At 41.6% G+C, this 67,877-nt stretch overlaps 1 protein-coding gene across 4 annotated transcripts; it reads right to left on the bottom strand.

Moving 5' to 3' along the window:
- Window positions 1-20,435: 20,435 nt before the first annotated feature.
- A2ML1 (alpha-2-macroglobulin like 1) lies at window positions 20,436-55,545 on the bottom strand. 4 transcript variants are annotated; one of them, XM_014451653.2, is made up of 36 exons: window positions 55,382-55,542; window positions 54,734-54,917; window positions 54,203-54,365; window positions 53,598-53,650; window positions 48,415-48,435; window positions 47,482-47,641; window positions 47,091-47,175; window positions 46,502-46,628; window positions 45,925-46,039; window positions 45,489-45,598; window positions 44,212-44,379; window positions 42,679-42,906; window positions 41,761-41,821; window positions 41,111-41,256; window positions 40,513-40,662; window positions 39,671-39,865; window positions 38,559-38,652; window positions 38,133-38,259; window positions 37,307-37,535; window positions 36,749-36,875; window positions 35,188-35,309; window positions 34,556-34,607; window positions 34,109-34,192; window positions 32,468-32,644; window positions 32,222-32,303; window positions 31,420-31,576; window positions 29,175-29,249; window positions 28,832-28,994; window positions 27,935-28,149; window positions 25,333-25,548; window positions 25,023-25,150; window positions 24,767-24,857; window positions 23,919-23,987; window positions 22,579-22,681; window positions 21,271-21,312; window positions 20,436-20,858 (listed from the first exon to the last, which is right to left on the bottom strand). In XM_014451653.2, the coding sequence occupies exons 1-35, from the start codon at window positions 55,525-55,527 to the stop codon at window positions 21,272-21,274; spliced, it is 4,464 nt and encodes a 1,487-aa protein (XP_014307139.2). In that variant the 5' UTR covers window positions 55,528-55,542; the 3' UTR covers window positions 20,436-20,858; window position 21,271. The 4 variants fall into 4 exon arrangements, with proteins under 4 accessions (XP_014307139.2, XP_014307138.2, XP_014307140.2 ...); XM_014451652.2 differs by having other exon boundaries at window positions 20,436-20,863; window positions 55,382-55,541; XM_014451654.2 differs by having other exon boundaries at window positions 20,436-20,863; window positions 38,577-38,652; window positions 55,382-55,541.
- Window positions 55,546-67,877: the final 12,332 nt, after the last annotated feature.

The raw sequence follows: 67,877 nt of genomic DNA, 5'->3' as shown, positions 1-67,877 counted from the left end.
AAAATTTTTTTTTTTTTTTTTTTTTTTTTTTTTTTTTTTTTTTCTATATATTTATTTTATTTATTTGTTTTTAAATTTAGTTTTTTATTGTACCTTTTTTTTTCCTTTTTTTTTCTTTTTTGTTTTTTTTAATTTTGTAATTTTTCTATTTTATTCTTATAATTCTTTTTTCTCTTAAACTATTCCTTTATCGGATAATTTTTATTAATATTGGTCCTTTTCCATAATGTCGGCGATCCCAGTTTCCTCGCTTCCGTTTTTTTTTGATTTTTTCCCTACTTTTCGCCGTCCCTTTCTCCTCTTTTTTTTTTTTTTTCCTCCTTCTTTCTCTCCGAGTGCGGCTCCGCGGACGGAGGGGCGAGACTGAGCGAGTGCTGGCCTCTAGCGGGGAAGGCACCTCTCCGAGAAACGGAGGGAGATGGGAGAAGGGAGGGAAGTGACGTGGGGAAAGGGGAACATCAGGGATTTTCCCGGAGCGTCTGGGAATAGGGGGTAGAAAGAAAGAATCCAAGGGGCCAACAGGCAGCGGGGGAGGAAGGGCAGGCGGCGACCCCGGGGCAGCGATGGGCCGGGGAAGGAGCGAGCAGGAGCGAACAGCCGCGGCCGAGCAGAAGGAGGGAGCGTGTGGATGGCCGCATCGCTCACCTCAACTCGGACGGAGAAGGCGGGAAAGGACGCTCCCCAAGGCCGGGGCCCTCGCTTCCCAGCCGCCTCCCCACATCACTGGCTGCGCATGGCACGCTCAAGTCTGTCCTCCCGGGGCTGTGTGTCCTCGCGGGGTCTTAGTTCGAAATGTGTGTGTGACAGAGGAGGACAGAAACCGGGGAGAAGGCCGGGGCGCGAAAGGGTAGAACAATGGGGCTGGACCTGGGAGCCCCTACCCAGCGGTTCTCCACCTTCCTACTGCCGCGACCCTTTAATACGGTTCCTCATGGTGTGGGGACCCCCAATTTCATTGTTACAAATGGGACATAATTAAAGCATAGTGATGAACCACAAAAACAATACGTAATTAGATATGTGTTTTCTGATGGTCTTAGGCGACGGTGAAAAGGGTCGTTGGACCCCCCAAAGGGGTCGCGACCCACACGTGGAGAACCGCTGAAGCATTTGCTCAGGCGGTAGCCCTTGTCGTGTATCCTTTTTTTATTCTTTTAAACTTTGAGCGCTTGGCAAGTATCCATAGGGCACTTGCGATGGGCCTCGCGCTGCTTGGGAAGCTCGGGTTACACTAGCGCGCGGCGCACAGATCATCGCCCTCGTTAACCTCCACCGAAGGGGCCGGGGGACACCTTGCGGCTTAGTAACGAGGGGTGATGCTTCCTCTGCTGTTGGCACCGAGTCCACTCATTATTTTTAACCTCGTATCTTGTTCTCACCTCTGCGCTATCGGGTTGTTTTCTTTGTCAGCCCACTCTTTATTCTCGCCTTTAAAAGCCAAGGCGTGATTTGTTTTCACAAAAGATAGAGAAGTGTTCCCTTTGTCTATAAGTTAGATCTGCATTGAGAGAGGGGTGTGTAGACTCTTGATGAGCAGGAGCCAGGTTTGTGCCAGAGAAGAATCTCTGCCAGGCCTCAAGGAACCAGTCAGACAAGGATGCGAGGGGAGAAAGGAGAGGGCAGCCAAAGGCTGGAAAAGGGCAGACCTGAGGTGTAGGGGGGTGAAAGGGTATGTTGCCAGGGTGCATGACAGGCTTTGGCTGGGGATGAATTGAAAAAGATTCTGGCAGAGAATGAGTGGTGAAAACTAGGTAAAGCATTCGTCATCTAGATTTGTGGCCCGTCAAAGTTGAAAGCTTCCTTGTGGAGGCTTAGCATGGATATACTGAGCCCAAGCTGAATATCCGAGCACCAAGAACAAGTTGTACCTATAGATAATTTTCCGATTATGTGATATGCAGGCCAAGAAACATTACTCATGTATTTTCATGGGTTCCGTGGGAGAATTATCACCAAGTGTCTACAGAAGGCCTGTAATACATCTCAAGGATAAGGAGTCCCGATGCCACAAGTGTCTTTTTTTCCAATCGCCTATGGAACTTGCATACCTAATGGGGACCTGGCCATTTCAGCCCCATTAGATGTGGAGCAGAACCACTACCAATTCATTTAGTCACATCCCACCTCTAAGGATTTTTTTTTTTAATTTCCTGAATCTTCGGCTCCTACATCTACTAAAAGTTACGAATTTAGATGGTGTCAGGGGATAAGTTAGTGATGAAGTATAATTGTGTTCACTGACCGATATAAATCTAGGCTAGGGATAGTCTGTCACAGAGCATGCCTTATTAATTATGAGTAGAGGCTTTACTCTGTATTTTGCCGTAATTCTTTTCAAGTTCATTATTCTCCAAGACACAGAAGTCTTTCTGGGTCATAGGTTTAAGCAATTTCGCAAAGAAAAATTCAGTATGAAAAAGAAATGTATCCAACAGTAAAGTGAAGTAGTAGAAAACCTCCATTCATAAGACAGCCGTTGTTGTGGGCAGAATTAGCTGGGAAACAGGGTACGGAATTGCTTCTCCACCTAAATGGAACAAAACAATTTGTGATTCCTAGAAAATGCACAACTGGCTTTTTTAAATTTATTTTTTCTAAACTTTCTCATTTTCATTTAAAGATCCTGCTGGAATTAGTCTTTTCTTTTTCAAACCAAATAGTTCCTGTGAATGGAGGCTAAATAATTTCTTTACTCTGCATAACACTGAAAGTCATTAGCCTAAATAGGTGAAAAGGAAATGCATTCTATCTGGTGAGTGGAAATCGAACCCTCCCCCTGCAAACTTATCTAAATAAGGAAAAATCAGGATTTGAAAGGAAATCAACTATTTAGAAGCAACTAAATCAAATAGAATAGAAAATAGGCTAATGTAATTTTGTTTATCAACTGAGCATTGAATGCGTCAAGCTTCTCTTTTAAGCCCAGCATTGTGCAATGAATTGTGAAGGAAGAGGTGCTCCTTAACCCTAGAGGTGTTAGTATCCTTGGAATGTGTCTGTTTACAAGTAACCAAGCAAGTAAGCCTGGGTGATCACATTTTTATGCAAATGTGGGTAGGATGAAGTAGGGAGGAGGTGGGGGGAGAAATCCAAACCTTTACTCTAACCAGCACCAATGTGGGATGTAAACCATCATGCACGTCCCACCCCATCCCACCACAATTCTATGTGCCACTTTAACGTCCAGTTGGGAGATGAAATGAAGATAATGGGGATTTACAGACTCTTAGATCTTTAAAGCAAAAAAGAACTTTAAAATTATCCAAGCCCCTTCATTTTGAGTGGAGAAAATTGAAGACTAAAAGATGAATGTAGAAGGGGAACATTTTCTAATACTTGGCAAATAGATGTCCAAAAATATTTGTTAATTAAATTAATTTCCTAGATGCTCTCCTTTCTCTCAACTGAAAAAAAGAAGAAGAAGAAAGGAATTAAAACATATAAGGAGACTTCTCATTCCTCACCACTAATACCCATGATGGTGTTCAGGACATGCCCCAAATATACCTCCTTCATATATTAGTTATTTAAACTGAAGGAGTTTGAGAAAAAGGTAGAAACAGGAAAATCACTCTGACTTCTCCCCTCTTTCTTCTTTCCTAAACCAGGTCAAAAAACCCTCTGAGAGGTTCCCCTGAAGGAATGGAGGATCCTTATCCCTGAAGACAAAAGAACACCAAGAGGAATCCACTTACCTCATGCTCCTTAACTTATGATATTCCTTCATGACTATGCACACTTCATCCAACCCAGCATAAAAATACACCAGTCTCGCCTGACCGGCTTGGCTCAGGGTTGAGTGACCTATGAACCAGGAGGACATGGTTCGAATCCAGGTCAGGGCACATGACCAGGTTGTGGGCTGGACCCCTAGTGTGGGGTATGCAGGAGGCAGCCGATCAATGATTCTCTCTCATCATTGATGTTTCTATTCCCTGCTCCCTTCCTCTCTGAAATCAAAAAAATTAGATATTTTTAAAAATACACCAATCTAATTTGCTTTGGTTCTTCATTTCTTCATGAAGGTTCTCTTGTGTTACATACAACTTAAATAAGTTTTGTTGAAATAAATTTGTAGGCCCAACATGGAGCCACTCCTGCCTAGAGTTCCCGGCCAGCAAACTGAAACTTACATAACGTTCATGTCCCTGCAAATGTTCCACTTGACCAGAAACAGTCTATCCAGTCGGCCAGTCCCCAAGTGCCAGGCCAACTCTGGGCTGTATATTACCACCTTTTTCGTTGTTCTTTATCCTACAAAGCTTCCTGCCTTGCACTCTCCTAATGGAGACTGTCCACTTCATAAAGTGTTAAATAAAGTTTGTCACCTAAATTGTCTCCTTCAGTCAATTCTTGTTAATCCTCACCCGAGGATATTTTTACATTAATTTTTAGAAAGAGTGGAAGAAAGAGGGAAAGAGAGAAACATCGATGTGAGAGGAACACATGGATTGGTTGTCTCCAGCACCAACCCTGCCAGGGCCTGGGCTGGGGAGGAGCCTGCGCTTGACCAGAATCAAACTCAGGACCCTTTGGTCCACAGGCTGATGCTCTATCCACTGAGCAAAACCAGCTAGGGCTCCTTTAGTCGTTCTTTTAATAATTTGTATGCTTTTCTCCTGTTAATCTGTCTTTGTCAGTTTAATTTTCAGACTCAGCCAGGGACCCTAAGGGTTGAGGAAAGCTTTTTCCTACCCTACACCCACCATACTCCCTTTCTTTAGAACAGAAGTTTAAAATTACTATGTTGATTGGTTCAACTCAATATTCCATGTATCACTACCTTCAAAAGAGACATACACTCCCACATCCTTCAGTAGCGTAAGGTTGACAATAACAAAAGCATCAACAGTTTAGACAGTTACCATCAATTAAGGGCAAATCATGCACCTCTCAGCTTTGGTTTTCTTTCTGTAAAATTGGAATAACACCCAGCATTTTTTAGAATAAATGAAATGTTTATACAGTATTTCATACAGTGTCTGACATAGTTCAAGCTATTATTAGTTTCCTTTAGTAACCCAGTATATTTTTATCATCACCAAATGTATCTAAATCACTCTTTTTTTTTCAGCCTACATCATAACTTTCTAACCTCACAATTAGATAATAAGTTTATGAGTTAATGAATTTACCGTCAAGGAGAAAACACTTTTCTTCTATTCTCTTAGATTCAATTAATGAGGGTCCGTGCATTAAACTATAAAAAGCCAGATTAGCAGGAGAAAAGGCAAACAACTTTTATAAATATTTACTTGTATGGGAGTTCACAGAAAAGAAAACTCAAACTGTTAGGGGAGCTTCTATACCCTTCTTAAGAAAAGATTTGGGGCTTTCCTGGGCATAAAATGCTAAGTTGTTGGGAGAAGTGCTCTTATCCCTGGGTGGGGGTTGGGGTGGGGAACTGGAGGGGACCTTCTTCAAAGGGGAATTTATTAGGCAGAGAACTCTTTCTGCATCTGTTAATTCTCAATTGCTTGTAGCTCAAAATAATACTTATGCCAAGTGTTATATTTGAGGGCAGCATATTCTGATCCCCTTATTGCTATCATTTTATTTGAAAAGAGTATTCCATTTTTCCTGTGTACAAAATTTACCTTTTTGGGACTTCAAGTGTGTCTTTGGTATACTTTTCCAGGACTTAGGTACAAATTGATTTATTTATACCATCTGGGTTTGTATCCTAAGCCCAGAGAGCTAAACCCCTGGGAAGAAGTCTAAAGGGAAAAAATATTCAAAATATACTTAGAGCCTCTCTCTGTTCAAGGCTTCACGGACATTATTGCATTTAACCCTCTCAATAATCTTTCTCTGTTCGCTATTATTAATCTTTAATTTACAGATGAGGAAATCAAAGCTCAGGAAGGTTAGACAAATTGTTCCAAGTTCATGGGAGTAGTAAGCAATAGAGTCAGAATTTAAATTTAGGTCTGTCTGACCCCCAAGTTCATAACTACGTCACATCATTCCAGTGTGAAAGTAGAGTGATGCAGGTCTATTTAAAATGCTTAGCCCACACGTAAATGTTTGTACAAAGAAGGTTGGCATTTGCCATTGTCAATACATGCAATGGAAGGCCCACTCTGACTTTGTAAACAATAGAAATAGCTTTGGTTATCAGTCCACAAAAGACACTAGGGAGATGTCTCAGCAAACAATAGAGATGTATATGTGTTATTTCCCTAAATTGTCTGTTTTCTCCCTTTTCTGCTTTAAATTACTAGAGGCCCAGCGCACACATGTGTGGTTAGGGTCCCTAGGCCTAGCCTGGCCTCCATCGCATGGCCTCTGCCACCCTGTGATGCTACATGAAGCTCCCCGCCCCGGGATGCTCTGCGGTGCTCACGGCCTCTAGCCTGCTCCCCGAGGCTCCCCCTACCCCTAGACTGCTTCGCAAACTCCACGCCTGCTCCGGGAAATTGCCCCCGCCTCCCCCGCCCCGAGACTGCTCGTGAAACTCGCTGCCGCCCGGGTGACTGCTCCGCTAAGCTCATGGCCATCCGGTGAAGTAGCCCGCCACCACCGCTCAACAGTCCCCAGCCCCCCCTCATGGTGAGTGACTCAGGGGCTGGTGGGGGGGGGGGGGGCGCCGAGAGGTGCTCCATGCAATTCATGGTGACTGGTCACCCATTCAGTCGTGAGGGCACCTAGCTCTTTATATATATTAGGACGGTAAGCAGATAATGGCCTTAAAGATGTTGTCATTCATGAAACCTGTGAATGTGTTATGCTGAGGCAAAGGGGAATTAAAGTTGCAGATGGAATTAAGGTTATAAAAAGATGGCCTGAAAATAGGGAGATTATCCTAGACTAGAGGCCCGGTGCACGAATTCATGCATGGTTGGGGTCCCTCAGCCTGGCTGGCGATGGGGGCCTATTGGGGACATCTCACCCAGTCCGATCAGGGCCGATGGGGGCCGGCCAGCTGGGGAGGGACTGCAGGAGGGCTCCAAGGTGTGTCCAGACCTCTCCTCCAGTCCTGATCGGCTGGACCCCAGCAGCAAGCTAACCTACTGGTCGGAGCGTCTGCTCCCTGTTGGTCAGTGCGCGTCACAGTGACTGGTCAAGTGGTCAACTGAACGGTCAGACACTTAGCATATCACACTTTTATTATATACGATTATCTGGCTGAGCCCAGTGTAATCACAAAGATCTTTAAAAGTGTAGATGAGGTAGAAGAGACAGGTTGAGTAATGTGATGTCAGAAGAACTCATGCTTCCGTTGTTGGCTTTGAAGATGGAAGGGCAGGCCAAACTAGGAAGCCTAGAAGCTGGGGATTGCCGGGGGCGGGGGGGGGGGAGGGGGAGGATTTCCCCTAGAGCTTCCAAAAAGAGAGCACAGCCCTGATGACTCCTTGATTTTCACCCAGTGGCATGCAGACTTTTGATGTACAGAAATGTAAGGTAATAAAATTGTGTTGTCTTATACCACTAACTTGTTAAAGCAGCAGTAGAAAACTAACGCATAAGCTAATCACTGTTTCAAAAAGCAGCAGCTAATCTTATACCTTTTGTGCTGCCTAAAGTTCAGCCAATTGCCAACTTCATTGCTCTTTTGTTGGCTAACAGCTGGAGAATGTATTGTATCACGTGCTTGGACTAATCTGTGAGTAGGTGCTTGGGATCATTTTGAGGGACAGCTTTTCAGTTGGGTTAAAAATGCTATTAAAGTATAATTTTCAAAAAGGTAGAATTGATAACTCTCATGCAAATATAAAATGAATATGTGTCAAAGATTTTATATAACTCTATTCATGAAAAATACAGTGAGATATTAAAATTAGTTCAAAGTGCATTTGAGAAACTGGGTATTTACATGCAATTTAATAAGAGAATGTTAGAGAAGACTGCTGGTTTGGATCCAAAATTGGTTCATGAACCGTACCCTTAAGAATTATCTTTTCCTCTACGGGGCAGAAACTATTTGCACTTATGAGTAATTCTCTGCTTCTTCAGAGTTGTAAAGTAACCAGTCAATTGAAAGTCAGCAAAAGGCTCAATCAAGTCCAATGGTAAGCTCTAGGTTCCACTTCTAACTTTTAGATTTTTTTTTTGACAACTATAAATCTGAGTAAAGAAACTGTTAAGAGTTGCCAGAGCCCTAGCTGGTTTGGCTCAGTGGATAGAGCATTGGCCTGTGGGCTAAAGGGTCACAGTTTCGATTCCGATCAAGGGCACATGCCCAGGTTGTGGGCTTGAACCCCAGTGTGGGCCGTGCGGGAGGCAGCCGATCAGTGATTCTATCTCATCATTGATGTTTCTATCTCTCTCTCCCCTCTCCCTTCCTCTCTAAAATCAATAAAAAATATATTAAAAAAAAAAAAAGAGTTGCCAGAGTCAGGGAGACTAAATCTCCCCATCAGAGCACTCTGTCTGAGTTTTCCTTCCTTTTTTAAATATATTTTTATTGATTTCAGAGAGGAAATGAGAGAGAGATAGAAACATCCATGATGAAAGAGAATCATTGATTAGCTGCCTCCTGCACACCCACTACTGAGGCTCGAGCCTGCAACCCAGGCATGTGCCCTTGACCGGACTCTTCAGTCCCCAGGCTGATGCTCTATCCACTGAGCAAACCGGCTTGGGCTGAGCTTTCCTTCTTGACTAAGTTTTAGACATGTGGATGGCAAACCTGCTCCTCCCTCAGACTTCCCAGCTTAGAAAATGGCAATTCCAGTTGTCTAGTGGGGAAAACAACAACATCCAAAACAAACAAACAACAAAACCTTTGTTTTAGGAATCATTCTGTTGTAAAGATTTTTAATTGATTGATTTATTTTTTTTAGAGAGAGAGAGAGAGAGAGAAACATGGACCGGCTGCCTCCTGCACACCCCCTACTGAGGATGGATCCTGAAACCCAGGCATGTGTCCTGACCCAGAATGGAACTGACAGACTTTCGGTGCATAGAATGACCCAACCAACTGAACAACACTGGCCAGGGTGGAATCATCCTTGACTTTTCTCTTTAATTCATAGCCTACATTTAATTCATTCATTTATTCAGATTTAACCAAAATAGTTTAAGGAACTGCTATAAGATAGTCACTTTTTTCTACCATGAATGTCCATCAGTAGACAATATGGACAAAATTTTTTAAAAAATATATTTTATTGATTTTTACAGAGAGGAAGGGAGAGGGATAGAGAATCAGAAACATTGATGAGAGAGAAACATCAATCATCTGCCTCCTGCACACCCCCAACTGGGGATGTGCCCGCAACCAAGGTACATGCCCTTGACTGGAGTCGAACCTGGGACCCTTCAGTCTGCAGGCTGATGCTCTACCACTGAGCCAAACCGGATAGGGCTGGTCAAAAATTCTTACCCCATGGAGTTTGTATTTTAGTGTGTGTGTGGGGGGGGGGGGGGGGGCTCATAAGTAAATCTAAAATTTATAGAATGTTAGATAAGTGCAATTGAGGAAATTTTTTTAATGGAAAGGGGTTGGGAGAGTTGGTAAATGAGGCTTAGAATTTAAATAAGGTTGTCAGGGAAGACTTCACAGATACATTTGCTCCAGGCAGAGGGATCATGTGCCACTGTGTTAGAGGAACGATGAGGTTCAAGACACACTACTCCAAAATATGACTCCTTGGCATGGTGGGTATTTTTAAGATAAATGGATTTTAGAGAACAGTAGAAAGAGGAAGATCAGGGTGACCTTTTCTCCACCATTTTCCCTTGAAACATATCATAAGCCCTCATGTGAGATGTGCCCTCCATATACCTGGAAAAGAGGAACATGCTTATCTCTGACATCAAAGGGATGCTGAGAAGAATCTGAACAAACAGGCCTTACTAAGTTTCCCCCGTACTTACCTCATACTCTCTGAACTATCATATTCTCCTCAACTGTCTAGTCTTCATCAAACCTAGTATAAATATACTCAGGTTTAGCTATTTCTTCAGGCCTTTCTTTCCTTATAAAGGCTCCCAAGTCACATCAAAATTATATTGAATACATTTGTGTGATTTCCTTCGGTTAATCTGTCTTTGTCAGTTTAATTTTCAGACCCAGCCAGGGATCCTAAGAGGGTCGAGAAAAACTTTTTCCTCCCCTAAAGGAACAGCAAGCACATTGTGTCTGGACCAAAGTGAGATAGGAAGACAGGAGTTGGAGATGAGGTCAGCATTGTAAACAAGTGTGAAAGTGCCAGGGAGGAGAGGGTTCGGGAGGGAGAAAGCAGATAGTGATTATTTAAAAACTGACTTTGGCTTTTCGTCTGAGAAATATTGGAGGGATGTGAGTAGAGGAGTAATATTATCTGATTTCCATTTTTCACAGGAGCCCTCTGACTGCTGTGTTAAGAACGGGCATGAGAGGTGAGGCTAGAAGCTGGTAGACCAGTCAGAAGGCATTTGCAATGGAGAAGAGTGGTAACAGTGGAGACAGTGAGAATGGTAACCCATATGCTAGAAAAATTTTGAAGCTAGAGTCCACAGGATTCACTGACATAATGGATGTGGGATGTGAGAAGAAAGAAACACACACACACACACACACACACACGCACATGTGCGTGCCTCCAAGGTTGTTAGCCTAAGAATAAACCTAAGAGATCATTCTATAAGAGAATGTGTACCATTGCCATATTTTTAAAACAATTGCATAGTATTCCCTTGTGTTGATATATCAAATGGACATTTTCGTTATTATATAATATAGATACATTGATGGACATTTTCGTTATTTGTAGTATTTTCTAATCACGGTATCCATAAGCATGTATCAGTACACATAGACATAAGCACAACGGTAAAATAGAACCTTAAAGTGCATTTGTTAGGTAATTGCATTTGTGTTTTATATATCAACTAGAGGCCCAGTGCATGAATTCGTGCACTGGTGGGGTCCCTCGGCCTGGCCTGTGCCCTCTCACAATCCAGGACCCCCCAGGGGAAGTCGGACTGCCACAGGCTGGGGAGGGACCACAGGAGGGCTCCAGGGCGTGTCCAGCCCAGTCCCGATCAGCCAGACCCCAGCAGCAAGCTAACCTACCAGTCAGAGCATCTGTGCCCTGGTGGTCAGTGCGCATCATAGCAACTGGTCAAATGGTCAAATGAATGGTCGGACACTTAGTATATTAGGCTTTTATTATATAGGATAACTATTACAAAATTGCTAACCATTGAGGTTGTACTCCTATATTTTCTTAAGTGAGTAAATTAATACTGGCAGCCAGAATTAGCTATAATCCTAGGCCCCTTATAGAGATGAGTCAGGCAGGGTAGGGAAGGCATGTAAAAATAATATTTCTCGGACATGCTGTGGCAGCTGAATAGTTTAAAACCTATGTTTTAGAAGACTTCCTAACCTATGCCTTGTAATTTTATAGTCTTTTTTCATCTTTTAAGATTTTTAAAAATATTTTTATTGATTTTTAAAGAGAGAGAAACATCGAAGTGAGAGAAACATCGATCGGTTGTCTCCCGACTGGGGATGGAAGTCACAACCTGGGCATATGCCCGGACTGGGAATCAAAATAGGAACCTTTTGGTGCATCGGATGATGCTCAACCAACTGAGCCACAGCAGCCAGGGCTATTTTTCATCTTTAATTTTTTTTCATCTTTTAAATTTTTTCTGTCCCTCTCTGCCTTTCTAATCCTTTATACACACAACCACCAATCCTCTCACCTCCACCCACATAAAACGCATCTCCTATGGACACATGCTAGAGGAAGATAAGCTATACTTCCCATAGAAAGATGAGGTATTATTAATAGAATACACACATGTGATAGTTTTGTTTGTTGTAATAAATTTATGCTGAGCTTTTGTTTTTCTTGGACCAACATTATATGTTTACAAAATGCTAGCTAGGTTGAGAATAGTATATTATTGACTATGAATGAGTTTTCTGCACATAAACCAAAATTACTAAATAGAAAAAATAAGCCCAAATGGATTCTGGCATCAAGAGTATTAGTGGGGCCGTAGCCAGTTTGGCTCAGTGGATAGAGCATCAGCCTGCAGACTGAAGGGTCCTGGATTCGATTTTGGTCAAGGGCACGTGCCCTGGTTGTGGGCTCCATCCCCAGTAGGGGGCGTGCAGGAGGCAGCCTATCAGTGATTCTCTTTCATCATTGAGGTTTCTATCTCTCTCCCTCATCCTTCCTCTCTGAAATCAATAAAAATATATACTATAAAAATACTTTTAAAAATTAAAAGAGTATTAGTGTGAAGTTTGAGAGTATTGCCCCAGGGTCTGTATAGGTGTGCTCAGCGTTAGTAATTCTACACTTTATAATTCAACCATTTCCCCAATACATTCAAACTTGACATGTATATAGATGAAGACAAGTTTAGATTTTTGAAGTATCAACCGTAAGATCACGTGAATGGCCAGCGTGTCGCTCATTTTTGTCTTGGGAACAACGTATAATGATGACTCAAGTAGAGAAAGCAACAACATTGATCCCAGGCAGGAAATGGCTTCTGGACCTAATGGCTCTGTAGGCCTGCTAAAGGTGATTATTTTACTGTCTGAGTGTCACAAAAATAGTCTGATTTCTTAGCTTTGAGTATGTAGGAGAGGAAAAAGTAATCTTTCCTCTCCCCTCTTCGGTTCTATAGCTAGGGCCTGCAAATTGGTCTGACAAAAAGATTAATAGGAGGAACGTTTTTATTTTGTATGCACATGGGGGGGAAAAAACCCAAAAATTCCAAAAAGCAGTTAGGCCTGGGAGCTTATATTATCATTTTCACAAGGGCAATAAATTTGTGGAAAAGTGCTAAGACAAAGAAAAGCACTTTCCCACAAATTTATTGGGCTTCTAGGTGCAGTAAATTGTGAGAAGGTAAAGATATGGGGGAAACAAATGGAAAATAAGAATTACCTTAGGAAGGTTTATTTGTGCAGACCCATTTAAGTGCCATCTTCCCCTTACTGTCTCCCGAGAATCAGTTGTTCTCTTCTTCCTGGTATGGCGAGGGGAAGGGGGACACCTTTACAAAGGGACATTCATGCCCTGATTTTAGGCAGACGGGGAGGTAGAGAGCTTTTCTTGCATCTGCTGTTTCTCAGTTGCCTTCCGCTCAATATGATCTTTATGCCAATGTGTGGCGTTTTGGAGTAGCATATTCTGATACCCTTCAAATGTACCACTCAGAAAACCTAAATTCATATACCTGAATCTATTATGCTCTGCACAAACATAACACCCTTTCGAGAATTAGTAAATATCGCCCATGATTTAATTATTCCCTTTGTTCAAGGTATTGTGCTAGGTTTTGTGAACATACTAAGATAAACAAGAATATTCACTCCTGCCCTGGCTGGTGTGGTTCAGTTGGTTGGAGCATTTTTCTGTACACCAAAAGGTAGTGGGTTCAATTCCAGGTCAGGGCACATTCCTGGGTTTTAGGTTTGATGCCTGGTCGGGGTGTGTACCGTAGGCAGCCAGTCCATGTTCTCTCTCTCCCCCACCACCACCCACATTTGTCTCTCTAAAAAAATTTAAAAATCAATAAAATGAAAAAAATGTTCACTCCTTTCAAGTAACTTAATGTAATTAGAAAACAAAGTCAAGTGTATGTACTGTTTCATGTGACCAACAGAACAAACTTGGAGATCTGGTTTTGGATCCTGACTATACTACTTACTTACTAATTCTGCCATTTACATGGTCATGGGCAAGTAACAAAACTTCTGTAAATCTCATTCTTCTTATCTGTAAAATGAAGGGCCTACCTACCTTTTCAGGGTTGTTATGAGAATTCAGTGAATGCTACACAGAATTCATTTAGTCCATTGATTGTCCTTGGAAAGCATTCAATATAATTGATTGTTGATATTAACAACTACAGTGCAAGCAGATGGTGATAAGAGCTCTATAAGAAGATTATACTTACTCAAAAATGCCCATGTCCCCATCTGGTCAGCAAAAGGGGGAAGGAAAGAAAAAAAAAGAAAAAGAGAAAAATAATGTTTGAAATAGGATTTGGTCAGAATATGAAGGAATCAGAGGGACAATCTTTAAGAATCTTATCTCTTGATCAAACTGGCCAAATGACAACTTCAACAGATATTTACATTAATTAACTATGCTAGATGACTTTTACTTGTTATCCATTTAATTTCCCATTGATCCTGAGAGGTCATCATTACAGTGTCTCATCTAGGTTTGGGGGTTATTAGTGAGCCTGTATTCAAACTCTGTCTCTGATTGGTTTCCTGGAAGGCCTTACGGAGGAGCCAGATCCACAGAAGAACCACTGTAGATAAGCAACACCTTCCCCACTGACTGACCCTCCTTATCCCTTGGCAACCATGGGAAAAGCATGTCAGTGGTTTCTTAGGTTGTAGGCCTCTGAGGTTCTTTGTGTCAAAGGGTTAAATGTAAAATGAATCCACAAAAGCTCCCCTAATTTCAATTTTTTAACTGTGAATAAGTGTAAGATCATTTGTGTCACCATGATATTGTAATTATAAAATAAAATAATTAATTGGAAAAGGCTATGAAACAAAAGTTCTAGGAGAGAAAATTAAAATTTATTGAAGACTTTATTTAAGAGTTAACCCACTGAAGTAAGACACTTTTCAGGAGCAAATAATCAATACATGTAATTTTAATACATATTATGTTTTTGACATTGTGCGAGGCAGTGTAAGAGGTACAGAAGAACTCTAAAACATTGACCCTGTTCTCAAAAAGCTTATAATATGGTAGGGTAGAAGGAAATTACTGATGTAAGTTGAAGCAGCCAACCAACACATACAAATTTTTCTTTACTAAAAGTATTAGAACCATAAGATACATTATCTCTGGGCAGTAAGTGGAAGAAAAGAAGGAAATTACTTATTGGGCTAAGTAATTTTACATGTGATGTCTTATTTAATCCTCTCAAGCATTCATTGAATTAAGGACTACTTTCTCCAATTTTTTAAATGAGGTTACCGAAACCGATATGCAAAATGACTTGTGAGGATAACATAAATATAAGAACAGGGGTCAAAACCCTAATATCAAATTCTAAATCTCTTACTGTTTTTACCATATTGAGGAAGTCTTCAAGATTGGTCACAAAAGTTCCAGATTTTTCTGCCTTCCAGGCATACGGTAGGATTATACTTCCCTGCCCACTCGAAGTCATGTATGGCCATGTGGCTTGTGAAATATGAGTGGATATGATATGCATCTCTTCTGGGCAGAAGCCTCAAGAGCCAGTGCACAGGATTAACCTTGTTCACTCTTTCCTTCTGCCACAATATAGAGCAACATTCACCATAGCAGCTGTTCAATCGCCTCGTTTACTGGAATGAAGAACATAGGCACTATTCAACCCTCAGTGGACACGTAGAATGAGGAATAAATATTTTTACTTTAAGAGCTAAGTTTGGAGGTTGTTCATTTTGGCAACCTAACCAGTCCTTACTCTGGTACTAAAACGAAGGTGCTGTTCTCATTAAATTCCTAAAATATGTAACTTTCACTGAAGGACCAGTTAGCAGATGATGAAGAAAGTTAGTGGAAACCAAAAGTCTGGGACGATATGTTCTTATTTTTTCTACAATAACTTGAAAGTCAGATCAGCTGTTTAATGATCTTTTAGCTCTAGAAGTTGGAAAATAGAATGTCAGTAGCATGTATTGGTTACTTCATTTAAATGAATTTGACAAGGTACTACAAGAGATGACCATAACAAAGAACTGGCCAGTTTTCAATCAGGAATAGCAGGGGCAAGAACAAGTCTATAAGTTTGAAGACTTATGAGCTTGGAAGAGGCAACTTCAGAGGAAAGCTTTTTTTTTTTAATTCTTTATTGTTTAAAGCAGTGGTTCTCAACCTGTGGGTCGCGACTCCTTTGGCGGTCGAACGACCTTTTCACAGGGGTCGCCTAAGACCATCCTGCATATCAGATATTTACATTACGATTCATAACAGTAACAACATTACAGTTATGAAGTAGCAACGAAAACAATTTTATGGTTGGGTCACAACATGAGGAACTGTATTTAAAGGGCCAGAAGGTTGAGAACCACTGGTTTAAAGTATTACATATGTCTCCTTTTTCCCCCATTGACCTCTCCCTGGCTGCTCCCAATCCCCAGCACATGCCTTCACTCCCATAGGAAAGCTTTTGATAAAGGCAGGCCAACTAGACCTTAGTTTTATGGCAAAGATCAAATCAAAGTATGGCAGTCATATTAGTTGTTAAAACCTCTGATGGATTAATGTATTACCCAGCAAATCCCTTCAGTTAGAAAAAATGGCTTAGTATTTAGTTCTCCACCAAAGCTTAATAGGTTTAAAGTACTCACAGTTAAGTTGAGAAAGAGTTAAGTCTTGAAAGAAAGAATTCTAAATGCATCTACCGACACATGGAGCTGGCAATAGTAAAATAGATAAGAAGCTAACTAAATTTTGAAACCATGAATGTGGGGTAAGAAAATTGTCACTGAAAAATGACTCCTGGATTCTTAATCTTCTGCAGGCAACGAGCCAAGTTATAAAACCTGCTCAGTAATCCAAAGCCATCTCCAGACGTGGCCAAGAAGGATAAAGGGAAAAACAGAGCTCCCATAGGGGGCAGCCATAATCACAGAGAACATGAACTGGGAGTCCCTCCAAGGGAACAACATTGGGACCTAATTAAAGAAACTCCTCATCCCCTAGGTAAAAGACCTCTGGGCATTGGTTTAGAATGTCTCCAGAGCAACATTTTTTTTTCTGGTTAAAAAAGTAAATAAGTAAGTAGATAACCAGGTGCCGAGGATACCTTATCCTTTATTTTAAATCATCTCTATTTCCCACACTTTGCAAATAGCTAATTGTTGGGGAGACCTACCAGCCCATCAGATCTTCTGTGAGTCTGTAACCTGTTCAATGTCTGTAGCCCTCAGATTTCCTGTGCTGCTTGTCTTGAGTATCATAAAGAAGTCTGCACTTTGGGTCTCAGTTTCCTAATTTTTTCAGTTGAAGAGATCTTTCTAGGTGATTTCTAAAGAAACTTTTATTTTTTAAAAAAATATTTTTTAATGATTTTCAGAGAGAGAGAAAGGAAAGAGAGAGAGAAACATCAATGAGAAAGAAACATAGATCTGCTGCCTCCTGCCCACCCTCTACTGGGGACCGAGTCTGCAACCCAGGCATGTGGGTCAACGCTCAACCACTGAACCACACATGCTGGGCAAACTTCTAATTTTTAAAAATTGTAATTCTCTTTTCTGCCAATAGAGGGCAGTTCTTGAACTTTATCCAGGATTCAGACAATGATCTTCATTGCATCTCCTGAAAACTGAGAAATAGTCCAGGGTTGGCTCTCCCTTAAGACCGCTAACATGAAAGGCTTACACTGATGAGGGACATTAGTCACAGGATAGATTCTTATGTATTCAGGATGATGACTTGGACCTGGGAAATTTTATGTGTACACTTCCCTTCAAAATAGAAGCACTATCACAAGATGCATAGAACAAATGCCTGACACAGAAAACAGGAAAACAACTTCAATTTCCAGAGGATGCATAAGCTATTTGCTCTGTCTGGAACAGTCCTCCCATACCTCACCGCTATCCCTATATCATTCCTGCTTATCCTTCAGCCTGCAGAGCAAGCATCACTTCTAGGAATCCTGACTTCAGCCCTGAGATTAGGTTAGGTTCCCATAACCCCTGCCCTTTGCTATCTTCATTCTACTCATAGCTATACATTCGGTATTTACCTTCCTCACTAAGCTCCAAGCCCTTCAAGGGCAGAGAGTACAGTTATGTTCATCTTGTGCCTGGCACGGTACCTGGCATTCAGTCGGTGCCCAACAAATATGTTTCATGAAGGCCTCTCCGGTTGCCTTTCTAGTTCAGTGCTGTGGAATAATATTTCTCTCCCCTGCCACACCGCCCTGTAACTACACTTTATGATGGGAAAGAAGAAACCAAGAATTGCCCCAGTAGTTTTGCCAAAACCATAATCTGTTAAATAAATCGCTAAATTGCTGAGGGGGGAAATAGTAGTAGAATACTTCAAACAGTAATTCCATTCAATGCAAATGATTAAAATATGCATGCTCTGAAAAAAAGTACATTGCATATAACTGCGAAGCAAATGCTATTGGATAGCTATTATTTAAGGAATATCTCATACTCACTTTCTGGATTTCTACAACAACCATTATAGGATAAAAGATTCTTAAATTTGCACATGTAAAATTGAATATGCACAGAATATTTCTGAAAACACATACAAGAAACTGAGAACCATCGACACCCACACAGGCTGCATTTACTTTTCCACTGTCTTCATCAACAGGACTTTAATATTCCTGGAAACTCCTGCTCAGAAGATAAAAGTTGCAAATAATTGTATTGTTCATTTCAGAAACATCCAGAAAAACTATTTCAAACTGCTTAGCTTTTCAATAGTCAGTTATCAAGTGATTATTCTCTAAGACTTTTCAAAACCCTCACCTTACTATGTCCACAAACTTAACCATGATTCTCACCCAGTCTTAATCAAACCCCTACACTGAAAGACACTCCCCCTTAAACCAGTCCCCAAAACTTCATAAATATCCTGACTTCATCCTCCCCTCCCAGACATTATTACCAAGGCTCCTTCAATGCAGTGTCCTCCCTCACTACGGTTTGAATAAACCCAGCTTTATCCAGTGGGTGTTTGGGCAGTGTTTTCACAAAACTAATAGAGGTTACTTCTGAAGAGGAAATGGAAAGAAAAGATGTGAAAGATGTTCTTTTGTACCATTGAATCTTTACATTGGTATGTCTTATCTATTCCAACATAAATGATAAAACAAAACAAAATTTAAACACATAAAAAAAAATGCAGAAGACACCATTGTGTACTCTCCTCTCTAACCTAAATGTGTCATTCCTTGCCTAGGTGTAAGCTGTGTCCATCTGAGCTCACTCTGGACTGGGGAAAGGGATGACAGGAGGGCCTCAATGACAAAGCAGAGTACCTAAATGAGAATGAAAATGTTAACTCCTGGAAAGAAATGCTCAGGATCTTGCCTCACAATAACAGGTAATATTTATGAAATACTTTCTAAATGCCAAATAATATTTTTAAATGTCTTTCTAAAATTAGTGTCATGTTAACTATCCTCCCTCCTTCTAGATAAGTTTTATTATTTATTTATTATTTTTATTTTTTCTTAATCCTCACCCAAGGATACTTCTCCATTGGTTTTTTGGGAGAGTGGAAAAGAGAAGGAAAGACAGAGAGAAACATCGATGTGAGAGAAACACATTGATTGGTTGCCTCCTGCACAAGCCCTGACCAGGGCCCTGGGCCGGGGAAGAGCCTGCAACCAAGGTATGTGCCCTTGATTGGAATCGAACCCGGGTCCCTTCAGTCCACGGGCCAACACTCTATCCACTGAACCAAACCAGCTAGGGATAGATAAGTTTTATTTTCTTATTTTAAAAAATGTATTCATTTGACAGAGAGAGAGAGAGAGAGAGAGAGAGAGAGAGAGAGAGAGAGAGAACCCAAGCTGGGCCACGGCGGAGGCCTTGGCCCTCCGCACACCTGTGGACCCCCGGCTAAGCCCGCAGCAGAGGGGCCTCTCCACGTGCCTGTGGAACCCCGGGCCAGCACAGGGGGGCAGGGATGCAAGCCTCACATCCCTAGACTCATTGCTGGGGTTGGGGACACAAGTCTCTAGTCCCCGGGCTGGCACAGGGGGTGAGGACGTAAGCCTCACATCCTGGGCCTGTTGCCAGGGGCAGGGATGCGAGCCTCATGCCTCTGGGCTGGCGTAGGGAGCGGGGACACAGCCTGCTTATCAGTGATGTCGTCCCAACCAATTTGCATATTAGAGGCCCTCTGCACCAAATTTGTGCACTGGTTAAAACACATGGCGCTAAGGAGAGCAAACATATTAAGAACAATATGCTATATATGCCAGGTCCCTTGAAACATATGCTGTGCAGATGTTTCTTTCCTGCAGCGACTGTGTCAAGCAGCAAGGATGGACCGGCTTCCAGCAGTTGAGCAGCTTCCCCACCCTTGATGGGGTGGGAGAGGCCAATTGGGAGCAGGGCCAGCCAGGGGAGGGGCCACGGGAGGTTGGCTGGTCAGCCCCACCCAGATTGGGCCAGTTTGCTGGCCGCAGTGGGCGTCATAGCAACCGTTCATTCTGGTCGTTACAGTGCTCCATTCGCTGGCTTTTTATATATATAGATTGATTTCAGAGAGGAAGGGAAAGGGAGAGAGAGATAGAAACAACAATGATGAGAGAGAATCATTGATTGGCTGCCTCTGGCACACCACACCCCCTCAACTGGGGATTAAGCCTGCAATCCAGGCATGTGCCCTAATGGGCAATCGAACCGTGACCCCCTGGTTTATAGGTCAATGATCAACCACTGAGCAACACTGGCCTGGCATGGGTCAAAAGGTTTAAAAAAGAAACCAAAATGTGAGTTTTGGTATCCACAGAAATATTCACAGAGACAAATACACAGATTTTCTTTTCAAGAAAAGAAGATTTATTTATTTATTTAGTCTACTCCCAAAGCCCTAAATTACATCTTCCCTTAGATTTCACCTCTAGGAAGACATCCTTATCCTCCCTGTATCACTCTCTACCACCATCTCCTCTCTGGAGCGTCCCCTAACTGGCTAAACCACATCTCCCCCAGCAATCTTTCCTCTGTGATTGCTACTTCGTGTGACCATTCCTAGCCCTTCTCCCCCAACCCTTTATTTTGGCATCTAAGTATCTGTGAAGTAGTCAGAAGTAGCTGAGCTCCAGGCGGGCTCATCTGTTACCCACTCACTAGGCAATCAGAGAAATCAAATTATCTGATGGAATGAGTTCTGCTTTAGGAGGCAGAAGAATGCTGTCCAATAATGTCACAGAGGATTGATGCAGTTTCTTCCCAACTTCTATCCTAGGGGGAAACAAAAACAAAAATGGAAGAACACGTTACTCAGAAAGTCTTTACAGTTATAAAGGAGCTTTTCCCTATTTGAATAGAAACAAAAACCTCACAAATGCACAAAAATATATAATGTAAACATAATTAGAAAAATTCATTCATTTTCAATCAGATAAAAACATGTTGTTTTTTAAAAATCACATAGAACCCCTCATACAAATGGAATTATTAACTTTCTATGATGTGAACTATGGAGATTATTACTCCCTCTTCAAAAGTTTAGGACAAAAAAGAAAAGCCCACTTTCTATCAAAAATAAGCTTCCAAAAGACAGTAACAGTAACTCAGAAGAAGGTCCCCTTAACTTCTGAATATTTCCACACTCTCCCAAAACCCATTCTTCTCTCTTCCGGGCTTACCTCATTCACAGGGATCAGAATACTGAATTATTGCTTGTTCATCTGTGAAATGAAATGACATATTTTATTACATTGCAGGCTTCACACATTACAAAGAAAATATTTCATAAAAGCTATTGTTTTAGCCCTTCTCAAAGGATCTCTACAGGTTATATTCAGAATTACAGGAAGGTTCCAAACACTAATATTTGCACTCTTATGGTAAATTATTAATCACAGCAAGAATATTAACAGTTAGCCATTAGAGAACAATGGTCCACATTTTTCTTTTGGTCTGTTGACCACATCCTACAAAATATCTCTAATGCCAAAGACTTTTTTAAATGGCATATAATTAAATTAAAGTATCTTAAGAGATCAGATAATTTATCTATATAAAAGGCTAATATGCTAAGTGTCCTTCCCACTGTCCGACCAGTTGCTATTATGCACACTGACCACCAGGAGACAGACCCTCCGACCGGTAGGTTAGCTTGCTGCTGGGTCTGGCTGACCAGAATCGGGACTGGGCGAGACAGGCCGGACACGCCCCGGAGCCCTCCCGCCGTCCCTCCCTGGCCCCGATCATGCACCGGTGGGGTCCCTTGGCCTGGCCTGTGCCCTCTCACAATCCGGACCCCTCAGGGGATATTGGAGAGCCGGTTTCGGACCAATCCCTGCAGGCTAGGCCGAGGGACCCCACTGGTGCATGAATCCATGCACCGGTCCTTTAGTACAGCAGTTCTCAACCTGTGGGTTGCAACCCCTTTGGCGGTAGAACGACCCTTTCACAGGGTCACCTAAGACCATCCTGCATATCAGATATTTACATTATGATTCATAACAGTAGCAACATTACAGTTATGAAGTAGCAACGAAAACAATTTTATGGTTGGGTCACAACATGAGGAACTGTATTTAAAGGGCCAGAAGGTTGAGAACCACTGCTTTAGTATAATTATATGATACTTGCCTTGGGAAGGAATATTTGTAAAATTAGGAGAGATATTTTATTCTATTAGTATTTTTTTAAATTCTCACCTGAGGATATGTTTTTATTCATTTTATAGAAAGAGGAAGGGAGAGGGAGAGAAGAGAGAGAAAAAAAATCATGGGTGCAAGAGAGAAAATGATTGGCTACCTCCTGCACACACCCCAACTGGGTTTGAACCTGCAACCCGGGCTTGTGCCTGACTGGGAATCTAACCTGCAACCCTTTGGAGTGACCTGACACTCCAAACAATTGAGCCACACCAGCCAGGGCAGGAAAGATATTTTAAAGAATGAGGAGAACTCTGTTGGGAGATGCAGGTAAAGCTCAGCTCTCACCTGGTAGGTAGTAATCATAGACTCTGATCGTTGCTGGTTTCAGCTTGGTGACTAACACACTTTGGCTGATGGTGAAGGTATAGGTCTGAGTCTTCTTACTGAGCTACGGGGAAGATGGACACCATGTTACATTAAAATTAAAATGGAAATAATCTATGTGATGTGGAGGTTAAAAGATTTTCTTCTTCACACAGATTTTCTGAAACTCTTCTATCTGTCCCTTCTGAACTACGCCAGGCTGAAAGGTACTGCCTCCTGCTGACTGTCTGGCTCTTTCTTCTCAGGATCTTACAGCTTCCTGGCCCTTCTGTAAAATGGTTCCCTCCATCCTCTGTCTACTTTAATCCATGACTCCTCCACTAAATTAACTGAAGTGGCCAAAGAAACATAGACATTTCTCCAACAGCTCTCCCTACTGTTGTTGTTTCTTTCTTCTTTCTTTCTTTCTTTCTCCTTCCTTCCTTCCTTCCTTCCTTCCTTCCATACATACTTCCTTCCTTCCTTCCTTCCTTCCTTCCTTTCTTTCTTTCTTTCTTTCTTTCTTTCTTTCTTTCTTTCTTTCTCTCTCTCTCTCTTTCTTTCTTTCTTCTATTCATCCAGGTCTCTGATCAAATGACATCCTCAGGAGGCCTTTCCTGACTACCTTCTTTTAAAATAGTCACATCCTGGTCTACTCCCACCATCACTCTACCCCCTTATCCTTCATAGCACTTACTATCGAAATTACTACTGAATGTATGTGAACACATATATATGTATTTTTTAATTTGCATCGTTTATCTCTCACTAGGATATTAACTCCATGAGGACAGGGATCATGTCTGTTATTTTTACTGCTGCATCCCCATCACATCGAAGAGTGTCTGGCATAGATTGGTTGCTCAATAAATATTTGTTAAATACATGAATAAATGGAGAATTTAAGACAATTGTATAAATTAATCTAATATAATCAGAAAATAAGATTCGTGTTGTACATTTAGATATGGAATTACAAATGCCTAATAGGAAGAGATTTCCAAAAGGAATTTTTTAAGGTACAGTGTCTCTCAAAACGTGGTCCAGGAAGTCTCAGGGAACCCCAAGACTGTATCTAGGGTTCTGCGAGATCAGGATTATTTTTGGAATAATGCTTTTATTCAGTCTCATTCTCTTTGATGTACATGTGTACAGTAGCTATTTGACGTGTGATAATGCAGCGGATTGACTACAGAATCAGATAGAACTTCATTCTCTTCAATGAAGCCAGATGGCAAAGCAAAAATGTAAAACAATCTGACATTCTTCTTACTATTTTTTTGTTGTAGAAAATATAGTTGTTTCAGTTCTTGGCTACCTACCTCTTCCAAGTAAATGTTAAGTGTGTCAGTTCCAGATTCAATCTTCTTTACCAGTGGTTGCTGGAGAAGCTGAATAAGAAAGGAGAAAAAAGAGTTTAAGAGCCAGAGCCTTCCCTGTCCCCTAGGGGAAGCTTCCAAAGCTCTGTCATGGTCAAGGAAACAATGTATACGGTGGTAAAGGTAAGAGAAGGAACAAAGACTATTACAGGTTCCATGTCATATATCTGGTGTAGCCATTTAGATATTACAATCATGAGTTGTGTGTGTGGATATATATATATATATATATATATATATATATATATATTAGTAAAATGCCCATTTCACCAGCATTTTTTTTTAGAGAGAATGGAAGGGAGGGGGAGAGACACAGAGAGAGAAACATCGATGTGAGAGAGACATATTGTGAGAGAGACTAGTTGACTCCCGCACGTGCCCCAACCAGGGCCAGGGGTTGAGTGTGCAACCAAGGTGCATGCCCTTGACCAGACTCAAACCCACAACTCTTCAGTCTGCAGGCCAATGCTCTAACTACTGAGCAAAACTGGCTAGGGCTCACCAGCTTTTTAAAAATATATATATTTTTATTGATTTCAGAGAAAGAGAGGGAGAGATAGAAACATTAATGATGAGAGAGAATCATTGATCAGCTGCCTCCTGCACGCCCCCTACTGGGGATCGAGCCTGCAATCCAGGCATGTGCCCTTGACCAGAATCGAACCCGGGACCCTTCAGTCAGCAGGCTGACGCTTTATCCACTGAGCCAAACCAGCTAGGGCTCACCAGCTTTTTATGATAAAGTTGGGTCCCCTGGGGGCTAGTAAATGAAGAAAAGAGAAGTGACTTACTAACTGATCGGTGCCCTCCATGGGATTGAACCCAGAAAGCATCTTCACTTCCACAATGGCCATATTGGAAGAGCTGCGACTGCCCACATAGCTGAGGGCAGAAAGAAGCAAGTGTGTGAGCCATGATTTTCCCTCTCGGCATACTCTGTCCCCAATACACACACACACACACACACACACACACACACACACACACACAATCTCAACTCAGCTTCTATGATCCAGGTGCCCCCACCACAACTTCAGCCTTCCTCACCTTGTGCAGATAGTGAGAGTCAAGGATCGAGGTGAAGTTGGTTGATCACATCTAGCTTTTCCCATTTCCACACTAAGACTAAAGGTCTCCACATTTTTAGAAGGGAAAATATTGTATCTCAGCACTGTCTAGTATGAAGAAACAAGATATCCAAATTTGAGTTGAGAAGAACTTTAGATATTGCAGAGTTCAAATTATTTTCCTTACAAATAAGGTAGACAGATAGAGAGGGACTGTTCTACTGGAGGTGAAGATGCCCTCAGAGCCACCTTCCCAAGACACACTTGTTCTCACATGGATCACTGCTTACCTGCACATAGACACAGCCCTGGCCTGTGGCCTCCAACGTGTACACCCCAGGGACATTGGGCAGAGTCTCTTGCTGGAATACCAACCGGTTGGCAGCCTGAACACTGAAAGTGCGCTGGAAATTCTCAGTGGACTTCACAGCCAGGTTGACTTCCTCAGATGGCACATAGGCAGTGGTGGCATATTTGGCCAGAGCTTGGAGAGCAACTACAGTATCCTGAGGAAAACAATCAAGCATACGCTTACCATTTTGTGAGGCATTAGAATTAACCTCAAACAACCCTATAACCTATACATCTGGTGGTGGTTTGCTAGTTTAGAAGATATATCTTCTATGTATCTAAGAACCACATTCACCTACACTGGGGAAGCTGACATAGAAATCGTAATATCTCACCTGTATATAAAATCTCAATTAAGTTATTATTGAATATCCATAAGTCACTAGGCTAATCTCATATATTCATATTCAGCAATCAAACCTAGCTTCAGAACAGGCTACTGTTAGAAGCAAGTGGATAACAGTATATATTTTGCAGTCTCCTTATTTGAGGAAGAAACAACAGCAAGTTGATAGCCCTAGATAGTGCACATTTTTCAAAGTTATTTAACTATGTAATAATCTTCTATGGCACAGTTGGAGAGAGAGCATTGGGAAATCCCTCCTTGCAGGTCAAGGCTTCTTAGCCATTATGCCATGTGACAATCCTCTTTTCTCATCTGGGAATAAGACAGATCATCTGTCACCAAGAGAACCTGGCATCATGTAGCTTGAACCTTTCCATTCTGAAAACATTTTCTCTTTATTTATATAAATTACAACTGCGAGGGGATGGGAGGCGAGGGAGAATCAAGTATTGTCCTCTCTTACTCTGTGTTATGAGAATTTCTACATTCTCAACACTTAATACGATAGCTATTACTGAATAAAGGAACCCACTTCCTCCTGTCCCAAATGAAAAACAAGTCGTATTTAGACATTATACTGTCACATAAAAGAAGAAGACATGTCACCCTCCTGGGGAAGCTGTGAACAAGTCATATTTTTGCAGCTTGACAATTGACAAACAACTTTTTGTGAACTAGGACCAAGGAGGGCTTTATTGCTTGCACATGTGAAACAATTCAAGTAATGGGACCACACATCAGCTCAAAAACTGATGTGGGTGATACATGACTTCTTAGAATAGCCAAGGATTATAGTAAAAAACAATTCTGGCATACATCTGTCACTGAGAATTCTAAAGATCTGATGCACTGCTTTTTAAAATTATATATTGTAATTATTTAGGGCTCAACAAGAAGAAGGAAGTCTTTCCTGATCTTTGGCCAAGAACTTCCCTGAAATAAGGAGGCAGTGTAACATATAATATTTTTAAATTCCAATTAAATTATTACCATACTCAAGCTCAGTGCACTTAACATCTTTACCAGACACTCTACCTGTTAAAATCTGTTCATTCTTCCATGCATAATTTACATGTTATGACTTCAATGAAAATGGCCCTAATATCAAAAATAATATAATCTCTATGTGGACAAGAAATGTATTTTCTTGTTTACTTTTGTATCTTTGGTAACCTGGACATGGTATGTTTTAATAACATTTGCAGAACAAATAAATTAATGATGACTCTCTTTCTGACCATATGATCATTTTATGACATTATTTAAATTTATCATACCTTTTTTCCCCAATTGCTACCCCACTAATTCAATTTCTCCTTACCCCTAATCTAAATAAATGAAATAATCTCCTGATCTCTTCAAATCCCGTATTTCCCTCCTCTAAATCATCCCATACACCAAGTAACAGATTAATCTTTCTGAAACAAAGTTAAAAAATTTAATAGCTCCTCAGAATTAGGCAAAATCTTGAGTCTAATATGTAAGGCTCTTCATACCAGTAATATGAACCTACCCTACCTTTCCAACCTAAGTCCCATTGTGATTCAGCCAAATTAGTTTTTCACAACAAACACTCTATACTTTTGCAAATTCCTCTTCCTTTCAGTAGCTGCCTACCAAAAGTTTACATATCCTTTTAGATCTACCTCAAATGCAATTCCCCTGTGAAGACATTTCTTATCCCTCAAGCTGATGAGAGCTCCTTCGCCTTTTTGAAATTCAATATTTATACCTTTTGTATCTTTCTTATGTTACATAACCAGACCCTGCTTTGTAATATATAGAACTTTTCCTAGCTTTCTTTCTAGGTTGTAAACTTTTTGGACTACCGATATATCTTACTAGGAAATTGTAGAAAGAGGTAAAGCTTGCTTTTATGCTTACAGCTCCCATAATTGGCTTTCTGATTTAATATAAAATTTATCCATACTTATACATGTCCTCTTTACATATAAAATATGAATCTCATGATGCTTCATACTCTGCAAAGAAAGAGCATTCCATGCAGATAGTACTATTTATGACTCACAAGACCCAATTCATGACTCCTTCTATATATTGTTTACATGCTTTTTCTCCCTCTCTGTAGAATTATAAGTGCCTGGACCTAGAGGACAAGAGCAGTAGTTTTTCCTCCATCTCCACATGGGATCTAATCCTGCCTGATAAGTGGCAGTGGAGAGCAGGCTATTTACCTGAGTGGAAGAGAAGCCCCCATATGCATTACGTTGCTTGGCCAACCAAGCCACTATACCAGTGGCTTTGGCTATTTCCTTTTGAGTCAGATTGGCTTTGCTAAGCCAAGCCAGCAATACATATGCCGTAAGTTCCACATCTACCGCCTCAAGCTTAGACCAAGGACTGGCATCCGATGGCTGAGTAGGTTTTTGGCTCCAGTGAATGGACTCTCCTATGGGGAAAGAAGCATAATTAGGAAGGTCTTGGGAGGAAATGACTTTCCCATATTCACTTTGTAAATGCTACACCTTAAAGCAGATAAAATACCAACAAAATTAATCATGAGTTACAAAAAATTATTTCTCAAGATCTTCTGATTGATTGGCCCTAATATATATGCAGGTGTGTGTGTGTGTGTGCACTCACACATAATTCCCCAAAGTAAAGCTGGGAGCACCAGTAAATGCCTCTAGCAATTATATGAAAACAGCCCTATAAATTCTAATTCTAACAGAGCTACGTAGGTAGAAACTTCCTAAAAGAATCTTACATATTTGGGGCATGTTTTTGGCTAATAAAATTTTATTAATTTTCAGCATTTTTTTTACTTAATCAGAGTGATCTTACACCAAAGAATTGTTTAATACCTGCAAAAGGGTAATGTTACAATGCCAGGAAGTTTTCTGACTAGCTCTGACCATCTATCTCCTCTTCCTGTTAAAAGTATAGCAATGCCTTTGAGGACTTACATGGGCTTTCCCACAAAACTCTCAACAATGATTTTATGACAATAACTTTTAATAAAATGAATCCTAGAATTGAATATATGTGGGACTATGGAGATGAGGGGAAATTATAGATAACTCACAGCATATTTTCACAATTTCCAAAAATTCTTAACATGGCCAACACACCTGAGATGATAGCCTGCTGCTCTAACTGTTCCAGAAGAATGTCTCTGATGTCCATCTCCCCAGCCAGAGAGAAAGTATAAGCTAGTAGGGCCTGTGTGTAGAGGTTGGTGGTGGAGGAGACAGAATTCCTGAGACACTGCAGTCCCTGACTCACCATTGGGTCCTAAAAAGTGAAAGTGGAGAACTGAGTTTATAAGGCATTTCTTGTAAAATGGGAAGGGATGAGGAAATCATCATATCTTCTTTGAGTTTAAAAGGCTGAGTAGGGACAAAAAATAGGTGAATTTGTCTAGAAATAGGCAAGATAAGAAGAATATAAAGAAGAGGAGCCAGAGAAACGCACATCTGTGGTCTTTTTCATCTCCAGCAATGCAGCTGTGATATATGCCGTCAAGGAGATCTCATCGTCAACACCACCCTAAAGGGAAACAGGGAGACAGTAAGTCAGAGGGGCAGTCGGCACATGCAAGAATTGTATATGTAATACCTTAATCAATAAAGAAAAAAAATTTTTTTTAAGTGTCTACCTACCTGCCACTGCCCCCTCCCCCCATCTAAATGGATGAATTAAAAAAAAAAAAAAAAGCCCTGGATGGTGTGGCTCAGTTGGTTGAGCGTTGTTCCATGCTCCAAAGGTCACCTGTTTGATTCCCAGTCAGGGCACATGCCTGGGTTATGGGCTTGATACCCAGTAGGGGGCATGCAGGAGGCAGCCCATTGACATTTTGCTATCACATTGATGTTTTTTTCTCTCTCTCTAAAAATCAATAAAAATGTATTTGAAAAAAGAAGAAAACAAAAGCACTCCTTTCCACAGGCTGACTCCAGGACACACAATGAGGGAGAACTGGGCGGAGTTCAACCACTGCACAGCCTTAAACAGTAGCCTGTGGGAGGTAACAGGAGGTCTTCAGCTCTGAGTGGGTATTGAGGAAACCCAAGAAACAAAGAGAGATTAAAAAAAGAGGGGGGTGGTAAAAAGAGACTTCTTATTCTCGGATTCTTATGGAATCTGAGCCTCCTCAAATGGATGTCCCCTCAAGTAGCACAAAGCCCAGCCTCTTCTCCAGGGGAGAGGAAGTGACACCTTCCCTGTTTAACGTCTTTCACAGAAAGATTTAACAAATTTTTTAAAATATTTCATCTGAATTATTATTTTCATTTTAGAGATAAAAGGAAAAACACTTACAGAGGTATTTAAATAGTTTGTTCAAGATTGCACAGCTAGTAAGCAGGACTGGGATTTGAATCCAGGGAGTTTAACTCTGGAGCTCCTATGCAAATCACTAAAATTGACTATACATATGATAGTCAACAGACCGGTAGCTCTAATCAGAAAGGAGGACAAAAACCTCTGAGATCTTGTTCCATTTCTGGCATGTACTACTCCCAGGTATATATCACACAGGGCATAAGAGAAGGAAGAGACTTGGGAAGTACAAATAACATTCTGCATAAGGAATACTAACAAATCTTATACTGAGATTTTTTTCAATGCTCAAGATTTTTAATCCAGGTCCTGCAACAGCACTGTAAATAATTTCTTTAGGAAATTTCATGCAAATCTTTCTTTCACTGACATGTTCTCAATTGAACAAGTTATCCTGCATATCAACACCTCCCCTGTGTTTGGGAGGGACAGACAATGGAGTAATGGGCAGGAGCAGTGTCTCTGGAGTCCAGTTGCTGGGTTCAAGTTAGTCCTACCACTCATTAGCATTCACCTTGAGCAATTTACTTAATCTCTGAACCTTAGTGTCTTCATCTGTAAAATGTGATTAATAGGACATACCAGTACCTAGCTCAATGATATGTTGTAAACATTAAAATATATCAAATAAATAAAGTACTTAAGAACAGTGCCCCGCAGAGAGTAAAACCCCTTACAAATGACTGGGCTGCCTAATAGTGCTCACCAAAGCAAATCCCTTTGCTTCAGATTTAGAGATACAATAAAAGGCTCGGAGATCTTCTAGTCCACTGGTTATCAAACATTAGCAAGTATCAAAATAATCATGCGGATGTAAAGTACAGCTTAGGAAACACAGTCAATAATATTGTAATGACTATATACGGTGTTGGGCGGGTACAAGACTTATGGGGGGGAAGAGTTATATAAATGTCTAACCACTGTGCTACACACCTGAGACTAATACATTAAAAAATAAAAAAACATATTTTAAATAATAAAAATAATCAAACCTTGAGAAAAAAAAGCCCAACACTGTAGCAAGTCTCAGAGTCATGAGGGCTTCTCAAAACACAAATTGCTGGCCCATACCCCCAGGGTTTCTCAGAGTAGCTCTGGGGCCAGGGCTGGAATTTGTATTTCAAACAAGTTCTTAGGTGATGCTGATGCTGTTGTTCTGGAACCATACTTTGAGAACCATGCTCTAGTTCATACTCTCATTTTATAGACACGGAAGCTGAGGCTCAGCCTGGTTAACTATATTGACCAAGTCACCCAGAGACTGGACTGAGACCTGACAACACCAGTTCCCAGGCCAGTGCTCTTCTGATTCAGCTCAGTCAGAGGTACAAGTACCTCCCCGAAACAGTGTGGGGGCAGGGCCTGGGCAGATCTGTACCTTCATAGCTGTGTGCAGGAGCTTTCCCACATTGGCATAGCAGCCGCTGGGGAGCTGATTTCCCGCCATCCACTTGAGAGCATCCTGGATGTTCTTGTCATCAATGAAGATGAATTCCTGAGCTTGGCCAAAGCATTTGGTGACAAAGGCTGTCAGCCTATTAGGTAAAGAGGGAAGCATGGCATGAAGGGGGATTTCTAGGTGAGGGTGCCATAGTTCTATAGTTTATTATGGTGTATGGTTCCAGAGGGAAGTTGAGGAAATATAATGCCTAGAAGGCCTGGAAAAGGGAGGCATTTACAGGCATTAATGAGGACAAGAACTGGGGAGGCATAAGGTCAGGGAGAAGACCATACAAGTGGCTGAAATAAACAGAACGAAAGAGGTAGAGGATAGAGTGCAAGAAGGAATGGCATTAAGGGGACAGGTAGAGGAATAGTTCCATTCAGGAATTATGCACTAGGGTACAGAATCCTATATAATAAAAGGCTAATATGAAAATTGTCCCCTCCACCAGAGTTCAACCAGGAGTTCGACCAGAGTGCAGGGCTGGCCAGCCAACTACCCGTGGCCCCTCCCCCAGCCAGCCCCTTCCTGAACAGCCCTCCCACCCCAATTGGGGGCGTGTCCAGCCAGCCAACCATCCATGGCCCCTCCCCCTGGCTGGCCCTGCCCCTGACCAGCCCTCCCACCCTGATCGGGGGTGCCCAATCAGCCCCAATCAGGGCGGGCCAGCCAGACCACAACTGTGCATGAATTCGTGCACTGGGCATCTAGTGAATTGATAATTGGGACATATTACCATGTGTTTCCATTTCCATCCTTCTCCCCAAAGGCACTGTATGAGCCATTGCTGTGTTTGTACGTTAGCTCCTTCTGGTACCCTGGGAAGCCAGATAGAGTTTTAGATCACAGTGACATCTTCAAAAAACACCCCCTATGGCTTTCAAGGATGTGGGACATTTCAGCAGCTGAACTTCCCTGTATCTTATCAAGCTATCATCGGCCCTAGACAAGGTGACCAAGAAGAAATATTAAACCAACTCACCTATCTCCAGGAAACCTACTGCCTGGGACCTGATTTCCTTGGTCAGCAGCCCTGACTTCTCCAGGTACTGCAAGACATAGATGATGGGAGCAAACAACACCATGTTCTGCTCCCCACAGCCACTTGGCATCTGCACCAGATTGTCTAGGTTCTGCAGGGCTGTGCCCTTAATGTCTCCTGGGATCCAAAGGAGAGAGAAAGAAGGTGGTGGTAGAAGAAGGAACCCATAAAAGTTATTATCATTCACTTAACATTATTATCTATCATTTAGTGAGTATCTACTCAGTGATCTTGGAGATTACAGTAAGTCAAACATGTCTCTACCTCATAATCAGAGGGGCTCATAATCAGAGGGGCAAAAAAATTATAATACATTGCAATTATAAATCATTGTAAACAATATAGTAGTACAATATAGTAGTACAATATAGTAGTACAATGTAATATAGTATTACAATATTGGGCATGTACAAGGTACTGTAGTATATGGAGAGGTACATAGGCCACCTGAGGGAGTTTTGGGCTTTAAAAAACAAACATGTCACTGGAGATGTGAGTGATGTAACAAAACTGGCAATACTTAGACTCAATCTCTAAGTTCCTCCACTATATATATGTACACCACCCTCCAAATCACCATATCCTTCCCAAATATACACAATCCTGATACTGCTTTCCAAGTTATATCTATTGACCACTCTGTATACTTCATAAGCCAGGAAACCTGAACTAAATGACTCATGAACATCTATCTGCATTTGAGCTGTGGAGTCCAATTCAAATGCATAAATATGTACTGACTGTCAACTATGTTGTAGGAAATGTACTAGGAACAGAAATAAAAAAGACATGGCCCTGGTCCTCAAGGAGTTCACAATGCACTGTAGAAGATAGGCAGTGAGCTGTAATTCAATTATAGCATTGTGAGTGCTATCCCGGAGATATGAATCAAATACAGTCAAAATGGGCAAATCTTAACCTGGAAGGGATCTTGAAAGGGGGTGAGAGTAAAGAAAGAACCTACCATTTTAGGGGTTTCTATTATAAGCTAGATATGCTGGGAACTTTGTATTTAATCTACACCAATCCTGAGAGATAGGTTATTATCACTGCCTTCCAGAGAGAAAAGAAGGGTCGGAATTGTTCACTAACTTACTCAAGGCCACGTGGCTGTTAAATGGCACAACTGAGATCCTAACTCAGTTTGATATGATTTTCCAAGATCATGCTTTTCTACTCCCTCTCCTTGCCCGAAGGAGTGAAGTGTACTGCCTATGGAAATATGGTTGAACCTTTCCCAAACTATACTCAACTAGACCAAGTGCTCATTTTTTAAATGGTTGCTGTAAACAGTTTGTCTCCCCTCCACCCAATTGATAGATCACCTAAACCTAAATACATATCACGCTTCAAAGACCTTCAACTTCCTCCTGCCCAGATTCTTTTCTGTTTTTAACTAGAGTCTACGGCTGTCCAATCTAGCTGTACCTGGCCATATTCCCCACTATATAAAGTAAGTTCTTCTTCCTTCATCACTTCTAATCCACCACACCTTCCTTCGGGTAGGTTCACATGCCCCACCCCTCTCCACACCTTGGCAGCCTCCTTTCTTTTTTGAGCCAAGAATCTCTAACTGCTTACCCAGAACAGCAACATAAGCCTTGGTTGAATCAGGAACAACATCCACAGGGAGTTCCAGGGAGATGGATTCTGCAGCCACGTTTCCTGTGAGAGACAACAAAAAGGTGAAACAACAGAAGGTAGAAGGTGGAAATGGTGGGCTTCTCAAGCCCAGATCATAGAAAAACTTTTCATCAGAGTTTCCTGGATCCAGGGCTTTCTGTTGGATGGAGACAGATTTTTAAACCTAATCATAGTAAGCCTTGCTGAAAATATATTCCAAAGAGAGTCATGGTTGTGTTGTACATTTTCTCTTCCTCCTCCTGCCTCCCAGCTAATTGGCCTCTTTGAGGATGGCACCCCCTGGATGCTGCTATACCTTTTTGTCCTGTATATTCCTCCTTTTGCCTAAGAAAATCTCTTGCCTAAGGGAATCCTCACCACCAACCCCTCTCTGAGTTCACCCACCTTTGGGGCACAGCAATGAACTGTGTGTCTTCTCCACAAGGACTCCCTCAGGCTGACATAAAAAGAAACATAGGTGAGTAAATACGATGAGGATGAATGTTAGGGCAGGTGGCACTGAAGATATAGGCAGGGGAAGGGAAATGGGGAGGAGAGGTCCTTCCTGTGCCCTCTGGGCTTCTATCAGAGCTGGAGCTACTCTTGGTAGCTCAGGAGGACTCCACTTCAACCCAGGGATGGGCATCTCAGTAAAATTCTTTCTGGGCAAGGACAAGAGCTAAGGACAAGTTTAGGAAAATTCTAAGAAGCAGAATTACATGGGGGTTCATGATAGGATAAAAAAAAAAGTAGCTAATGATAACTTTAGTGATTTTAATAGGAGAAACTAGCATTCATTGAGTGACCATGAAGTACCAGGCACTAATAAAGTGCATTAGGCTTTTTCATAGACCATTGGTGTGGGTTAAGCAAATCATTAAAAGTAGAAAGGGACCAGGGAAGAAGAAAGGTGAGCTAACTGATTAGAGTTGGAATAAGGCTGCTGTGAGAGACTCACTGGTATGTTAGACACACACTGAACATCCCTGGGTTGGTGGCTATTTGTACCTCTGAAGCTAGGCCTGCAGAAAACGCACCTTGACCAGAACTGGTTTGATGAGTGTGTCGCTCCGGCCTTTTGCTGGAACAAACCCTTTCTGGCCCCCACAGAGTTCGTTGCTGTCCAGAATCTTAGTACTGATAGTAAAGTTTACATGACCTGAGAAGAAAGAAGGATAAAGGAAAGCATTATACCTATTGCCAGAGGTACCAATGAGGTCTCTTCCCCTCTAGACCAGTGCTCTTAAACCTAATGGCATACAAATCACCTGGGGATCTTGTTATGCTACAAACTTTGATTTAGTAGATCTGGGGTAGGGACCTGTATTCTACATTCCCAACAAGCTTCCAGGTGACATCAATGATGCTGGCGCAGTGTGGTAGGCAGCCTCTAAGGGCCCCCAATGATCTGCGCATCCTCATATTTTTAAAAATATATTTTTATTGATTTCAGAGATGAAGGGAGAGAGATAGAAACATCAATGATGAGAGAGAGAGAGAGAGAGAGAGAGAGAGAGAGAGAGAGAGAGAATCATTGATCTGCTGCCTCCTGCATGCCCCTCCTGGGGGATTGAGCCCGCAACCCGGGCATGTGCCCTTGACCAAAATCAAACCTGGGACCCTTCATTCCACAAGTTGATGCTTTATCCACTGAGCCAAACCAGCTAGGGCTGTACATCCTCATATTTTCACTGTTGTGTAATGCCCTCTCGTAACATGTGAGCTGGATTTAGTGACTCACTTCTAATTCAGAAGACAGGGCAGAAGTAATGAGATTCCATTTCTGAGATTCCATTTTTAAAAAGACTGCAGCTTCTGTTTTGGGTGCACCCTTTCTCTTGAACCTCTTGCTCTGGAGAAAACCAGCTGTCATGTCATGAGGCACCCAGTAGACAGATTCATGTGATGAGAAGCTGATGGAGACCACTAGCCAACAACTTAGGAGAGCACTGTACCCTTCAGTCTAGCAGCCTGTGAGGAACAGACTGTGGAATGAGCTTAGAAATGGATCACCTCCTAGTCAAGTCTTCAGATGAGAACACAGCCCTGACTGACAGCTTGACTGGCACTTCACAAGAGACCTTAAGCCACAGGCACCCAGCTAAGCTGCACCCAGATTACTGACCCACAGAAACCATGTAATAATGCTTGTTCTTTTAAGCCACAAAATTGTAGGGTGATTTGTTGAGCAGCAATAGATAACTAGTATTAGTTATTGGGAAACTATACTTTGAGTTGCAAGGATTTAATCCATGAGCAAAAGACATCTCCTAGAATTTGTGTGATGATTAAGTGATTTACCACACGTAGAGCAATTGAATAATGCCTGGTCCAGATTAGCAACATGACCATATATCCCTTGTCCTGGCATACATTTTTTTTTGTAGCATAAATATTAAAAAGTTCCCCCTTTCACACTCAAAATAACCCCGTTTGGATAATTCTTTAGGTTATCTATCAAAGGGTACTTGCTTATTTATTTATAACAGAGACATACGAAGGAGGAAAAAAAGAGGCTAGGAAAATGAAAAAAAAAAGGAAAGAGGAAACAAAGCAAATGCAGTGGAGGAAAGGATGGCGTTCTCATCCTTCTCTTACCCAGTTTGATAGCTGTGATATTCCAGTGATAGGTTTTTGCTTCATCAGCACAGAGACAGCTGGAAGCATGAGAATCTGTCCAGGATTCCACCTGGTACTCCTCTGATTTGGCCAGGTGTGTCTGAACCTGAAGAGGATGTTTAAGAGATAAAGGGTCCAAGTAAAGGAGACAGAACACAGAGGCTTAGGAAAACATGGGGGCTGAGACACCGCCATCACATCTCTTTCCCAGGGAAAACTGGTAGGCTTCCAATTTAGGGAAAACTTACAGTGGGGGCTGTGGTTCCCAGGCTGGCACCTGTTTCCTGTACCCCCCATTCTTTTTTTAATATATTTTTTATTGATTTCAGAGAGGAAGGAAGAGGGAGAGAGAGATAGAAACATCCATGATGAGAGAGAATCATTGATCAGCTACCTCCTGCAAGTCCCCCACTGGGGATCGAGCCCACAACCCGGGCATGTGCCCTTGACTGGAATCGAACCTGGGACCTTTCAGTTCGCAGCCTGACGCTCTACCCACTGAGCCAAACTGGCTAGGGCTGTCCCCCCGATTCTTACCGTGATGCAATCCTTTAGATAATTGAAGATGGTGGCAGTAAGACGAAAGGATTCCCCACGAACTACTGAGTAAGGGAGAGTCAGATCTACAAAGAACGGCTTGAATGCAGTTAGTCCCACAGTGGGTGAAAGACCAAAGCCACTGGACTGGGAGGTACAAAAAGTCATGGCCTTCCACTCGGTGATGGTATCAGGAACAGTGAGGTGGATAGCCTCCTTCCCCGAGTTACTGTGAGAAAACAAGAACCCAGATGAAGCAGATAGCAAATGAAAGAGAGCATTTGAGAATTAAGTTACAAGGCCAGCTGAGAAGTGAATTTTCTGATGTTGTGCCTGGGTGGAAAAGCAAAGAGGCAACGGAACTGGGGGACCACGTGAATCTCAGAGTGTGAATCCTCAGGTGAATGAAGATGTACAAATATGGGAGAAGCAGGATGCCTGAGTATGTTGGAGGTGGTATGTGTGGATGGACAAGTGTGTGCGCAAATGTATCTGAAAGAGAGGCCACTGAGTCTATGAAGGTACATGTTCTTATGGCTTGTCGAAATGAGCAGATAAGCAGTGAGCAAGAACTAAACTAATGCCAATATGTCCCTTTAAGATTTTGTGGATCTGAAGTGAGAATGCACTATCTGTACTGTGTAAATGTGAATTTCTTTTGAGTGATTGTATATAATTGTATAAGAATTCAGGAAAGAAATACATTCCCATATTCCCATTCAATTTTTCTTAGCTTTAGAGTTAGATTCATAAAAATTATTTTATCTTGAGTTTTCTGCTGAGTCCACACTGTATTATCTTGCTGTACCATTGAGGCATCACTTACCCAATAGGAAGCAGATCCCAGAGCCACGTCTCTGGGAAGTACTGGCGAACCTGAGAACCCTCTGATGGAATTGATGAAGATGAGGACCCAAAAGCCAGTGGAGTATTACGATCACTTTCTAAGGAGCCTAAGAATAGGGGAATGTTAGAAGACTTCTGTTGTGAGATAAATTTATCTGAAGGGACTACCAGTCACAAGGCCAGTGACAGACATGGACATTTGGCCAGGGAATGGATAGATAAGGCCTTCAGATTTCAAAAGCCCTCCCTAGACAGAGATAGCCTTGGGAGACTGCCTACATCTATGACTCACAACCATTATTCTGAGGCTAGAGGTCAGGTTAAGGACCAGAGGCAAAGAGGGAGCTTTCAGAGCTCCACGATTCCAAACATCTCAGTGACGGCACAAGTCACAAAGGTAGCTTACTTCCACCAGTTATTCTACCGTATTCTGGAGAATGGTGACTGCAATCAACTGGCTTCTTGACTTTGGCGTTGGACAGTATTTTCAGTCCCATGTTCTGAAAGGCACAAAAGAGAGGAGAGAATAAAATGTTAAGTCCTCTCCCTCAATACAAGGGCCGCTGCCTAGGAATTATACCCTCAAAGGGTTCAGCCAAGACATTTGTGCGCTATTAATGGTGAGACTGGTGCTGATTACCCAATACTTAGCCAAGATTGGTTCACTTCTGTTCCAGCCTAGGGTGAAAGGCTTTCAAGTAAATTTACTTCATTGTTAGATATGTTTAATGCTTCTTTCAAATATTAGTCAAAATATTATTACTTGATTTAGACTCTGAACTTTCAGAGACCGGGGACCATATTAGCTCAATCAATTCAACAAACATACATTGAGCATTATGAAGGATCAGGCATTAGAGAGATGCTTTAAAGATGAACAAGACATGGCTTTTGTCAGAGGCCTCCTGGTCAGACTTGAGCCATAGCATCCCAACTTCTGTTCATAAAATAGGTGCAATATTTTTTTTATAATAATAAAAAGACACTGCTGGTCTTCCTTTCCTCATTTTCCTTTTTGACTGATCCATGAAAATCAAGCTTTGGGGACCACCAATTGAGAAGACTAGGTGTTCAGCCTCTCATGGTGGTTCTCTTCCAATGAAACAGAGCAACTTCTTCAAGCATAAGAACTAAGAGAGGCTGCCTTACATATCAGGAGTTTTTTTCAAGATTTTATCCCTGCCAGTGCACACATGATTCTCTCTGCTTTTTAAGATATGGACTTTCAGCCCGGCAGTTGTGGCTCGGTGGTTGAGGGTCGACCCATGAACCAGGAGGTTGCGGGTTCGATTCCCAGTCAGGGCACATGTCCAGGTTGTGGGCTTGATCCCCAGTAAGGGGTGTGCAGGAGGCAGCTGATCAATAATTCTCTATCATCATTGATGTTTCTATCCTTCTCTCCCTTTCCCTTCCTCTCTCTGAAATCAGTAAAAAAAAAAAATTTTTAAAAATATGGACTTTCCTTCCCCCCTCCCACTACCATTGTTTTATAAAAACAAAATAGATAAGACCATATACCTGAAAAAACCTGAAAAGGTCCATGCCTCTAGAGAACCAATATCTCGGCATAACTGAACGCCTGCTCCACCGCTCTTCAGGCACGGGGACAAGGAGGGGCTGAGGAAGGTCCGTTGGGCCAGACACTGGACACTCATCATATTCATCCACCTGATAGGGGTAGTAACCATACCAGAATGGGAACATCCCATAGACCTGAAATAAAGGGGGAAAAAGAAATGAAGTATTGACACAGTGTAATCAGTTGAGAAACTTCTCTCGGATTTTGGTGCCACAGCTCCCATATTATTTATCTTTATTACTCCAGAATTCTTCCTATATTTATTTCATCATAACCTCTTCCTTTACTTTTTAAATTTTAACCTCTTTTTCACCTTTTTCATAATCTGTCACACTTATCTTCTATTTCATTTTCTTCCTTTCTTTTTTATTTATTTTAGAAAGACAGGAAGAGAGAAATAGAATCACCAATGAGAGAGAAACATCCATTGGCTACCTCCTGCATGCCTCCTACTGGGGATTGACTGATCTCACAACCTGGGCATGTGCCCTGACCGGGAATTGAACCTGCAACCTCCTAGTTCATGGGTCGACACTCAACCACTGAGCCATACCAGCTGGGCTCATCTTCTTTCTTTATCTCTATGTCCCTATTAACCATGTTCTTCTCTTCCCATCATTTCCACCTTTATTTTCATACCCGCTTTTCTACTACCTTACTGTGGTGCACTATTTTCCTAAGACTTTCTTTCCCACTCCCTGAAATCTATCCTCTGTTCTAACAGAGCCAGAATGTCTTCCCCGTTAACTCCCTCTTTCCACCTTATTAGCCGACTACTCACAGAGTGGTTACTCAGCTCTCTCTCTGGCCTAAGTAGTAAGACACTCTCATCCACAGCTCGGATGGCACAAAGGGACCCTGGAGCTGCCTGCAGCTGTAGGTCCACATCTGATCCTGGAAGCTGCTGGGAAGGTGAGAAGCCAAGGGAAACCTGAAGAAGGACAAATATAACGGGAATCAGTAGGCCTGGAGAGGACAAGACAAAAGTGTCACTTGGATCATCAGCTTTAACTATGGTATCCAGCCCACTCTTTCACTTTTATACTGATTTTCCTTTGTAAAGTCTAGCCCTTGAGAACCAGTGTCTTACGATAGAGTTGAGAAAAGTGAGCAGCACAGCAGAATGATATAGATGTTTAAAAGATAAGAAAGCATATGGAATAGCTATACTTAGAATAGCTATATATGTGATTCCCAGCATGACTTTTTAAAAAGAAGCAGGAAAGAAATAATTTCAATGAAATATACTAAAGGTATAAATACAATATGACATCTTATCTTCTTATTTCCCAGCCCCTGCCTTATCTCAACCCTAGCATACACAAGATTTCTCTCTATTCCCAGATTTTTTTCTTCACCCTCCTCAACTGCCATTTTACCTTATTGTCAAAGCACATCTCTACTGAAAACTGAATTTTGTCAGCTATAACACCTCCGCTGGAGAAAATGGCATAGACCACCAAAGAAGCATCAGGGGCAAGCCTGGAATTGATGGTCAGTGAGAGAGAGAAGGAGCCTTTCAGTCCTGAAAGAGAAGAGGACATACACAGGGATGAGAGTGTACTCACCTACCCATGACATCCAACCATGTGTTTGCATTTCCCATTGGGCCAGCAGCAAGCCTTATGGTGCAAGTAACTTCTCATTTTCCTATTCTTCTATGGTTATTATTACTGTTCTGTTCTCATTGCTTCTATGGATAAGAACTGTTTCCTGGAAGTTTAAAATATTGTTTTCTCTTCCAAAAGAAGCATGGCCCTAGCCAGTTTGGCTCAGTGGATAGAGCGTTGGCCTGTGGACCAAAGGGTCCCAGGTTCAATTCTGGTCAAGGGCATGTTCCTTGGTTGCGGGCTCCTCCCCAGCCTGGGTCCTGGTAGAAGCATGTGCAGGAGGCAACCAATCAATGTGTTTCTCTCACATTGTCTCTGTCTTTACCTCTCTCTCCCACTCTCTCTAAAAATTCAATGGAAAAATATTCTTGGGTGAGGATTAACAAACAAACAAAAACAAAACAAGCATGAACACTCACCTTTCTTTTTGGAGTTCATGTGTTTCTGCCCCTCCATCTCCAAACGTCCTTTCCCTATTAACTACGAAAGAGAAAAAAAATCATCAATAACATAAATGTTATGGGAGATTAATCTTGACCCTACTTCTGGAACATCCCTGCATCTCTCTATAAGGAGAGTCTCCTTTCATAGTTCTAGAGCCTGACTCAATACTTGTTATTTTCTACCTAATCATCCTTATTCTGTCGTGTCAGGATGATTGTTTTAGCTTAATGAAGCCATGGGGATGATAGAAAATACTAGGATGATTCAGTAGGGAGAAAGTCTCTCAGAGACTTTAAGGGGATGATAAGAGAATGAAGAGACTCTGTACCATCAAACCTGAGCTTTACAGGAATCTAATCCTCACTATCACCAAGATGACCAATAAAGCTACTTATCTTTATATGTTTCCTTCAGGCTCCAAGTTGTGATTTTATTTCCCCAACAAGGTTATCAATGTTAATTTTAACCCTGTATCATCTATTGTAAAATATTGGTCAATAAAACACAGAATGAATTTTATTCTGAGTCCCATCCTCTTCTCACCCTCCCTCCCACTCACGTACCCAGTTCCCTTCCATCCCTGGCCAGCAACATTTTCTTGTTCATTCCTCGTCTTATTTCCCCACACAGTTTCCCTGGGATCCTGCTCACAATCTCTTTATTCCTCATTTCCCCCTCCCTTTACACCTACACTAATCATATAAAATATATTTTAAAAATTGAGTTTTGCTTGTTCTTTCCATTTCTTTTAGTGTGGCTTTTAAATTTTTTGACATTACCTATGTTGCTTGCATTCTCTCTGCTTGGATAGTCTATCCAATTTCTCCAGTTCACTCTCCCCATTCCCTTTCCTTCTTGACACATTTTCACCCGCCCTCACTTCCCAGTCTCACATAGTAGGAGAAGGTGATTTCCTGGTCAGGGTGTGCATCAGCTGGATTAATGTCATACTCCACCAGCACTTCCTGGGGCTGCCCACATTGCAAGGTGCCATTTAGCCGGTTGATTCTGAGGAAGCTGTGTGTTGTATTGTAGAAGGGTTGCAGGTGCAGGTAGGCATCTTGATAGTATCGAGGCACCTGTTCTGGATTATATACTGAATCTTCCATTTGGAACCTGCCCTGAGAAAGAGAGGGAAAAGAAGCTCTTTTGGCATGTACCCTAACCATATTTAACCACAATCATTTGTTATGATTTTCAAATAGTTCTCTCTCAAATCTTCACTGTGTAAGAATGGCATGTAGATATTTCAGTATAAGTCCAGCCAAAGATGTTTGAGGAATCCATAATAGGGGCCATGTGCAGCAGCATTTTATTATGTAGGAGAGAGAAACAAGGACTGAATTATAATTGTCAAGTAATGGAAAATACTTTTACAGATTGATGCCTAGGGAATAGGTAAGCATGAGTAAGATTATAGAGAAATTAAAGACTATATCCCAGGGACATAAAAATGAGATATAGAGGATAATAGGATTGAAAATAATTATTTCTAAGTAGAGTGATCAAGTGATGCCTGAAAAAAATAGTTCTATTAGCCACAGACAAATAGCATATGTTTGCTTAAGTAGTGTAGCTAAATGATTGCATTAATGGCTTTAATTTTTCATCTCTCCTTGCATCAACATCATTTACTATGCAATATTACAGTGGGCCCCCAGGTGACTTGTTGGAAATAGATGTTAGCATATGCAAGATAAGCAGAGGCTTGAAAAAGCACTCGCATGTCCACTTTTGCTCTTGCACCTCATTGTTGACATGAGAATATACTTCGTGCTGCCTAACTTACTACCCCAGATGCACAAACAATACATGCTTTTTATTGTATAATGCTAAAATTTAAAGTTGTTTGTTAAGTAGCATTGTGTCAGTTGATAATTGATACAAGTAGTCTTCCTTATAAGTATCAAAATCTATAGTTCTCTTCTTTGCCATTTTTATGAGTAACTAGAGGCCCAGTGCATGAAATTCGTGCACAGGTAGGGTCCCTAGTGGCTGCCGGCTGGAGAGACCCTTCTGCAGGCCACCTGCCACTGCTGCTGCCGCTGCCACCGGCCCCGCCCCCTGGTTGAACTCCCAGTCTAGGGGACAATTTGCATATTAGGCTTTTATTATATAGGATCAGTAAGGGGACAGGAGGAAGAAGACAACTCTGGACCATTTTTACCTCCCTATTCAGGTTTCAAATTAGAATATGGGAATAAGTTACAAGATGAATTAGTATAAAGAGCAATTTTGATCTGAAGGGTCATTTATTTAATTAATATCAAAAGCAAACAGAAAAAGATTTGCCAAATGGGCAGCAGAATTGGCAAGTGATGGAATTACAAATGGGGTGGTAGAGGAAGAAAAGAAATAGAAACATTTTGAAGTTTTTCCTTCAGGAAGTCTTCCTTGCTGGGAAGCTGGCCCACTCCAGTGCTTACCTGCAGAGAAATGTCTGTCCCATTCCAATGAACCGTATCCAGCTTGAAGGAAGCGAGGCCATCGTTGTCAGTAATTAAGGTATGGTTGATGGTTGCATTTATGCCCAAAATCATCAGAAACACTTCATGATTCTTGAGAAGGGACCCATCATGGCCCTTAACTCTTATCTGAGGGGCAAAGGTCATCAGAGTTAGGTTTGGAGTAGGTTCAAGTATGAGGTAAAGTGACGTGATAACAGAAACTCTTAAGAATACATTTCAGAAAAGAGTCCAGAAAAAGCTAAATGTATTCAAGGTTTGCAAACTAGGATCTACAAGGAATTGAGAAACAAACAGAAGCAGCTTAGCCTGGAGCAGGAGTATATTTGCCATGAAGCGTTAGGGCCCTTCATTAGCTACACAGGCTCTTCCTAAGGCTCTGTAGAATGTTTTGCTTTCCTTTTCTTTTTATTATTATTATTTTTTATTTGATTTCTTTTTCTTAATCTTTACAACAATCGTATGGGATAGACACTATTATTGGGCCTATTTTACAGATGATTTAACCTCTTCCACTCCCAAATTATATAACATTAGATTCTAAGAAAATCTGGATCTGCTCTTGATCTAGAGAAAAGATGACTAAGGAATAAATGGATCTAAATATGTACATTATTGTGTTGACCAGTTGTTCTAGGAATGTAGAAGAATATGCTAGAGAGAGGGGTAGATTTTAGGTATTAGACAGAAGACATTAACAAAGAAAATTTTAAACTTTCTTTAAAAAATGCTTAAGGATCTATAAATGGCTTTCTATCAAGGAAAGTCTGATATTAACTTTGCCTAGATGCAGGAGCTCAGACTAGATGATTTCTCCAAATACCTTACAGCTCTAAAATTCAAATATTTGAATATTACAATATGAGCCCTTGGCATTAGGAAGGGCACTGAAGTCACATTAATATTCAAGATATATCTCATGTGAGATTAAGGGCAGCACAACATAAGGAGTTCAGAGTATATATTCTGAACGCAGGCTGCCTAGTTTTTATCATAGTTACTACTTACTAGTTATATAACCTTGGAAAAATCACTTAATCTCTCTTGCTTCAGTCTCCTTATCTGTAAAATGGGACCAATAATAGTGTTTATCCCATAGGAATGGTGTAAAGATTGAATAAGTGAATAGCCATAGAGTACTTAGAACAATGCTGGTAGTTTTATTTTGATATGTCTAGAGAAAGGAGGCAGTAGTTAAGCATTTATTTTTGTCTGTGCAGAGACAGGCTTCAACATACCTTCCCACTGAAGGGAAAATTGGGGTAATAATAATTATTGGTGTCTTCAAAGGTCATTGATCCTATTTGTGAAGAAATGTAGATTTCCTGAGTGCCATTGGCCTCCACACCTGCAGAGGGAAACCAGATGTACATTAATCTAAATGCCTGAAATCCTCATTTTCATGTTTAATACAAAATCTCTGAAAGGATGGTGCCCCTGGAAGTATAAAGCTTAATATATTTCTAGCCAAAGACCCAAACCAACTCCTCCTCCCCAAATGTTTGGAGGAAATAGGTACTGGATGGCAGATTGGAATCTGGCATTTCCCTTCGTGAACCAGAAGTCACTCCCAAACACTAATGAAGGTAGGTCTTGAATCCTCTGAGTAGGTGTATCCCTGAAACAGTCCCTTTCCTTTCTTTTTTCTTAATGAACCAAGAAGTATCCACTTACCTGTCCCTTCCTCCACCACAGTAGTCACAATATTGATGCTGTGACTATACATATAGCCAGTGAGGTTGAAGGTGGACATGTTCACAGAAGCTGAGAAGCATCCTGCTTTGTCCGTCTAATGAGTCAATTAGAGAGAGGGAGGGAGAAATAGAGGATGAATAATCTGATCCCAACTTCCATTTCATAGTGTACCACAGAAGGAAATAATTTCTTATCTTCATGCTTTAGTTTCTCCATCCTTAAGAGAGAAAAACTCTCCTATAACATAGAGTATACACCTACACATATATAATCATGAAATGACTTTGAAGCTACAAAATAGGAGAAGATGAAAAGAGCCAACTGTAGAATGGGAAAACTTTATCTCCCAAGGGTTTAAGTTCATTTCTTGATTATAAGGCAGATTCTAAAAGACTTTATCTATTTTGGATAAAACGACCCCTTTGCTCTTTGGAACTTGGATAACAATTGTGTGAAATGTTTTCTCCTCTGGGCTTTTAGCACTTTTCTATATTGCTGCTTATTTACTCTTTAGGACATGTAAATAAGGTGCCTTTTCTAAATACCATTTACTCACCTGCCCAGAGAGGTTCCTGCATTTGTCAGGTAGCTGTTTTCTTTCTGTCTCTCCAAACCAGTAAGTATGTGCCTTTTGACACACTGATACCTGCACTGCCCCTAGCATAGGTTTTCCATAGGTGTACCTAAACCAGAGAAGCATGCAGAGTCAGAGTTAGGAAATTCCACTTGAGGGCCAACCTTCATCCCCCAAAACACCACTTTCCTTCTTTCCCACACTCCAACCTCTGCAAGTACTCTGGCATTCACTTCCCTGCTTTATTCAAAGCCGTAGAGTATTGCCATTACACAATAAGTACCATCCAAAGGACAGAATAGCAGCTTTCTTTTTCCTTACTCCCATTTCTCCATGAGATTCAACATTCCATTCAGCACAAAGTAGATTCAAAATCCCTAATGCTGACCGAGTGAGCAGTGGGAAGTAAGAGCAGAAACACAATTAGAAAATGTGTTCTTGGAGAAGTCTTGACTCTAGACTACATAAAAAATCCCAAGTTTTAACCACCACCTCCATTTCTCCATAACACTCCTCAACATACTTCTCAATGTAGCTTTAATCTCCACCAGATCTAGAGTCATATTCTTACCTACAACAAATTTTTACTAAGAAAGATTCCTCCATGGTTGATAACTGCCTGGGCTCGACCACTTCCACCTTGAACTTAGGCAGCACTGGAGAGAGTGGAAAGAAAATGGAAACGGAATAGGAGAAGAACTTAACCATATAGGTAGTGAACAGTGGGGTACAAAAACAGTAATTAATTAATTTATTGATTAATTAAATAAATAACTAATTAATTAATTAATCAATCAAGAGGGGGCTTTATTAAGGTGAAATACTCCTGAAGTTATTAGCTGGCTTAGCACTGATTCAAAAATGAATAAACATCCCTCCCGATGGCAAGTTTTTACTTTATTATTGCCGATTTTGTAACCAGATTACATCCAACACTATGAGCTCATCGTTCTCCCACCTACCATATTCTTCCACACTGAAGGTGCCAAAGGTCTTGCCCTCAGCCACTGCCACTGTGTAGGTGCCCAGCGTTGCCTCTGGTGCCAGTTGGAAGGATAGCTGCACAATGCCTTGCTCGGGCACCACTTCCAGCCACTGTGCAATCCTGTTGCTATTTGGATCCTGTGTCCATGGAAAAGAAACCTCTTGATGTACCTGTCTGTCTGGCTTCCACTTTGCACTGCAACAAGCGGGTACAGGATTCTCCCCATGGCCTCCCCATGTCCAAACCGCACCTGGCTTATTTATTATTCTCTTCATTACTGCATGAGATAGGCCCAGCCCCCATTTTGGAAGAAAAGGGTCCTTCAAATAATCAGACTGAGTCTTCTAAGGTGTTATGACCAGTTTCAGAAAGTGGGATTTAGGATGTCCTTTACAAAGAATGTTTACTCTACTCTTGGTCTCTATTAAGGGACAACGCTGAAGGGATTGATTGTAAGATACATGAGAGACAGGTAATTTAACAGAGAAATGGAGGGGATGCTCTGGGGAATTCGCACTCCTAGGCCCTTTTCTCCTTAACACTTCTCACAGGCATTCATGTCATAGTCAACTGTCGAGTGTCTATGACAAGAGCTCATCACTGAAAACTAAGAGGAGTGTGGAACCAGGTGAATTGGTGCGGCACAAAGAAGTTACAGGAACCAGAGTGGAAGGGTTAGTCCCAGCAGAGGTTGGTGACTTTCCTTACAGAGGTTTAGGGCTGAGAGGACTGGGGCGGGCAGAGGCCAGAGAACAGGCACAGCGTAGGTGGAATTGTGGGCACTCAGTGCTGGGCAGTCCCAGGCGCTGGGCCAAGATCTCAGAGTTCTGTCTGGCTTCCAAGTTTAGCACCAAACTCTCACTTCTCCTTCTCCACCACTGACAGAAAAGCAAAAGAAACTTCTACTTACCTGCAGTTCCACCATAGAATACTGAAAAGGAAAACCAGATAATGTGGGTTAAAGCAGGATACGCAACAAGGTTAAGTTTGTTGAAAGCAAGTTCACAAAGGCGCCTTTCTTTCCCCATTGCCCACTCCTTCCTTTCAGATGGCTCTGTGCTGCTCTGATTAGATTAACAATGGGGCAAAAGCTTATTGGCTAGTGGAGGAGAGAGAAGGGATTTCCTCAGAGGGTTGCTGGTCTCCGAAATATTTAAAGAAATGGAGCTTCAGACACTTCAGCATCCCTTGGTGCTCTAAGACCCAGCTCTTCTTGGAGCCAACTATCTCCCGCCGCCTCCTCTGCTATTTGAATGCCACTGGGCGGGAACCTTATTTTCAAGCATTGCAAAACAATTTCTAAAAAAAAAAATGTTTAAAAGCGTTCCATTGAAGGATCATGTATAGTTTCCTCAAGAAAATGGATGCTAAGACCATTAAGTTGGTGGGGAACAGGTCGTTGTGCTAGGTGTGAGTATCACCCCAAAAGCGCTTGCCAGTTTCAATCGGAAAAAAGACATAGCTTTCCATTGGGGAAATTAAGCTGTCACCACCTTCACCAGTAATCAAACTCATCATCACTAATCGTGGGAAAGAGACATCATGTGCTTCCTTCCTGAAGAGACACATTTGAGGTTTCCTGCATTACCTACCAAGTATTTTTGCCAAGAATGTTTAGCTTAAATCTAATTAAGACCTCACACCTACTCCCAGAAGACAGAGGAACAAGTTAGATTACACAATAGGAGAAATAATCAGACAAATTATGAATGTCAAATATTCTGCAAGACAAGTAGGCTTCCTTAAGATCAGTGTCATATTTCAAAACGAGGACATTTTAAAAGCTATTTAACCTGATCTCTTTCTCTCGCAAAAAAGTCAATATAATAAAAAAAGAGAGATTATTTTATATTAAGAAAAATTTAAAACATAATAATTAAATGTAATACATGGATTTGTTTTTTTGGCTTCTAGTTTGAAAATTTGGAAAAAAAAACAAATTTAGGGCTGCATACTAAATAATAATTATTAATTTTATTAGATGTGATAATGACATTATGATTTTTAAAGACATTCTTTTTAGAAGATATATACTAAAGTATTTACAAGTAACATGTTATGATGTCTGAAGCTTACTTTTAAATTATTTAGCAAAAAAATAATATATTAAAACAAATGTAGCAAAATAAAAAACACTGAATCTTGGTGTTATGTTTGAAAATTCTAATAATTAAAAGTTGAAAACAAAATGACAGCTCAAGATAATTTTCTTATGAGAGAATTATCTTTTTACTGTATTGTTTTTGTTTGTGTGAGATGTTTTAATTCTTTAACTGTAATTGTTAGAATTTTACAAAATCATGGCCATGGAAATAGATAATTACAACATCTAGGCTGTGAATATAATTAAAAATCTGGTTAGAGACTATACATTTGCTGGACTGAGGACTTTCCAGTTAGTATTACACACTTTTTAAAAATATGTATTGTTATTGATTTCAGAGAGGAAGAGAGAGATAGAAACATCAATGATGAGAGAGAATCATTGATTGGCTGCCTCCTGCATGCCCCACACTGGGGATCGAGCCCGCAACATGGGTATATGCCCTGACCATGGAATCAAACTGTGACCTCCTGGTTCATAGGTCAACACTCAACCATTGGGTCATGCCAGCTGGGCAATATTATACACTTTTAAAAGGACTTTCAACTAAATGAGATTGAAAGCTGAATTTAGATATGGAGGTCTTAGAGAGGGTACAAAGTTTGGATCTCACTTGGAAGGGAGATGGAATGGAACCTAGTTGGTGCTTGTCTTTGATTCTTGCTGTAAGTACCATGTGATGCTGACCAGTGAAGAAGCAGCGTGTCATTAAATACAAACATCAGCCTTGATATCAAGGATAATGGCAATTCCTCAGTAAAGCCAGAAATGAGAGATAAAGATTGTAGGGATGGAAAATTTTTCCCTTCTTCCCTTCTAGGCTCTTTGGCTAGTCTAATAATTAAATTGACCTAAGACAGGTTAATAGTGAAAAAACAAATTTAATTACATCCATATAGGAGCACCACAAAGACAATGAGACTGAAAAGGAGTCAGGCAATTGAGGCTGAGATGCCGCCCTGAGCTAAGGAATGGAATAGGGGTCTGGGGCTTCCAAGCAGAGGAGGGCAATTCACAGGAAGAGAAGAAAAGCAGATGTTTGGTAACCAGATGTTTGCCCTGCCATGCAAGTAAGTCTTTCAGATATAGAAAAAGTCATCGCTGATAATAGCTCTCTCTGGTACAGGCTCCCCATCTAAACTCTTTCAGCCAGTTAAGGGAGAAATAAACTTTTTCTTGAGTCTGTAGTCTTTTCTTTGTTAATCCTCACCTGAGGATACTTTTCCATTTATTTATTTATTTATTTATTTATTTATTTATTTATTTATTTTTATAGAAAGAGTAGAAGGGAGAGGAAGAGGCAGAGAGAGAGGAACATGGATGTGAGAGAGACACATCAATTGGTTGCCTCCCACACACACCCTGACCAGGGTCGGGGATCAAACCTGCAACCAAGGTACGTACCCTTGACTGAAATCAAACCAAGGACCCTATAGTCCAAGGGCCAACGCTCTACCCAAACTGGCTAGGGCTGCAGAGTCTTAACTGCCTTCAGCTCAAAATAGCCCACATGATAAAGCAGCACATTTTGGGATGACCTATTCTGCTCTAGTTCCGGGTCAAAGGAGGACAGGACTTCCACAAACCAGGGCTACATAGGCGATAAGGAGGCAACTATCACTGAGATTATTATGGAATCCTATAAATTCCAGAAAAAGAACACTTCCTCAGATAACAAAGTATTTTTCTCACACAGGGAGTCAAGAGGGAGGGAGGACACCAGTTACCAGTTTGCTTTCCTCTCAAAGGAAACAAGTGTTCAACTAGGACAGTGGTCAGCCAAATATCAACAGTACAACGATTGAAATTTCTTTTGAGAGCCAAATTTTTTAAACTTAAACTATATAGGTAGGTACATTGTTATTAACTTAATTAGGGTACTCCTAAGCTGGCCTTTGTTAAAAACGTCCTCACCCTGACTGGTTTGGCTCAGTGGATAGAGCATCAGCCTGCAGACTGAAAGGTCCCAGGTTCAATTCCAGTCAAGGGCACGTACCTTGGTTGCAGGCACAACCCCAGTAGGGGGTGTGTAGGAGGCAGCTGATCGATGTTTCTCTCTCATCGATGTTTCTAACTCTCTATTCCTCTCCCTTCCTCTCTGTAAAAAATCAATAAAATATAAAAAAAAAAATCCTCAATCTGAGGGGTCGACCTTGGCGAACGTACCCCCACTTCTTCTAATGCCACTTCTTCAAAATAGACTCGCCCAGGCCGAAAACCGACTTCTGCGCATGGGCCACAAAGTTTCAATCGCACTGTACGTGTGCGCCCGCACGTGGTATTTTGTGGAAGAGCCACACTCAAGGGGCCAAAGAGCCGCATGTGGCTCGCGAGCCGTGGTTTGCCGACCACTGAACTAGGACGATAGCATTTCCAACTGGAAGCTGCCTGAGGTTTCTGAATGAATGGATGTAGCAACCAAAGTAGTCAGGGTCAGTTCATCTCAAGTATATTTTAGTTGCCTGAGGCTAAAACACTGTGCTCTGTATACTCTCCATTACTTAGTAAAATTCCTTTGGGTAATTTCAGTGTTTCAAATTAAGCATTTCAAATTTTCAGTGTTCAAACTGGAACTTGGGATGAGGGTGCTGGCTAGAGAAACGGAGTGGAGAGGAAGGAGTAATTTTACATCAGAAACAGAGCATCACTGTAGAAATCAGAGCACCTCTCAGGAAATGATCACAGGAAAGATAATATAACAGGGGTGGTTCATGAGATCAACCTTGAAGGCAGTAGAGTCTGAGATAACTTTGGCTGTGGCTACACTTTCACCTTAGCATGTCCTCCTTTTAGCTCTGGAATCAACAGTTTGTTAAACAATAGCGATTCAATATTCTACCCAACTTTTTTTAAAATATATTTTTATTGATTTTAGAGAGGAAGGGAGACAGAGATAGAAACATCAATAATGAGAGAGAACCATTGATTGGCTGCCTCCTGCACGCCCCCTACTGGGGATCGAGCCCACAACCTGGGCATGTGCCTTTGACCAGAGTTGAACCTGGGACCCTTTTGTCCGCAGGCCAACGCTCTATCCACTGAGCCAAACCAGCTAGGGCTCTACCAAACTTTTGATAAAGAAAGGATACAGGTAATGGGAAGGAGAAACTAAAAAGAATTCTAAATTGGGAAAGAAAGCAGTGGTGGGGGAGGCTAGTGATCATAAGCCCATAGCCTCCTGTACACAGGGAAAGGAAACAGAAGCTCTGAGAACATGGAGAGAGACATAAAAATAATGCTCTCCCTATAATTATCATTAAAAGTGTCCTTTGAATTCATGGCCTGTGTCTGAAGGCGAAAGAAGACAGCAGGAGTGTGTTAGAGCAAAGTATTTCACAAGCATGTAGAAACAACACAAGCCCTGAATTGAGATCATACCCCTCATAAGGCTTATGATTCTAGCAGTTGAGCTGTTCAAGGAAAACTGAAGTATTCACCAAATGTTACCACATTTTTTTTACCTTGGGCACTTTTTAAATGTTGCCTTCAGAGAACTGTCTATTTTATAATTTGGTATTTTTAAATGTTGCCTTAAGAAAATTGTCTAAGTTATAAATTACCTTGCCTCATAGTAAAAAAAAAAAAAAAAGGTGTGTGTGGGGGGGTGAATATCCTCATTTCTTCCTTTTGTTAAACACACTCCTGAACTATGTCTTCAGATTTGAACTGCAAAGCATCTTGGTGTAATCCCTCGAAACTCTTGAAGTTTGCAAAAACTATTTTTTAAAACAGCAGGGAATGTAACCCTCTCTCGGGAATGTTAACCTCCCTGATGTGCTCGGCTACTGGGCCTGAGAGCTAGACGCATCTGCTTGTTTTCAGGCAGGCAGGGGCTAGGAGGTCTTAGACTGGCATCTCAGTTCCCACCTGCACTCTGCACCTCAGAGGGCCTCGCCTCCTCACACCCTTGGAAAGAACCTCTTCTTTCCCCTGTTCTCTCAGTCTGTCCTCCCCCTTTTCCCTTCCCTTCTTCCCAACTCAACTCTCACCTTGTCATTCACTGGAACAAAGTTGCTGTCCAGGGTGACGATGCGGAAGTGCACTGGAAGGAAACAGGCATCATTAGCACAGGGAGATTTCCTCTTTCAGATCTTTCTTCCTTCCACCCTTCTACTTCCTCACACATACTTCTGAGTCAGCAAAACCCCATCGTTTTATTATTATTATTATTATTTGAATAAACCTAGTCCGAGAAAAAATGAAGCCCTCAAACGAGTTCTCTTCACCACTGCAGACTCTGAAACCTCAGAGTGGAATGCCCCTCTAAGAAGCAGCAAATACCAACCACAGGAGCTCCAGCCAAATGTGTATTTGCATATTTCACACACAAGCAGCTTGTGGAAGGACCCAGCAATCCAATTATACTTACAGATTTTATTCCAGAAGAAACATTCTCTCCTGTTTTAGAGACACACACACAGGAGCCACTCCACCCACGACCCTTTGGCTTGTGGAGCCCAGCATCCCCCCAGACCTTCCCCTCTTCTGCTCTCATTATTCCACAGGCCTGCCACCAAATCCCAAAGCCCCTGTTGAAGGACACCCGCCGCTGTGTCCCCAGCCTTTGGTCCGACCCCACATGTGTGCCTCTTACCTCGCTGCCCTGGCTTGTAGACGGGTTTGTCAGTTTGCACAAAGGTGCCATGCCCCTGCCTCTGAATTAAAACCGTTTTCTTTTCCTCAAAGCTGATGTTATTTCCAGTTCCTGACACCCGGACTGTAGCCACTTCTTCTGTGCCACCTGCAGGAGGTGGTACCTGGCCAAGAGAGGGGAGCTCTGAGGAGGAGGAGGAGACGGAGGCACAGAATCTACTGGTTGCAAACCCAAGGATGCGGGGGTAAAAGGAAAGGACTGAGTCAGATGGGAGTAGCAAGGGTAGAGCCACAAAACAGGTTGCCAGGGAAAAGGGGAACAATAGTCGGAGGTTAAGGTCGGGAACAAAAAGAAGAAATGCAAGGTCAGGGAAATTATGGATGAGTGATGGCCAGGAATTAGAGTCAGGTTTAGGGGAGATAGGTTTAAGGGCCTTGACAAACGTAAGATAACAAAGTTAGATTATAGTGAGTATCTAGGGAGGAGAATAGGCAAGTATGGGATTCGAGTTGGGGTTAACTCTGTGCTTACCAAAAAGGACATGCAGTGTAAGTGCCTCTTCCTCATTCCACGGTGTTCTAGCAACTTCTGGGCCTTGTTCTTGGTCTCCAGAGTAACCGTGAATTTTACATCATAGTACCCAGGGCTCAGATCCAAACAAACCTTCTGAGTAGAGGGAAAGTGAAGCTGGGCTGGTAATGTCACCAGGTAGTTACTGTTAAAGAAGCAAAAGGGTTTGAGGACATAATGATTCATCCATTCAGTGGGAAATTAAGCCCTTTCACAAACACTCAGCATATAGCAGTGAATTAAACAGACTGAGCCCCTGCCTCCATAAACCTTATTTCCTATAAAGAAGAAGACAAAAAACTCAGTGCACAACCTTTAAACCTCCCATAATCAGGAAACCATCACTGAGAGTGCATGCTTAGTATACCAAGGAGGAAATCAGTTCTATGACAGAGAACAGAGTACAGGGAGCCTACTGTATTTTAATATTATCTTTTTTTTTTTTTTAACTTCCTCTTAGGCCTCAACTTTTCTCTCTGGGTAGAGGAGAAATGCAACCAGAGAAGGGAAAAGATGAGAAAGAAATTACAATAAACCAAAGGTTCTCTCCTCCCCCCATATTTAGGTTTGAGAAAGGTAGACAAAGAAGCTCTGACTTCAAGCACTTACGGAAGGAGTTGTTCTGCAATAGCTGGTGATAGAGCCAATATTCCCAGCAGGAGTTGAGCCCACATCGTTGTGGGTAACGCAGATGAGGTCTGCTCCCCGTCCGGAGCATATATTTTAACTCCCCAGGCTGGGAGTGGAGCTACCATTGAAGCTCCAGCCAATCACCTACTGGGGCCTCAGGTGAAGGTGGTAAATGAGGGTAAGGCTTCTATTCACTTCCTTAAGTTAATTTCTCCCTGAAACATTCATACTGGCTCAGCCAGTCCATACCTGTTTTGGGAAACGCCAGAGCTGAGAGTTCACAGTGGTGATGTTCACAGAACAAATGTTGGTCTCCGCCCTTTATTTCTGGCTTCATTCCAAATTCTCATACCCATTTGATCTTTCCACCTTTTTTATTATTCTATTAAGACATATTTGGGATCACAGGTATGGGAGCAGTACCCATAGGAAACCAGAATACCTCTTATCTAATTGGAAATTTTAAAAAATTAACACTACACAATATTGTGTCAATAAAAATGATCCAAAACTTTCTGAAGGTAATTTCACACTGAGCATCAAAAGCTTTTCATATTTGCATATTCTTTGACCCAGCAACTCCTATGGAAATGCTTCTTCATGAGAAAAGAGAACATGAATACATGCAACAAAGAAAATAAATCTACATTGAGTTTCTTTGTAGTGCTCGTTACAATGCAAGACTTAAAAGCCACCTAGAGCAGTGATGGCGAACCTATGACACGCGTGTCAGAGGTGACACGCGAACTCATTTTTTTGGTTGATTTTTCTTTGTTAAATGGCATTTAAATATATAAAATAAATATCAAAAATATAAATCTTTGTTTTACTATGGTTGCAAATATCAAAAAAATTCTATATGTGACACGGCACCAGAGTTAAGTTAAGGTTTTTCAAAATGCTGGCACGCCGAGCTCAAAAGGTTCGCCATCACTGGCCTAGAGTATAAATCAGTGAGAATACTTTCCGGACCAATGACCAAACCACCTAAAACCAACATGAACAAAAAAGAGTTTTTAGTAACTGGGGTGGATAAGATATGAAGAAAGAACTGAAGGAAACAGAAATTCTGCAGACTTTATGGTCTAGAACTAGAGACTTGATGCTGTCAGAAAGAAGCGAGGAAAATTCCTTGGCACGAGGAAATTGAGACAGGTAGCTAAAGGGCTGAGTAATTTACAGCCAGATAATGTCACAAGATCTTATCTTCCTTAACTAAGGAACAAGTGTTTTACACATACCACACTGTGCAGGGGAGCAGACCTGCCTCAACCCTGGTCCCTTTCCGGTAACATTATTTGCTTGTCTCTTACCGTTACCAGTAAGGGGACCAAGCCAGGAGCGGGAATGCCTAGGGCTGGCCAGTGGTGTGTGGGTTCTTGGCTTTGTGCAGGAAAGATTTCACAAGAGGAATCCAGGTGATTTTGAGAGTACGTTTATTAAAGCTGGGACGGTGAAACAACGAAGGGCCTAGGATAGAAGACAATAGGAGAGAGACTGGGGAGGGCTGCTTTGGCTCTGTAGAAACGTTAGGTTATTAGAATGAGCAGCTTCTTCTTCAGGCTCGTAAGTAAACTTGACAGAGCTGAGGAAAAATCAGCCAATATCTATCTTAAAGACAGATCAATAAAAATGATCCAAACTAAAATAAGTGCAGAGAACCAAATGGCAGCATAGGTAAACGCCTGTACTTACTGCCTCCCACAACCACATCAAAATTACAACTAAAATACAGAACAACTATCATCCATAACCACAGGAAAGCTGGCTGAGTGGAAGTACTACAACTAAGAGAGGTAAAGAAGAAAGCTCATTGAGACTGGTAGGAGGCGTGGAGGCACGGAACGGGCTGGTCTGGCACCCAGGTGTGCCGCTTTTTTAATTGGGAGGGAGATCGCCTCTGCAGAGGCCGCCTGGAGAAGCAGGGAGTCCCAGCCCCACACCAGACTCCCAGCCCAGGGTCCCAGAGCTGGGGAAAGAACTACAGGCCATAAGAACTATGGACTGTAAAAACCAGTGCGGATTGGGCCTGAGTGACACACAGGCTGCTGGAGACCTAGCTGCTCCTCTTAAAAGGATGGCACCATGAAATGAATTTACAAGACCCACTTCCTCTGAGCTCCAGTGCCAGCTGAGGCTCTGGGGGATCCAGATTCCTACGGGGAGAAACTGAATGGTCTGGCATCGGGGCAGGAATGCGGAGGCGGCTTTCTTCCAGAGGGAGGTGCTCCCAGAGGTCATTGTTCTTGTGCTGGGACTTCCCCAGTGCAGGGCTGACTGGCAGCCATTTATGTTTGCTCTGCCCTGGTGATTCTCTGAGACCCCGCCCTACCAATTTACAACCCCACCCAAGCTGTGCACAGCAGCTTTTGCATATGAATGGTCTGTCCATTCGCAGCCTAAATCTCTGTTAAACAAGCTGCAGCTGGGTCAGGGAGCCCCAAACCTGTCAATAAAAGGCCCCCAAATCAGCACCAGCACCAGCCTGCCTTGCTTCACAGCTGGGCCTTGTCTGGGCACTTCCAAACCCAATACAAAGAGGAGGAATCTGCAGATCTCTCTGTAGCTCCTGCTGGGTGGCTCCAGGCAATGGCTGACTTTGCACCTCCCTGGAGACCCAAGAGCCAGTGTACCAGTGGTCAGTGTGAGACCATCCAGATTACAACTCTTCACATTCATAAGTGACACACTCAAGGGGCAGACTCAGTGAGCACCAAAGCCCCACTGAAGCAAGTCCTGCCCCATTAGGGTGTCTCCTGTACAAAAGCTCTCCCACTGTAGTCACAACTGGTCCCCACAGCCAATTGGCCTAGAGGTCAATTCCTCCCAGTGACACCAACAGCAATCAAGGCTCAACTACAACAAAACTGTGCACACAGCCCACAAAGGGGTGCCCCTAGAGTGTCCATCTCAGGTGATTGGGGAGGCTGAGCCACTGGGCCCTATAGGACACCTACTACACAAGGCCACTCTATCAACTCAAGGAGATTTAGTAGCTACCCAATACATAGAAACAAACACAGGGAAGCAGCCAAAATGCGGAGACAAAGAGACATGTCACAAATGAAAGAAATGGAAGAAAGCAAACTACTGGATATAGAGTTCAAAACCATGGTTATAAGATTACTCAAGAATCTTCTAGAAACCTCCGAGGAATTTAGTGAGACTTCCAAGGATCTTAGTGAGAATGCCAAAAAAATGGAAAAGGATCAGTGAGAAATTAAGCATACACTGACTGAAATAAAGAATCATATACAGGGATTCAACAGTAGATTAGAGGGTCCTGAGAATCAAATCAATTATTTGAAATATGAGGAAGAAAAAAACACCCAACCAGAAGAGAAAAAAGAAAAAAGAGTTAAAAAAATATGAAGACAGTGTAAGGAGCCTCTGGGACAACTTCAAACATACCAACATCCGAATTAGGAGGGTGCCAGAAGAAGAGAGCAAGATACTGAAAACCTATTTGAAGAAATAATGACAGAAAACTTCCCCTACCTGGTGAAAGAAATAGACTTACAAGTCCAGGAAGTACAGAGAATACCAAACAAGAGAAATCCAAAGAGGACCACACCAAGACACATCATAATTAAAATGCTAAGGGCAAAAGACAAAGAGAGAATCAAAATTAAAAGCAGCAAGAGAAAAACAGTTAGTTACCTACAAGCGAGTGCCCACACGACTGTCAGCTGATTTCTCAACAGAAACTATGCAGGTCAGAAAGAAGGGAGTGGCAAGAAATATTCAAAGTGATGAAAAGAAAGAACCTACAACCAAGAACACTCTACCCAGCAAAGCTATCATTTAGAATTGAAGGTCAGATAAAGTGCTTCACAGACAAGAAAAAGCTAAAGGAGTTCATCACCACCAAACCAGTATTATATGAAACTAGAAGCCTGGTGCATGAAATTCGTGCACAGGAAGGGCCCCTAGCCCTGGCTGTCGATCAGGGCCAATCTGTGGGTCTACCGGCAGGGCGATCGGGGGGTCCCACTGGCACCCACCTTGGCTGGCCTGGGGCCTGCAGGCTGGGGGCAGCTCCCTGCATTGAGCGTGCACGTAATAGCGACCCGTCGTACCACCGTCGTTCCACTGTTCAGTTAACTTGCATATTGGGCTTATATTATATAGGATGCTAAAGGATATTCTTTAAGAAGAGGAAGAAGAAGAAAAAGGTAAAGATAAAAAATATGAACAATAAAGTGACAACAAATACATATCTATCAACAAGTGAATCTAAAAATCAAATGAATAAAAAATCTGATGAACAGAATAAACTGGTGAATGGAATAGAATCAGGGGCATGGAAATGGAACAGACTGACGATTCTCAGAGGGAAGGGAGTGTTGGGGGGTGTGGGAAGAAATAGACAAAGATCTTATATGCATGTACTAGTATGCATTACCTATGGACACAGACAATAGAGTGGCGAGGGCCTAGGGTGGGGAGGGTACCAGTGGAGGGGAGCTATTGGAGGAAAAAAGAGGGACATCTGCAATAATCTCAATAATAAAGATTAATTTAAAAAAGAAAAGAAAAGAAATGATCCAAACTGAAACACAAAGACTGGGGGGAAATGGACATCATCAAAAAGAGAAGAGATAACAAATCCAAGAATCCCAGAGAATTCCAAGCAAGAAAAAAATACCAAAATAAAGTACACCTAATAGCGTCATATTCAAACTGCTGAAAATCAGAGGAGGTCCTAAAGATAGCCAGAGAAAAAAGACACATTATATATAGAAGAACAAAGATGAGAATTATAGCGAATTCTCCAATGTTAACCAGAAGACAATGGATTGACATCTTTAAAATAGTAAAAGAAAATCCAGCATTCTGTACCCAACAGAAATATCTTTCAATAGTGAAGGGGGAGCCCTGTCAGCATGGCTCTGGTGGTTGAGCTTTGACCTAAGAACTAGGAGGTCACTGTTTGATTCCTGGTCAGGGCATATGCCCGGGTTGCGGGCTCAATCCCCAGTGTGGGACGTGCAGGAGGCAGCCAATCAATAATTCTCTCTCATCATTGATGTTTCTAGCTCTCTCTCCCTTCTTCTCTGAAATCAATTAAAAAATATGCTTAAAAAATAATAATGAAGGGGGGAAAATACTTTTTCAGACAAACAAAAGCTGAGAGAATTTATTATCAGCAGATCTGTGTTATCAACAATATTAAAGAGAGTTCTTGCCTAGCCTGTGTGGCTTAGTGGTTGATCATCGACTCATGAACCAGGAGGTTGTAGTTCGATTCCATGTCAGAGCACATTCCCGGGTTGTGGGCTCAATCCCCCTGCAGAAGGCAGCTGATTAATGATTCTCTCTCATCATTGATGTTCCTATCTTTTTCCTTTCCTCTCTCTTAAATCAATAAAAACATACTTTTTTAAAAAGTTTGCTGCCCTAGCCAATTTGGCTCAGTGGATAGAGAGTTGGCCTGCAGACTAAAGGGTCCAGGGTTCGATTCCGGTCAAGGGCATGTACCTGGATTCCAGGCTCTTCCCCGACCCGAGCCGTGGTTGGGCATGTGCAGGAGTCAATCAATGAATGTGTTTCTCTCACAATGGATATTTCCCTGTGTCTTTCCCTCTCTCTTCCACTCTCTGTAAAAATCAATGGAAAAATATCCTCAGGTGAGGATTTGAAAGAAAAAAAAAAAAAGTTCGCTGAACCCTGAAAAATGATAGGATCCTATACATACTATTAAAAAACAAAGAGCCGAAACCGGTTTGGCTCAGTGGATAGAGCATTGGCCTGCGGACTGAAAGGTCCCGGGTTCGATTCCGGTCAAGGGCATGTACCTGGGTTGCGGGCACATCCCTAGTAGGAGATGTGCAGGAGGCAGCTGATCGATGTTTCTCTCTTATCAATGTTTCTAACTCTCTATCTCTCTCCCTTCCTATCTGTAAAAAATCAATAAAATATATTTAAAAAAACCAACTTTAATCACTTTAAAAGATAAATGGCTGCCTAAAGCAAAAAAAAAAAATAGTTCATTCTGAGTTATAATGCAGGAGTGAGGAATTTTTTTTACAAGTCAAGACAAAGGGAATTAAAAATAAAGAGCCACTGTAGAATGTTAGCATAATTCCTTTGGCACATTTTCCTTATCTCCTATTTTTAATTTTCTAACTCTAAATTTTTCTCCCTTCTTTTCTTTTTAACTTGTTCAGGGCCACCATTACACATGTCTAGTTCTCTCAGCTTTTCTAAAATCCCAATAAAGATGTCTTTATTCTCTCCAGCCATGAATCTTCATTTACCCTTGCCCTTTCATTCCATCAGATAAGATTTGTTAACTTTGGGATTCTATTGAACATTTTCTAATCCTGTGGATCTACTAGAGAGAGAGAAACATCAATGATGAGAGAGAATCATTGATCGGCTGCCTCCTGAACAGTATGTCTGGTAATATATTAGCCATTGCAATGGAACAACAGTAATGCCTGAGCTAGGGAGAGGTGCTTATTTACAGTAAATGTATTTAGCTTGTATTTCTAGGAAGTCAGCATTACTGCTGAGGGAGATTTAAAACAGCTATTTACTGCTCTGGCAACCAGATGACACTATTCTTATGGAAGAGAGATAATGGTGCAAGGACTCTGTACAGGGAATGCCATTTATTAGCTATGTGACCCATGATAAGTTATTAACCTCTCTGTGCTTCTGTAAATTTTATATTATGTACTTTTTACCACAATTAAAATAACAATAAAGAAAGATCTTGAGGGCAGTAAAAATAGTACAAAGTCAATTAGTTCTCATATTTCTTACATTTAAAAAGCTTGTAACTTTCATTAAAAAGAGATTTATGGACAAGTGTTTGCTCCTGTTAGGGTGCACTGAGGGTTCCACATGATCTGCAGAAGGCAAAGAGAAACACAGCAAAGCAGACAGAAAAACCCTGAAAGACCGCTGCTTCATACATGTGCTCTGGTCCATGCCATCCATTCCCTTTACCTGGATTGCCATTTCTCCTTTTCTACCTGGAGACTTTCTCATTGTCCTTCAGATGCAGCTAGCAACTCCATGAAGGCATTTCTAACTCAGCTCATATTCTCCACTGCTCCAGATAGAACTAATTCCTCTTTCTTCTGTGCCCCAAACTTCGGGACCTAGTGAATGTGACCACAGCGTTAGCCGTCTTGTCACTCTTTATTTGAATTTTTTTTTCCCCACCCATACTGTGAAACTCTTCAGAGTGACAATTAAAGGTTATCCATCTTCTCCCAGCCTAGGTACTCCGTATGAATGCATAAGTAAGGAGCCAAGGGCAAAGATGATCCCACATCCCATCCATCTCTTAACTCCTACACATTAATCCCCTCTAATCCTGATCTAAACTCTTTCAGTGTTCCTTCCCTGTTTGAGGCTCTTGTTTGGCATGATTTTTATGATTAGTGGAATCATTAATTAATTATTCTTTTCTGCAGCTAACATCACAGACGGTCTCAATTGATTTATTAATAAGGAAGACATTTAAAAAAAATAAGGAAGACATGACCAAATGTTTGTCGAAACCCATTTTGCTGGGCCCCTGTCCCAGAGTTTTTGATTCCTTGATCTGTGGTGGGGCCTGAGAATTTGCATTTTGAACAAGTTCCCCAGTGATGCTAATACTGCTGGCCCAGGGACCACACTTTGAGAACTGCTGCTATAAGGCTGGATCTGAGAGCAGTTAATCAGAACACCTTCCTGGAGTGTGGAGCACGATTCTGATAATAAAGGTGCAGAATGTCAACCTCTCTTCTGCATTTCTCTCACCAATGTCCAATAGAAAGAGACCATGAAACTGTCTTCCTTTCTCTCTTCGTCCTTTCTCTTTTGCAGTCTGTTCCTCCCAGGACTTCTCTGAGCTTATTGTTAGCAATTTTAATTTGGCATTCCGCTACCAGGAGTAAAATGAAAATAGTAGCCATCTGGGGTAGAAGAAATAAGATGCCAACAATAATGAGCTCTCTGTGGAATGAATCCAGATGAACTGGCCCTTGATGAGTTGCTCAGAAAATATGAGAGGCTGCCTCTGTTTTATCATCTATAATTTTTTTAAAAAAAAAAATACTTCCATAGAAGCATTGATGCATAAGGGAAACCATGAATGTAAAATTTAATCTCCACCCTGGAGTAGTTAGTTAGCATTCAAAGGCCCAGAATATAAGCTTCATTTTAGCCAAGTCTTGTGTCTACTTTGTCCTGCACTCTGTTTCTGCTCTCTGGATAAGGGGACTCACTCGGCTCCAATGACACCAACTCCTCTGTTAGGAGGCTAACTGCTCTTCCGTCAGTCAAATTGGCCTGCCAATTATTTTTATCTCTTCTGATCCACTTTAAAATCCATTTAATCTAGCTATCAGCCTGATAATCTGCCTGGAATTTGGTGGGGGGAATGTGCGGGATTTAATAACCTCCAAAATTTAAGCTGCATAAAACCTATTCCTGGCATGTCATATGGCACATACAGATAAAATAGCCATGTTACTGATTCTGTAAAGCGTTAGCTCATTGAGTTTTGTTCTGTGTATCAGAATCCTTACTTGTTCTGTGTATCAGAATCCTTCTTGCATGTGGACCTTTCTTGTAAACAATAAAAGTATTTCTGGAGTGAGAATTATACCAATTATATTTTAATTAAATATTATAATAGCTTATTTTATGCTATATATTATCTTAGGCATAACTATATGTGTATGTATATAATAGTTATTCAGAAGTACTCATAAATTTCCAATTTATCTACACCAAAAAAATTAGTGATGAGAAGCACTCATCAGTATAGCTAAAAAAGAAAAAAAAATGTTCTGGTATGTGTGGAGTTCTTTTTTATATAATTCCAGTTTCCCTGATCCTTTTTTTATATAATTTACTAGAGGCTCGGTGCACAAAAATTTGTGCACTGGAGGGATCCCTCAACCCAGCCTGTGCCCTCTCGCAGTCTGGGACCCCTTGGGGGATAACCACCGATCCCTGGGGGATCGGGCCTAAGCTGGCAGTCAGAAATCCCTCTGGCAGCCCGGGAGCCCTCAGGGGATGTCCACTTGCCAGCAGGGAGCAGGCCTAAGCTGCAGTCAGCCATCCTTAGTGCTGCTGAGGAGGCGGGAGAGGCTCCCACCACCACTGCTGTACTGGCAGCTGTCAGCCTGGCTTGTGGCTGAGCAGAGCTCCCCCTGTGGGAGCACACTGGCCACCAGGGGGCAGCTCCTGCATTGAGTGTCTGCCCTCTGGTGGTCAGTGTGTGTCATAGTGACCAGTCATTCCCAGTGGTTCTGCTGTTAGGGTCAATTTGCATATTACCCTTTTATTATATAGGATAGAGGCCTGGTGCATGGGTGGGGGCCAGCTGGTTTGCCCTGAAGGGTATCCCGGATCAGGGTTGGGGGTCCTGCTGGGGTGCCTGGCCATCCTGGGTGAGGGGCTGATGGCTGTTTGCAGGCTGGCCACGGCCCCCAGCCATCCAAGTTCCCAGTGGAGGCTGGCTGGAAGCAGGTATCTGGGATTTATTTATCTTCTATAATTGAAACTTTGTTGCCTTGAGCAGAGCTCAGGGCTGGCAGGGCAGGCAGGAAGCTTGGCTTCCTCCATCACCGGGGCAACCAAGCTTCCTGCTTGCTCCAGCTCCGTGGCTGCCAGCCGCCATCTTGGTTGGGTTAATTTGCATATAGTCGCTCTGATGGGCTGGTGGGCGTGGCTTTTGGTGTAGCGGAGGTGCAGTCAATTTGCATGTTTCTCTTTTATTAGATTAGCTATTTTAGTCACATCATTCTACCCAAAGATGTTATTTTCTCATTTCTAGATTATTTCTACTTTTTCACATACAGTTTTTGGTCTTCCATCTGCTAACATTTTCTTTTAATACTTTGCTCTCCAAAAGCTACTTGACTTGGTAACTTCCTGGGAAATATCTCGGCACTATCCCCTAGGACAGTGATGGCGAACCTATGACACGTGTGTCAGAGGTGACATGTGAACTCATTTTTTTGGTTGATTTTTCTTTGTTAAATGGCATTTAAATATATAAAATAAATATCAAAAATATAAGTCTTTGTTTTACTATGATTGCAAATATCAAAAAATTTCTATATGTGACACGGCACCAGAGTTAAGTTAGGGTTTTTCAAAATGCTGACATGCCAAGCTCAAAAGGTTCGCCATCACTGCCCTAGGAGATGATATTCTCAACAAGTCAGCTTCCTGCTCTCCTCATACCAGAGGTCAGAAGAGAGGGGCCTGTTTCTGTCCCACTCCAGAACGGATGATCTGGGGCCCTACCTGCGTAGAGCAGGGGCTAATCAATGCAAATCATAGTTTTGGAGAAAAAGGAGGGAGGAACCAGTGTGATGACTCCAGCTGAAGCTAGAGCCACTCCTTGCTTGCCTCAGTGTTTCCTCCACCCTTCTCTACTAATTATAGGCTTCACTTTTCCAAATTCATTCCCGTGAACTATGCAATGTGTCAAAGTTCAGTGAAGTTGCCACCCAACCACACCCAAACCCAGATAGGAAATGAATAGGAAATGAATAATTTTGTTTCCAAAAGTACAAAATTAGTTTAAAGAAATAAAAAACTAAAAGTTCACATTCAAAGAGGCAAAGGAGAATCATAGAGATCACATGCTCAGATTACACTTAGGGAGAAGGACTTTTTCAACAAATATTTATTGATCACTGTTATGGGCTGAATTGTGTCCCCTCAAAATTCATATACTGAAGTCCTAACTTTCCGTGTCTGAGAATGTGTCTGTATTTGGAGATAGGGTCCAGTTGCCCCAACCTCCTCTATGATTTTGGACTTGACAGCCTCCTCAAATATGTGAGCCAATTATAAATCTCTCTATATATCTCTATCTCTATAATATATATTACTTTAAAAATATTGGACACAATTGGAAATAGAGAATATATTTGAAGACCTTTTATTTAACTTCAAGGAAAATATTGCATAACATAAGATATTCCCATATGGCCTGGCTGGTGTGGCCCAGTGGTTAAGCAGCAACCTATGAACCAGGAGGTCACAGTTTGATTCCCTATTGGGGCACATGCCCGGGTTGTGGACTCGATCCCCAGTGTGGGGCGTGCAGGAGGCAGCCAATCAATGATTCTCTCTCATCATTGATGTTTCTATCTCTCTCTCCCTCTCCCTTCCTCTCTGAAATCAATAAAAATGTATTTAAAAATATATATATATTTCCCATATGAAAAGTGCAATAACAAACAAAAAATACTAAAGAAATGCCACAGAACAGCATACGATTTTGTACCGAAAGTGTGCTACTGATGATAAATATTATTCATAGAAGACAGATCTGTGGCTGGGTTAGAGTTATAAGGAAAAATTCAATGGAGTATGGTATGTAACTGAGAATCCTCAATGAACCTCTTTAATCTAGGTTTTCATTATGTTTTTACTCTTACATTATAACTTTAAATTCTTCCAAATTAAAAAAAAAAACAACTCCTTTGTGAAAGATAAGCCCTTCCCCCTCAATCCCAATCATAGCATTCCCCATACAAGATACTTGCTAATTACTATCAAACCTTTCGGAATTTAACGGTTCTATTTTGAGGCGGGAAGTGGAAAACAGAAGTGCTTCCTGTGAAGTATAAACTTTCTTCTGAAAAAGGAGAGTATAAGGGGTTGATGGGAGAGGGGAACTAAGGTTTCCTAGAATCTCAGCAATGTTGGACACATAGGAAGCATTCAGTACATTTTCACTGGCTGCTTAAAAAAACAAGTAGGTTAAAAAAAAAACAAAAAACAAGTAGGTTAAATCTATAAATTCAACATAGGCCAAACTTTTCAGTATTAACTTAAGACATTGTTTTTGGTTTTTAGTTAAATGACTATAAAAATAGTAATCTTAAAAAATGAATATTATTACAAATAGCACTTTTTTTTCCTGCAAAGAGTAAAGCAAAACAAAAATTTGTTCTTGTTGACTTATTATTTTTCATAAAGAAATTTAAAATACATTTAATGAAATAGAGTTGCTTGGGGAATTGGTAGGTATAAAAGGAATGGTTTAACTTGAAGTAAGTATTTCCAAGGAACCAAAATACTTGCTTAGCTACATGAAAACAACAAAAAAAATATTCTATATAATAAAAGCATAATATGCAAATTGACCAAACAGAGGGGGGTGGTGCTGGCAAGCAGGTGGTGCCAGGCCAGCCAAGGCATGTGCCAGCAGGCAGAGGGAGGGAACGGTGATGGGGGGATGGGGAGGGACTCACAACCAGTGGCGGTGGAGGGGCGATGGGGGGGGGGGTGCCCGCACCCTCCCCTGGTCGGCCGTCCAGTCCCTCCCCTAAAAGGAAGTTGGTTTTTTTTTATTGGTTGGGTGATGGGAACAGGGCCGGCCCCTGAAAACTTGTACGGGGGGCCACCGGTAATGAACTGGGGTGCCCTTAGAAGGGTTAGGGGGGTAGACTTGCTCTGAAGTTACTGTACTCCGGACCCACAGAGCCAACGAGAATAGACG

The sequence above is a fragment of the Myotis lucifugus genome, unplaced genomic scaffold, assembly GCF_000147115.1.
Source record: "Myotis lucifugus unplaced genomic scaffold, Myoluc2.0 scaffold_10, whole genome shotgun sequence".
NCBI classification, from domain to species: Eukaryota; Metazoa; Chordata; class Mammalia; order Chiroptera; family Vespertilionidae; genus Myotis; species Myotis lucifugus.
Note: the sequence above shows the minus strand (reverse complement) of the source record. Positions and strands in the feature narration are given on the sequence as shown.

Coding starts and splice junctions, on each gene's coding strand:
- A2ML1 (XM_014451653.2), bottom strand. CDS start 55,527: ATGGTAGCTCCACTCCCAGCCTGGGGAGTTAAAATATATGCTCCGGAC. Junction 44,380..45,488: donor ATTTTCCCTTCAGTGGGAAG/GTATGTTGAAGC, acceptor TTTGCCCCTCAG/ATAAGAGTTAAGGGCCATGA. Junction 40,663..41,110: donor AGATGTGCTTTGACAATAAG/GTAAAATGGCAG, acceptor GTCCTTCTTCAG/GTTTCCCTTGGCTTCTCACC.